At 35.5% G+C, this 72,089-nt stretch overlaps 5 protein-coding genes and 1 pseudogene across 6 annotated transcripts; 4 read left to right on the top strand and 2 right to left on the bottom strand.

Moving 5' to 3' along the window:
- Positions 1-1,645: 1,645 nt before the first annotated feature.
- On the bottom strand, positions 1,646-2,578 carry LOC145969858 (uncharacterized; annotated as a pseudogene).
- Positions 2,579-3,369: 791 nt separating this feature from the next.
- Positions 3,370-15,866, top strand: LOC145970088 (protein SERAC1). 2 transcript variants are annotated; one of them, XM_083096544.1, is made up of 16 exons: positions 3,370-3,643; positions 3,793-3,947; positions 4,042-4,169; positions 4,244-4,444; positions 4,581-4,708; positions 4,807-4,917; positions 5,215-5,353; positions 5,455-5,598; positions 5,685-5,942; positions 6,048-6,243; positions 6,379-6,540; positions 6,723-6,850; positions 8,329-8,481; positions 8,540-8,686; positions 10,906-10,972; positions 15,660-15,866. In XM_083096544.1, exons 2-16 carry the CDS (start codon positions 3,865-3,867, stop codon positions 15,673-15,675), a joined length of 2,061 nt encoding a protein of 686 aa, XP_082952670.1. In that variant the 5' UTR covers positions 3,370-3,643; positions 3,793-3,864; the 3' UTR covers positions 15,676-15,866. The 2 variants fall into 2 exon arrangements, with proteins under 2 accessions (XP_082952670.1, XP_082952669.1); XM_083096543.1 differs by lacking the exon at positions 15,660-15,866 and adding an exon at positions 11,194-13,665.
- Positions 15,867-53,143: 37,277 nt separating this feature from the next.
- On the top strand, positions 53,144-56,548 carry LOC145970259 (uncharacterized). The gene is made up of 5 exons (XM_083096841.1): positions 53,144-53,555; positions 54,340-54,390; positions 55,159-55,194; positions 55,464-55,753; positions 56,149-56,548. The coding sequence occupies exons 1-5, from the start codon at positions 53,539-53,541 to the stop codon at positions 56,262-56,264; spliced, it is 510 nt and encodes a 169-aa protein (XP_082952967.1). The 5' UTR covers positions 53,144-53,538; the 3' UTR covers positions 56,265-56,548.
- Positions 55,079-58,687, bottom strand: LOC145970260 (SNAPIN protein homolog). Its single transcript, XM_083096842.1, has 3 exons — positions 58,335-58,687; positions 58,004-58,255; positions 55,079-57,631 (listed from the first exon to the last, which is right to left on the bottom strand). Exons 2-3 carry the CDS (start codon positions 58,153-58,155, stop codon positions 57,589-57,591), a joined length of 195 nt encoding a protein of 64 aa, XP_082952968.1. The 5' UTR covers positions 58,156-58,255; positions 58,335-58,687; the 3' UTR covers positions 55,079-57,588.
- A 3,774-nt stretch (positions 58,688-62,461) lies between these two features.
- Positions 62,462-64,799, top strand: LOC145969857 (uncharacterized). Its single transcript, XM_083096152.1, has 2 exons — positions 62,462-64,193; positions 64,342-64,799. Exons 1-2 carry the CDS (start codon positions 62,462-62,464, stop codon positions 64,797-64,799), a joined length of 2,190 nt encoding a protein of 729 aa, XP_082952278.1.
- Positions 64,800-64,848: 49 nt separating this feature from the next.
- On the top strand, positions 64,849-66,513 carry LOC145969855 (uncharacterized). The gene is made up of 2 exons (XM_083096151.1): positions 64,849-64,932; positions 64,975-66,513. The coding sequence occupies exons 1-2, from the start codon at positions 64,849-64,851 to the stop codon at positions 66,511-66,513; spliced, it is 1,623 nt and encodes a 540-aa protein (XP_082952277.1).
- Positions 66,514-72,089: the final 5,576 nt, after the last annotated feature.

Raw genomic sequence — 72,089 nt, 5'->3', positions numbered from 1 at the left:
TGAAAAAGTGCCAGCGGTCGGGTAGTGAGGGGATATGTCCTAATATGGCTGTCTATCAGTCTCTCCAGTGTTTTCAAAACAAAGGAGGTAAGGCTAATGGGTCTGAAGTCTTTGGCCAAGATATGGCCGTTTCTGCCTGGTTTAGGTATAAAAGTGATTCTGGTGCCACTCCAGACAAGGGGCACGTGTCTAAGGGCTATGCTAGCCCTAAGCACTTTAACTAGGGGGCCTATCAAAAGGCTCAAACCCTCTTGTAAGCAGGCGGGATAAATCCCGTCTGGTCCAGGTGATTTATAGGGCTTGAAGGTTTTAACAGCCCATTCAACACCTTTGGGATGGACTATCTTCGCCGCTAGTGACCAATCCCTGGGTTTAAAAACTTCCCTGGGTCTCACACGGGCGGTAGGAAGATTGTCAACTGTTCGAAAACCTGGGAAATGAATCTTCATAAGGTGCTCGATGGATTCAGTGAGGTTGACTGTGTAGCCTGTGTCGGGACGCTTGAGACATCCCAACTGGGTGCGATTGTCAGAGCTGAGTATTCTGTTTAGTCTGGAGGCCTCTGGAGTGCTCTCGATGCTTGCGCAGAACTCTCTCCAGCTGCTGCGTTTACTTCTGACTATTTCCTTGCTATACCTGCGTTGGGCGTTCCTAAAGGCTTCCCAGTGCGAAGACAAGCAAGAGTTTCTTGTCCTGTTAAAGAGTCTCCTGGTCTCGGATCTGAGCTTTGACAGCTCTTTGTTCCACCAGGGGACTTTGGTCTGGGACCGTATAAGTTTCAGGGGGCAGTTTGCCTCAAAGGCATCCGAGATAGCGTTGCTTAAGCAGGCCGCGGCAGTTTCCAGGTTATCCCTGGTATGGAATCTGGTCGGAACAATAGTTAGTCTATTCTTCAAGTCTAGCCTGAAGCCGTCCCAATTCGTTTTCCTAGGATTTCGCCTCCGCAAGATCGTAAGTTGCTGGCGAAGGGTGAGGCGTATCTGCCTGTGATCGGATCCTGAAGGTTCGTCTAAGACCCTCCAGTCTCTTACCAGTTCAGACACGCCCTTGGTACAAATAGTAATATCGATTACCTCCTGTCTTCTAGCGTCCATGAAGGTAGGTTCCGTACATCTGTTTAGGATGATAAGTCCCTTGTCCAGGATGAAGTCATGTAGGCTCTCCCCTCTCGGGTTGATGTTTGAGCTCCCCCAACCAACATGGTGGGAGTTAGCATCACAGCCCAGGAGGAGTTCGAGTCCTACTTCCTCAGTATGGGCAACCAGGTTCTTGACATTGTCCTGAGGTGGAGGATCGCAGGAATCATAGGGCATGTATGCCGACCTTATGAGTAAGTCCATTGTCTTCCCCTCTTCCAGGTTGATGCTCGTCTGGACGACAGTTAGATCTTCGCTGCTAAACTGAGGCAGAAAAGTGATATTAAGGTCTTTTGCTACAATGCATGTCCTTAGTTTGCGGTTCGAGTAGGCTCTGAAAATAGTTCCACAGCCGCCCAAACCTTTGATGGCATTATTCAGGAGCCAAGGATCCTGGATAATGGCAAGGTGTGTGTGCATCGCAGCAGTGCTCCTGGCAAGGATAGCCGAGGCGCCTTTACTGTGATGCAAGTTAATTTGGGTGATGGGTACCGTGGAGACTGTCATATTTAGGCAGTCTCCCCTATTCCCTTCACAGATTCAGGCTTCCTGCCGCACTCCTTTTCAAGCAGCCTAACGGTTACCCGTCCAAGACTGCAGCTGGGCCTGAAATTGCAGGACTTCAGGGCGTCTAGAGATTGATCCCCAATCAGACAGGCGAAGTGGGTGCTCGTGGCATCCCTACTCACGCTCCCTCTGGTGACGATCCAATCTCCGGTCGCCAATCCTGCGTTTTGTCTGCCGAGGAGCCTCAAGGCTTCCTCAGAAGACAAGTCTGGCTCCTCCACGTGTACCACCACTCGATGGCGTTTAGGCAGCTCATCGACCGGCACTACACGTAGGGAGTTTCCCCCCATCTTCAGTTCGGAGGATAGGCTTTTTAGCCAGTCCCCCGACTGCTCGTCGTCGCACACAAAAACAAAGGCTCCGTCTCTCTCCCAGGAACCAGAGAATGTGGGGGCTTTTGTACCCTCGGGTAACTCGAGGATACGCCCTCTGATCATTTTCCTGATCAATCCATAGTCCACGGCTCCTAGCTTCTTATCAGGAAAGCCCTCCAAAATGAGGGCTAATCTGATAAACCCTTTGGTCGCTTAGGCATATGACCCTTGATCATTGATCTTGGGTCGTTTGCCCTGGCGAGTATCGTTGGGGCTAGGGGTGTTATTTCCCGGCCGGGCGCGTTTAAGCGCCACAGTCGGGGCTCCACCGCTACTGGGCCCAGGACTAGAATCAGCTTCAGCGGGAGGGATTTGGGCTTTAGTAGCCTTTCCCTCCCTCTGAAGCTGTTTCTTGTAGCGTCTCCTTGCAGCTCCGCTATATCTAACTCGGGTTTTGGGTGCCCCTGAGTTGCATTCCTCCATTCGTTCGCTCCCTAAGGAAGCCACGCCCTGGAGGACTTTGTCCATAGTTGTGTCTGTATGTTTGTTAGTCATGTCCATGTTTGTCCCACGAGTACCGCGGAAGCGCGATATCACCCAACCAGAGCCGCGAATGGCTGGGGCTTGGCTAAATACCTCGGAGGTCGCCCGGTATCCGGGGGAACCGTTCGAGACGCAGTACTCCCTGCGCCACGCAGCCGTCGGCACGGTTTAATTAACACCTTGGCTTGGGGGGTCCCTCTTCGTTGGTCGCACCCGGCTCCACCCCTTAAACGGGTGGGCCCGGATGCGACCATAAGCCCCTCCACCACGCCAAGGTGGAGACCCATTCGGGGGGAAATATCGATATAACAATTAATCGAACATAAAAGCATCGGATAAATAATCGGTTTCTTAATAAAAAAAGCATCGATATTCAAATAATCGAGTGATTTTTGCCCATTCCTACTCACTTCTATTCTACTTTCGATGGAAACAGTATGTTAAATCCGATGCGCACCGAAGTAGAATCGGATTGAAGACTTCGGTGGAAACTAGACCATTGTGGTCGTCGTCGTTGGAATTGGAAAGGGTCATCTACAATGGCCGTAGCATAAGGTTGTAAGGCCGTAGTAAGAAATTGACCAATCCCAGTTGAAGTTCAGGAGAATAATCAACTGTGATTGGTCAATTTCTTACGACTACGGCCTTACAACCTTATGCTACGGCCATTGGTCCATATTCTGAATCCTCTTTTATCGATAAAAGTGCTTCTAAAAGTGGCTTATAAGCCTTCTGATTGGCCATAAGCCACTTTTAGAGGCACTTTTATCGATAAAAGAGGATTCAGAATATGGACCATTGTAGACGACCCTGAATTGAACCAACTCGAGCGACTGCGACTACGACTGGAAACAAGGAATGTTAAGCCCCTTGCACAATGCTAGGCAACAGGAAATAGGCAACAGGCAATAGAAATAAGGAATAGAAACTATTCACCAATAAATACGCGGAACAGAAAATATTCGCTAATAGGAGCAGAGAATAGATACTATTTCTGTTCTTATTGCCTGTTGCCTAGCATTGTGCAAAGGGCTTTACGACTGTCTTTGCGATGCTGGGACTCGCATTGTAGAACCCGCATAAAGGTGGAAGCACATAAAATTGCAGGAGCACATAACCATAAGCATAAGAAAATTGATTGGTTCATTTTCTTATGCATATATTTGTGGACCAATCAATTTCCTTATGCTTATGGTTATGCGCCTATGCAGTTTTATGTGCTTTTACCTTAAGTCTATCGTATTACAACGGAATTTGCACCCGTTTTATCTTGTTCAGTTTTGTTAAGAATGTATTAGGAGTTTATGTCATGTAAAATGCGAGTACAAATATTAAAAAACTACGTGTATTATTTGAAAACAAGTGGTACTTGCATTGTGATACTGGGGTAAGTTGGAAGAAAATATTTAACGAGATAAAAATCATAATTGTGTTTGAGAATATATATAACGTATTTAGAAAAAAATTTACGCATTATACAGAAGTTGCTGGTTCCTATATCAAGTGCGACAGGTATCACAGATCGTTCGATCCACTGTCAATATAAATGTGCTAAACTTGGAACAAACACATGCACAATATATTTATATCAATGATCCTCGATTTAAAGGTAATTTTACAATATGATTATATTTTTGATAAATATAACAATATACAAATATTTAATTTGGATCCTGTTCCCAGATGTGTTTATGTTCAAAGAAGATGAGGATTTACAGAGATCTGCTTTGGAGAAGCCACAAAGTTTTAGTGATATATTCACAAACTGGTGGAAGATAAAAAATCATAAAATAGCATACAAATTATTATATATGGCGCAACATGGGGACAAAACTGAACGATTCAAAGCTGTAACTGCTCTTGGTTCCCTATCAAATTTGAAAGGTAAGTTTATTGTTATATATATTCTGATGTCAATTATAGCTTTCTTTAAATGTATTAAGATAACTTTTTCTATATAGATATTAGAGATTTGTGTATATACGAGTATAATATTTATATCATATTGAATTGACTTTAGATTGGCAATATCGTCATTTGGCACAGATGTTGGATGCTAGAACAGCAGTAGCCCTTGCAAGAATGTCAAATGTTAATCTACAGTTCTTTTTGCAACCACCATATTATCATATACAATACAACTTACATGTATGTAACACTTATTTAAAACTTTTAAATATTTTATGAAAGATATATAAACATTATATATGACAATTATATTAATGATAAACAAAATTGCCTTGCAGGATATATTAGAACAAGTATACTCATTGCTGTTACATTTGAATACTTTATGTGATAATGCACATCTCTGTCTTACACAATTTCTTAGTAAAAAATTCAAAGACTCACATCGAGTAAGTACATAAATAGTATTTAAAAAATATATGAACAACTAATTAATTGCACAGTATCTTTCAAGTTCTAAATATTTACAAAAATTAATTATTGTAATTGAGTAAGGATATTACATTTAATATTAAGAAATGAAGGGTATTAAGAATATTAGGAGAGATATTATTATGACTGATTATAATTAAGGAGAAATATTATGAATATTACTATTAAGAAAGTGATCTTCAAAACAATGTTACAGTATTGTGATTATAACTTAATAATATCATCCATAACTATGTATTCAATTTGATGTACAGTATCTTGTAGAATGGTTTGATCATGATTTGACAAGCATAGGCCTTTTGGCAGACTCAACAATTGTCTGGGATAATGAATTGCTTAAAAATTGTATTCAAGCAATCTGCCATCATTCATCTGTGGAACAATATAGCAAACGTAAGATATAAAAATATCATATACATCATTAATTTCATATATCATACATTAATTTCATAGATTGTTTATTCTATGTATCTTATTTGGTTTTTAAATTTTAGACTTGATCACTGCCGGAGCTTTGCCGATATTAACAGCAATACAGAAAATTTGTAACGATGACATTGAAGTTTGCATATTACTCGCGAAAATATTATCCAATATATCTCTTCATCCCGAGTTTTTAAACAGTATTTATGAATCCGGTAAGGTAGATTCAGTGAACTGTCTGCGATTTTATTGCGTTTGTATACAAAAGACATAATACATGACATAAATTATCTTTAATAAGGATGGATCGGCATATTGTCACGTTGGTCTCGCAGTGATGATATTCGTCTGTCGGCACAGGCGATTAATGCATTAGCGAATTTGGATACGGATGGAAACGAAGGAGCAAAATATCCACAGAGTGTTTATCTTCTTCATCCCGTACATAAAGTTCATGCAGCTACAAAGATGGATGTTGTGTTTTTGCATGGACTGTTAGGTGGAGTCTTCGTTACCTGGAGACAACGCGATGTAGATACTTCTACACTTGAAGTTATAGGTTTGTCAATATTTGCAACCATATAATTTTTCGAATTTTTTTTCATATATTGTAATATAAAGATTATCTTTATATTTTTAACAAATTACACATTTTTAATTATAGATTCCAATACATTAAATCAGATGGATTATTTATCTACCGTGATCGACAATGATCATTCTCAGGAATTCTTTAAAGACTTAGCTTGCGATTTGTACTTACATGAATGGAGAAAAATAGGTCAAAATTTTGAAGTAGTACTGGATGATTGTCCACAAAACACAAATGCTCAAGCATGCGGACCTTACTTTTGTAAAGGGTAAATTTTTTTACATATCTCTATCTTTTACAAAATCTTTTATAAAATAATACAAATGAAAGATGTGCTTGTAAATAATAATTATTATAAATAGTCTGTCTTTAATTAATGGTGAATTTTCACACATATTTTTAGAGATAATGCCTGCATGAAGAATGAGTTCCATTCTACGTCTAAAACACTATGTTGGCCCAAAGATTGGTTACCTATGGATATACCATATTTACGACTCATAGGTATTAATTATGATACAAGTTTGTCTATGTGGACTCCTTTTTGCCCAATAGAAAATAAGAAGTGAGTGTGTGTGTATATATATATATATATATATATATATATATTTATTTATTTATTTATTTATTTATTTATTTCATTTATTGCCACATAGAAATATTTAATCTTTCAGTTTTTTTTTAAATATTGAATGTATTGATAATTATACTTAATACATTATTTAATACATTATTACATTTGATTAGGAACACTATTAAAGAGAGGAGCGAAGAATTCGTTATCAAATTAACAATGGCAAACGTGGGAAAGCGGCCGCTTGTATGGGTCGGTCATTCAATGGGAGGATTATTAGTTAAAAAGATGCTTGTAGAAGGTAAATTGAATTTATATATATTTTTATATGTTTCAATGTATACAGGGTGTTCATTTTAAAACTTTCCACCCGTTTATTTCATGATTGACTATTTTTTTGAGAAAAATGCCAAACGATATTAATTTTATTTTTGAGGGATAGTACAGTAAAATAGTATCAAAAACACCGAATATCTACAAAACGGATAGACAAGCCAATTTTTTGAAGGTGAGTAGAAGATCATAGGAGATGCCCGAATTCACAAAGTTCCAACAAAATTTCCCTGTGCGTCGGCGGCCATCTTTAAAATAGGGGTAAGTTAGGATATCTCGGCTCTTATTGGTCGAATTTTTTTCCTTTTTATTTAGTTTTGTAGGGAAAAATATTTGTTACTTTTGTTTGAAAAATTTTGTAATAGCTGTCAAGGAAAAAAAGTTACAACCAAAAAAGTGCCGTCAATTAGGGAAGGGGGTTGAATATTTTTATTGACAATTATATTGCCCCCTGTTGATTTTATCAAAAAAATATTCAAATAAAACTTGTAGAGGACTCAATTCTCTACAATTTTCGTATATCAGCTTTTGCAGTGACTTAAAAAATGCCAGAGATAGAGGACGCTAAAGTTTTTTTTTTACTCACCGCAAAAGCGGATATACGAAAATTATAGAGAATTGAGTCCCTTACAAGTTTTATTTAAATATTTTTTTGATAAAATCAACAGGGGGCAATATAATTATCAATAAAAATGTTTAACCCCCCTCCCTAATTGACGGCACTTTTTTGGTTGTTTTCCTTGACAGCTATTAAAAAATTTTTCAAACAAAAGTAGCAAATATTTTTCCCTGCAAAACTAAAAAAAAAGGAAAAAAATTCGACCAATAGGAACTGTGAATTCGGGCATCTTCTATGACCTTCTACTCACCCTCAAAAAATTGGCTTGTCTATCCGTTTTGCCATTTTCAGGTACTATTTTACTGTACTAGAGGATATTTAAGTACATTAAATGTAATGAAATTTTTTCATCCCCTTCGTTTTGAAGGGGTAGCTATCCCTTCAAAAATCTTAAATGGCAATAGTGGTCAAGTATCATTTTAAAAGTTTTTTGATTCTCTGTACAATTCTCTCTTTCTCCTCCCTCCCCCTCTCGCCCCTCCCTCCCTCCTCCCTCTCTCTTTTATTATTATTATTATTATTATTTAAGTGAATATTTTTCGAAAAATCGCACTTGGAAGTTTTAGGTGTAAAAAATGTTTTACATAAAAAAATACAATTTGGAGTAGAATTTATTTTGTCATTTATTATAACAAATGTCAAAATGTTCTCCATTGTTTTCTAAACAATAATATAAACGATTCTCAAATTCTGAACGAACATTTTCAATCGTGAAATAAACGAATGGAAAGTTTTAAAATGAACATCCTGTATATCAAGAAACTATTATTATATTGCTATTGTTATTGTTAACATTGTTAATATTATTACAAGCATATTGCTTATAGAATGGAAAACTGGAGATAAACATGATATTTGCAAGAATACCAAAGCTATTCTATTTTATGGTACTCCTCACCGAGGTTCTCATGTGGCAGCTCTGAAGCAAATGACGCAAATGTTGGTATGGCCAACAGTTGAAGTTCAAGAACTGCGTGAAGGTAATCTTCTTGATCCATCTTATTAATAAATAACTAATATACTATTCTAACGTTTCAGAATCACCACAATTGCTAAGATTGCATGACGAATTTCTAGAAATGTTGAAAGAATATCACATAGAGATTGTAAGTTTTGCGGAGACCAAACCTACGCTTGTAACCACGCTAAAATTTCCCTTCCAATTCATCAGCCTTAATTCGGCAGGTAATTATTAATACATTTTAATAACATATTATACAGGGTGTCAGGGAAATTTTTGCCCACACGAAGTAAGGAGGTAGATTGGCTCAAATTAAGAAGGAAGGACTTGTACTGTTTTGTGATATTCGCAATAATTAACGAAAAATTAAATAAAGAATATCGGCCAATCTGCGTGAGTAGAAGCGCGCGGCGACGAGAGTCGTCCCACTGTAATCTTATACTAGGCGCGCGGCGAAGCGATGGGCGGATCGCTCTCCGAGACATGATGGTGGCGTGCGATATATCGCAATACCGCGCCGAAAAATGACCCGTCCTTTTAGTGGCGAGAAAATGCGCTATCATTTCCACACCACCTTGCGGTAGATAGCATGGTGCGCTTTTTTTTATAGTGGTTTCCCCCATAGGCCTATTCCACTCTCAATTTAAATATTTGTGAAAATTGTTCAAAATGCCGTTTCTGTACGCTGAATGTATCGTAAATGTAAAAAATTGATGATGACAGTATCTTCACAAAAATTGATCCCTGGTTGAAAATCCCTCGATAAAATGTGTTACACACGTTGGTAATGATACGGACGTAATCCATTACACGTAAAGCGTGATGTACGGCGTATCGCGAAAAACCAAATTCGTGTGCCACATGACGCACGCTAGTTCCAGGATTTTCATAAAATGCTTCCAAAATCCTTTCTTCATCTCGTACACGAAGACGCATTGCTGGACCGATTATCCCGATATTATGCACGACACCCAGTTTCACATAATTATTGCACAACACGTAAAATTGTACGTCCACTTGGTTTTCGTGCACGCCCGGGAAATCATTCCACGTAAATTGCGGCCGCGCGATAAGTATTTTCTCCCGCTAGCCCGTATGCCACAATCATATCCGTATATTCCTGCAGAGTACACTTTATTTTCACTGTTAATTTCCTACGCGAACACATGATTTTTACTAAAACTGTCTCAGCTCTCGCAGGCTGTTGCCAGAGTGCATACGCCAGCAGCATGCAACTACAGCTGAGCGGACATGTGAGTGTAATCATAATCCGCAGGCGCCGAGCTCACACGTACGCTTACACTCGCATGTCCGCTCAGCTGTAGTTGCGTGCTGCTGGCGTATGCACTCTGGCAACAGCCTGCGAGAGCTCAGACGGTTTTAGTAAAAATCTTGTGTTCGCGTAGTAAATTAATAGTGAAAATGAAGTGTACTCTGCAGGAATATACGGATATGATTGTGGCATACGGGCTAGCGGGAGAAAATACTTATCGCGCGGCCGTAATTTACGTGGAATAATTTTCCGGGCGAGCACGAAAGCCAAGTGAACGTACAGTTTTACGAGTTGTGCAATAATTATGTGAAACTGGGTATCGTGCATAATATCGGGATAATTGGTCCAGCAGTGCGTCTTCGTGTACGAGATAAAGAAAGGATTCTTGAAACATTTTATGAAAATCCTGGAACTAGCGTGCGTCGTGTAGCACATGAATTTGGTTTTTCGCAATACGCGGTACATCACGCTTTACGTGTAACGGATTACGCTCGTATCATTACCAACGTGTGCAACACATTTTATCGAGGGATTTTCAACCACGGATCAATTTTTGTGAAGGTACTGTCATTATCAATTTTTTACATTTACGATACATTCAGCGTACAGTAACGGCATTTTGAACAATTTTCACAAATATTTAAATTGAGAGTGGAATAGGCCTATGGGGGAAACCACTATAAAAAAGCGCACCATGCTATCTACCGCAAGGTGGTGTGGAAATGATAGCGCATCATTTTCTCGCCACTAAAAGGACGGGTCATTTTCCGGCGCGGTATTGCGATATATCGCACGCCATCATAATATCTCGGAGAGCGATCCGCCCATCGCTTCGCCGCGCGCCTAGTATAAGATTACAGTGGGACGACTCTCGTCGCCGCGCGCTTCTACTCACGCAGATTGGCCGATATTCTTTATTTAATTTTTCGTTAATTATTGCGAATATCACAAAACAGTACAAGTTCTTCCTTCTTAATTTGAGCCAATCTATCTCCTTACTTCGTGTGGGCAAAAATTTCCCTGACACCCTGTATAATTAATACATAACATATATTAAATTTTTCATATTTGATTCATGTATGATTAAATTTTAATTAATGGTGTTAAATCTAAACTCTTATCATCAGAGCAGCTAATATGTCTATATTAACGAATTCATATTATGTCCAGACCCTGGCATAGGGGAATTCTTCGAAATTCCACAGGATCATTTATCAATATGCAAACCAGCTAGCAGGTAATTCAGCATTTAAAACATTATTGATAAAAAAAAAAGATTTTCCGAGTCTTCTTAAATTTTACTTTAAAAAATAGAAGATTCAGCATGTGCTTTGAGTTTTTGTATTCAATTGCCAATGATGTTTTGAAATTGTATATTTATCAAATATATTCTTTTATTGGAATTAAGTACAACATGAAAGAAAAAATAGTAAACTATTTCATGTTTTTTATGGATAGGCTATCATTCTTATACCAAAAACTTCTGAGTGTGCTTAAACACCATGTGAATCCTCAAGAAAAAAAAACTATTTCGTCGATTGGAAACTTATTTTCGTTTAAATAAATTATTTGAGATCTGTATATAAGAGTCTTTTATATATTTTTTTATATAAATTTGAATATGTGTGAAGACTATGTATGAATAATTGTACAAAAAATGTGTACAACTCATTATAACTTGGTCTTAATGTCTTGTTATTTATAAATTCATTGTCAATCATCACATTTTTGTCACCTAATGTTTTATATCTAATTCTAAGGGCTTGTTCCCACTGAGCGCGTCACGCGTCGCGTCAACTAGCGTGAGCCAATCAAAACATCCCATTGTAATAACACGGAAAACATGTTATTACAATGGGATGTTTTGATTGGCTCACGCTGGTGACGCGACGCGTGACGCGCTCAGTGGGAACGAGCCCTAAATATATCGTGATAACATATACAGGGTGTAACTGAAAAAGCGCCCACGGAGCAAATAGCGTTATTCCTGATTAAAAATCGAACCGAAAAGTCCTGAACCATTTTTTTCTATAATGCTTAATAAAGCGGTAATTATTGAGTAAAGTTGTGCCAATAAGCACCGACCTTTAGCCTTCTTGTCGAAATTTTTTTTAAGGAAACGCTTTTGATGGAAGAAATATGATTTTTAATGCAAATTAAAGTTTTTCACATTATTACAACGCATAAGAATATTGCACGATAGCGGCATAACATAGCGCCGAAACGGCAGAGCGCTCACGCACACTACCAGGCGCGTGGCTCACTGACGTGCGCCCGTCTTGGTCGATGCTTATTGGCGCAATTTTACTCAATAATTACCGCTTTATTAAGCATTATAGAAAAAAATGGTTCAGGACTTTTCGACTCGATTTTTAATCAGGAATAACGCTATTTGCTCCGTGGGCGCTTTTTCAGTTACACCCTGTATATAGATATGATGTATCGCTGGGCCAATTATACAAATATTATCGATTATTTATATATTCTGATTAGAATAAGTAAATTCATATTAAAGTGAAGAAAAGAATAAATGAATGAATTTTCTAACAATTTTCGCGAAATAATGTATGAACACGAAATGTTAACATATGTGTCAGAATACAAAATAACAAATTCATATACAGGGTGTCCATATCACCTGCCCCAAAGAAAACCATAGTAGCCACGCGCATTGGCCGATCCTTTTTAATTAATATCTTGAATTTTACGTGGTGCATTTCAAAATGGTATATGACTTTTTAGTCCGGTTTAAGAGATCTACTTATAATTTTTTTTGGGCAGATGTATGATGGATACTCTATATGTATTTAAAATTTTTTACACGAAGGGGTGTAGTGTGTTAAATTCTATATCAAGATATTGCGATAGGCACATTATTAGAAGAACAGAAAAAATATACAGGATGTCCCATTTTAAAAGTTCCACTAGATTATTTCTTTAGGGAAGCATTTAAGAAAAAAATGTTTCAAACATAAGTTGATTGGTTCGAAGGGGGACATAAGATGGTGCCATTAGTTTGACCTTGAAGAGTCATTTGAATGTCACATGAAGGTCACCTTGAATTTCTTAAATGGAACATCCTATATATTTTTGCATATTCTTGTAGCTTATCTCGAGAGCTTTCCAAAACACTATAATTAAGTATTTTTTCATTAAGTACTTTTCGAGTTATGAGGCTTGAAATAATTTCGTAATTTTACATAAACCATAAAATATCCAGTAAAATATTCATTTTTCGATCATCTTACTTTAATACTTTTGTGCACAGAACAATGTAAGGAATCAATTAGTGTAAATAAAAAACATAGTTGTTTTTGAGAAAAAATGCAATTGTTAATCGCAAATTACATTTTTTTTTTCGAAACAATTATGTGTTTTCTTTACACCAATTGATTCCTCTCATTATTTTGTACATAAAAGTATTAAGGTAAGATAATCGAAAAATGAATATTTTACAAGATATTTTACGGTTCATGTAAAATTAAGAAATGATTTCAAGCCTCATAACTCGGAAAGTACTTAATGAAAATTAACTTAATTACAGTGTTTTGGAAAGCTCTCGAGATGAGCTACAAGATGAGCTACACAATGTGCAAAAATATATAGGGGGTGCCATTTAAAAAAATTGAGATGACCTTCAAATGACTCTTCAAGGTCAAACCAATGATACCAACTTATGGCCCCCTCGAAACCATACAACTTTTGTCTGAAACATTTTTGTTTGCTGGGCTTGGTTTTCGAGATATTCGACTGGATGGATTAAAATGGGCCACCCTGTATATACACATATATAAAAAATATAGTAAAAAAGTAAAGATCAATTATATACATATACTATCTATCTTAAAATAATGAAATTATAAGAGCGATGCAATAAAATTATATTTTTTATAAGTTTTCTTTTACATTAAATAAAAATTTTTGTTTTTACTCAGCTGTTTTTAAATTAAAATAAAATATATATTTCTCTCTTTAAAGTGAATGTCATTCTAAAATTCCCTATAATTTGCAAGAATTAAATTAATACCTTATAAGATTGTCATTAAATTTTTATTACTGCGTGCAGATTTAATATTTTTATTTCCATTCCAAGGAAGTAACTACAAAGTAACGACTCGTTACTTTTTAAGTAACTGTAACTGTAACGCGTTACTTTTCAGAATCGGTAACTTGTAACTGTAACTAATTACATTTTTTACTAAAAAAACTGTAACTGTAACTAATTACTTTTATAAAGTAACTTTCCCAACTCTGCTTATTGCACTACTATTTTTATTGCACTTATGTATTTTGAGGTTACATGCTACATGCAATATATGTATATTACGCTGATTATGCAGTCTGCGAAAAAGCTATTCCGCTAAAGCTGCTGAAAAACGCGGAATGCTCGCGATTGGTTCCGTTCTCGTTCCGCGTTCCGCTATTCCGCTGCATGGGTCCGCACCCTGAGGGCCATCACACACGAAATTGCATAGCTGCATATGCATAACATAAGACTATATGGACCAATGAGTATTATGTTATGTAAGTCAATGGCCGTATTCAGCGGACTCAACAGTTGGGCAACATTACTAGATTTTCCGATGTAATTCGACGCTGATTGGTCGGACCTGAAAGTAGAAACCAATCATATTCGATTGCTACTTAGCGGTTGAGTCCGCTGAATGCGGCCAATATGGCGACTTAATATTCGATGCTCATTGGTCTATATCAGTGCTCGGAATTAGTTGTCCTTTTCAAGCCGATTTCTGAGACGACGCCTACGATTCCCCCACTACCGTCAGAGGCTCCGACGGCCGAGCCACCGATCGCGCGCGTAACGCTATGCTTCAGGAGCGTCCGCCAAGCCGATTCGCCAAATCGTCATTAAAATTTTCTTTGGTAAATAATTTTTCTTTTTATAAATAATTAAATATCAAAATTTTTATTATTATAATATATTATATATGTACAATTTGTCATACATACATATTATACATACATGTATGTTATAATAATATATTTTAAACTTTAAAATATATTATTATAGCATACATATATGTATAATATGTATGTATAACAAATTGTATATATATATATATATATATATATATATATATTTATATATATAATATATTATAATAATAAAAATTTTAATATTTAATTATTACCAAAAAAAATTTTAATGACGATTTGGCGAAACGGCTTGGCGGACACTCCTGAAGCATAGCGTTAAGGCCATGGCATACAAAAAAACGTAAGCAGTGAAACGTAGTCAGTGAGCAAATTGACCAATCATAATTGAGCAGTAAGGCAGCTATATTAAAACGTAAGAATTCCGATTGGTCGATTTCCTTACTGACTACGTTTTACTGCTTACGTATTTTTGTGTGCCAGGGCCCTTAAGCTAGTCGCACACACTTTCCATAAGACATAACAGTAAGGTTTCGACCAATCGTATTGCTCAATTTGGCCGTCCGTAACCGTAGACGGATTTCGTGCGTTCTACGGCGGTCGCGCATACGCAGTCACGGAAGAATTCTGCATTCTTAATTCTGATTGCGTGTCCGCCGTAGAACATACATTATAGCCGTAGGAAATGGATTTGGTTCATTTCGCTTACGACTGCTACGACTTACTGCTACTGCCATTGTAGAATGACCTTTACTGTTATGTCTTATGGAAAGTATGTGCGACCAGCTTTACGCGCGCGATCGGCGGCTCGGCCATCAAGCTTCGGACGGTAGTGGGGGAATCGTAGGCGTCGCCTCAGAAGTCGGCTTGTGGGGTTATCTCTTATATCCCACGAAGGATTATGAGAGTCCCACTTATTAAGGTCGGTGGAATATATTGCACACGGTACTAAAGCACTGTTAATACGTAGTTCAATTTATTTATTTATTGCATTACACAAAGACCGCTAATCCGCCATGTTTTTTTTCTAGCCGCCAAAATAACTAAAACTGAAGAACCAGGAGTATATATATATAAAGATAGGAACGCCTATTGGCTAAAACTAAACTTGTCCAGAATGTGGCGCTACTTGTGGAGGAACATCTCCACAATACTCCCCCCTGAGATAAAACTTAAAAAAAAAAAAAAAATATATGTAACGGATTTACGTAAATATAAATATAAGCTATTACATAAGATATAACTAATGTTGGCTGGAAAACTGAACAGTCTTTTTAACTTTCCCAGGATAAGTCTTTAAATTTAGATGAACACTGCTGCTTGGCGAGCTGCACGAAGGCCCGGTTGTGACTTCCTGGCGCGTAGGTTCATCAGGTAGAGCTGGTTGATCGTCTTGAGTGAAATAGGCCGGTTTGAGTCTATCCGTGGACACATTCGTTACCTGGCCGTTTACGTCTATGGAGAATACTCGGTCAGAAATTCTTTTGATGACTCGATGCGGTCCTGAGTAAGGATGTTCCAGGGGCCGTTTGACTGTGTCATCCCTTAGGAAAACATGTGTGCAAGTATATAAGTCCTCGTACACGAAAGTTTTGTTGCGTATGTGATGTGATGTAGGTTTTGGCCGGATTTGCTGCATCATTCTGCGAAAGGGTTCGACGAAGTAATGCGGGTCGATTGGCATGTCTTCGTGGTCGAAAAATTCTCCTGGAACTCTGAGAGTTTTTCCATAAAGAAGTTCTGCAGTTGATGCCTGAATGTCTTCCTTAAAACTCGAACGGAGACCTAATAGTACAACGGGCAAAACGTCGACCCAATTTGGATTGTCGTGGCACATGATTGCTGCTTTGAGGGTCCTGTGCCAACGTTCGATTAATCCGTTGGATTCAGGATGGTACGCCGTAGTTCGGTTGCGTTTAGTTCCGATTAAGTTTGTCAGGGCGTTGAATAAGGTTGCTTCGAATTGCGCGCCACGGTCTGTTGTAATGAGTTTGGGTGCGCCAAAACGTGATATCCAGGCAGTGAAAAAATGCTTTGCAATGGTGTCCGCCGAAATGTCTTTTAAGGGCACGGCCTCGGGCCATTTAGAAAATCGATCGATTAATGTTAGGCAATATCTAAATTCACCCACCTGTGGAAGCGGTGCTATTATGTCCAGGTGAACATGGTCGAAACGTGCATCTGGAACTGGAATCTTCTCCGGTACAAAATGATTGTGTCGTGCTATTTTGGAACGCTGACACTGTAAACAAGCTTTTGCCCAAGCTGCGATGTCTTTATTCATGCCTATCCAGACGAACTTCTGTGCTATCTGGCGTCTGGTGGCTCTTCCGCTGGGATGAGACATTCGGTGAACCATGTCGAAAATGCGTCGTCGTAAAGAAGTCGGGACGAATGGTCGAATTTCGCTCGTGGAACAGTCACAATAGAGGCTTGCGTTGCTTTCAGGAAGTAAGAATCTTTGTAATTTAAGTGTTGATGCAGGAGTTTGAAGCTCGCGTTGAAGTTCTTCATCCGTTGTTTGTTCTCGTGCAAGTTCTTCTGAGTCGACAATTACCGGCATTACTAACGCGTTTATCCTGGATAGTGTGTCGGCAACTAGATTATCTTCCCCTGGAATATGTCGGATGTCGGTGGTAAACTCTGAGATATATGTCAGATGTCGTGTTTGTCTAGGTGAAGCTCGCTCAGGCTTTTGTGCAAATGCGAAGGTGAGCGGCTTATGGTCAGTAAGAATGAAGAAGTTTCGACCTTCGACCATAAATCGAAAATGCTTTACGGCTGCATATATCGCCAACAACTCTCTGTCATATGCACTGTAATTACATTGTGCTGGTGTGAGTTTCCTGGAGAAGAAACAGAGTGGTTGCCAATTTCCGTCTTTTAATTGTTGAAGGACTGCGCCGATAGCGGATCCTGACGCGTCGGTATGGAGAACTGTGCGGATGGGTCTGGGAATGCTAGTAGAACAGACTTAGCTAGGTCGTCCTTGAGTTGTTGAAAGGCGGTTCTCATATCATCCGTCCAATCGACTGATATTTTGCTGCCTTTCTTTTGACCTGCAATTGCTTTCTGCAACAAAAGCATCTGATTGTGCGCAGCGTTAGGTAAGAATTTATTGTAAAAGTTGACCATACCTAAAAATCGCCGGAGGTCTTTGACTGTGGTAGGCAAGCTAAAATCTCGAATGGCTTGAACTTTCTGTGGAGATGGTGATAGGCCTTTCGCTGAGATATGATGACCCAAAAATATCACTTCGGGTACTCCGAAAACGCATTTACCAACGTTAATAACAATTCCAAATTGTTGTAGTCGATGGAATACTTGTTTTAGGTGATTGCGGTGCTCTTCTGGATCTCTTGATGCCACGATGATATCATCTAGGTACGTATAACAGCAGTCGAGTCCTCGAACTACTTCATCAATAAACCTTTGGAACGTCTGCGCGGCGTTTCTCAACCCGAAGGGCATGAAGGGGAATTCGAAGAGTCCGAAAGGGGTGATGATTGCCGTTTTCGATATGTCCTCTTCTTTAACAGGGATTTGTTGGTACGCATGAACGAGGTCGATCGTTGAAAAAATTGTTGCGCCGTGTGGAAATTGTACGCAGTCTTGTAAGAAAGGAATCGGATAACGATTAGGTACCGTGGCGTCATTCAGCTTACGGTAATCACCGCATGGTCTCCAGTCTCCGTTTTTCTTTGCGACTAGATGTAATGGACTTGCCCAATTGCTTTTAGAAAGTCGGCATAATCCTTGTTGCAGCATATATTCGAACTCGAGCTTCGTTGCCTTTAGTTTTTCAGGAGCGAGACGACGAGCTTTTGCTGTGACTGGCTGCCCTTTGGTTATGATGGCGTGCTCGACGTTGTGCTTTCGACGTAGCGGCATAATTGAACTCCGCGTGATTTCTGGATATTCGTTGGGTAGATCGCTATACGATGTATCTATTTTTAGATGAGGTATTTGAAGGATGGAGATGTTGCCGAAATAGCCGGATACGTTTAGCCACGTGTTACCATCAATCAGTCTTTTACATCGTAAATCCACTAAAAGATTAAAATGCGATAGAAAATCAGTACCTAATATAGATTTACTCACGTCTGCTATTAAGAAAGGCCACCGGAATGTTCGGCGTAGCCCGAAATCTAGCTGAAGAAGTTTTTGTCCGTACGTCGAAATGGGTGTGCCGTTTGCGGCGTACAGTACTAAATTTGATTTGTTGCACTCTGCCCTTAGCGTTTTAGGAATTACAGAGACGTCAGCTCCCGTGTCCACTAGGAATTGGCTTCCTGAGCTGCGATCTGTAACAAATAAGCGGCGCAAAATTGTGTCCGAGGCGTCCGCCGCTGATGACACCTCAGGATTTAGTTTTCCTCTTTCTTTTCAGGTTTGTTCTTCCAACCGCAGGATGAGGTACATTTCTTAGCCTCCTGGCCGAAGCGTTTATGATACCAGCAGTATTTCGATTCCGTTGAAGCTGATCTGGTGCGTGATTTACTGCGAGAACTGCCGCGTTGACGACGTGGGGTTAAACTGCGTCTTTTTGATTCGATGCGATCAAGCCTCTTGATGATCTCGCAAAGCTGGCCTTCCCAAGAAGTTGTACTAGCAGTTGCGGGTGTTACTTCCATGCCGCAGATATTGGTAGAGACTATATCGTGGATTCGATCTGCCATTGTTGCTAGTTTATCCAAAGCATCTTCGCTGATGGAGAGCACAGTCTGCGTGTTAGTTGGCAGGCGCTGCATCCATAAGGATCTGAGTAGTCCTTCGGACACCTTGCCTTCTGCGAGGTCTCTCATATGTTTTAGTAGCCGGGACGGTCGCTGATTCCCTAATTCTGTTTGGTTCAGCAGCGTCTTCAAACGTTTTTCTTCGCTGTCTTGAAACTCGGTTAAAATTCGCGTCTTTAGTGCATCGTATTTACCATTTTCAGGTGGATTTGTAATTAACTCGCTTACCTCGGCGAGAACCGATGCGTCTAACGCTTGAACAGCGTGGTAAAACTTAGTCAGGTCTTGCGTGATTCCGCTGGTTGCAAACTGAGCTTCCATCTGAATAAACCAAATTGCAGGTTTTTCTTTGCTAAACTGTGGGGGACGGATGCTGACACGTCCAACGTCTCCAGAGGCGCCTCCTGAACCTCCTTGGTCCATCATGGAGCCTTTTTTAAGCGAAAAGAAACGTCGATGCGTCCGTGATGATTCCGCTGAAGAGTAGTGGGGAGAGAAAAACGCGCGCTCTACTCGTGTTGTTTCCACCGATCACGTCGGGGTCACCATTTTGTGGGGTTATCTCTTATATCCCACGAAGGATTATGAGAGTCCCACTTATTAAGGTCGGTGGAATATATTGCACACGGTACTAAAGCACTGTTAATACGTAGTTCAATTTATTTATTTATTGCATTACATAAAGACCGCTAATCCGTCATGTTTTTTTTCTAGCCGCCAAAATAACTAAAACTGAAGAACCAGGAGTATATACAGGGTGTTTCATTTTAATCCGACCAGTCGAATATCTCGAAAACCAAGCCCGGGAGAGAAAAATATTTCAGACAAAAGTTATTTGGTTTCGAGGGGGCCATAAGATGGTACCATTGATTTGACCTTGAAGAGTCATTTGAAGGTCACGTGTAGGTCACTTCAATTTTTTTAAATGGAACACCCTATATATTTTTACACATTCTTGTAGCTTATCTCGAGAGCTTTCCAAAACACTATAATTAAGTACCTTTTCGTTAAGTACTTTTTGAGTTATGAGGCTTGAAATAATTTCTTAATTTTACATAAACCGTAAATATCTTGTAAAATATTCATTCTTCGATTATCTTACCTTAATACTTTTACGTACAAAATAATGAGAGGAATCAATTGGTGTAAAAAAAACACATAGTTGTTTTTAAGAAAAAATATGGAATTGTTAATTGCAAATTACATATTTTTTCTTCAAAACAACTATATGTTTTCTTTACACCAATTGATTCCTCTCATTATTTTGTACGTAAAAGTATTAAGGTAAGATAATCGAAAAATGAATATTTTACTAGATATTTTACGGTTTATGTAGAATTAAGAAATTATTTCAAGTCTTATAACTCAAAAAGTACTTAACGAAAACGTACTTAATTATAGTGTTTTGGAAAGCTCTCGATATCAGCTACAAGAATGTGCAAAAATATATAGGGTATTCCATTTAAGAAATTTAAGGTGACCTTTATGTGACCTTCAAATGACTGTTCAAGGTCAAATCATTGTCACCATCTTATGGCCCCCTCGAAACCAAACAACTTTTGTCTGAAATATTTTTCTCTCCCGGGCTTGGTTTTCGAGATATTCGACTGGTCGGATTAAAATGAAACACCCTGTATATATAAAGATAGGAACGCCTATTGGCTAAAACTAAACTTGTCCAGAATGTGGCGCTACTTGTGGAGGATCATCTCCACAGGCTTGAAAAGGGCAACTAATTCCGAGCACTGGTCTTTATGGTTTTATGCTATGCATATGCAGCTATGCAATTTCGTGTGTGAAGGCCTTTATTCGTATGTACTTATTCGTATATGTGTAAAGAATCACGAATGTATGCACAAAGGCCGGTATTCATAGTCCGTTCTTATATTTAAGATCGTCTTAAGAACCCATTCAACCAATCAAACAGCTGCAATGCGGTCATTGATTGCTTGAATGGGTTCTTAAGACGATCTTAAATATAAGAACGGACTATGAATACCGGCCAAAGTTTACTGTAGTTTTTTTGCACTGTCGCGATGCGTTTGGAACGTGTATTTCGTTTGATGTGATTTAGACTGAAAATTTATCTTGCTTAGAATTGTTTCAAAGCGTTTATTTTACCAATCAGGATAAAAAGGATACAGACTTGGTCTTGATTGATCAATGAAGATAGCGAATAAAGGCAGGTTTAACAATTCTTTAAAGAACAAATTCTATAAACAAATTCTTATGACTTTGTTTTATTGTTATATCAATTTTCGACTATCTATTACGCTTGTTGTTTTTAACAAAAGGATTTACTCAGGGATTTAAAACATTCGGTTACTTGAATTTTAAGATATTCAATGTCTTATATTCTGTAGTTTATGATTTTCTTGCCACGATATGAATACTGAAAAAATCTATGGCAATTAGAAATAAATAAAGCAAAATCGACACATTGCAAGCAAGTTTCAATCGCTCAAGAATAATATCAATTCTAAAATAATTGTGCATATGTGAGTGTGTGTGTGTGTGTGTGTTTGGGAAACTTAAATCAATAGATTCATAGAGGCTGTGTTATTTTAAAGCAAAATAAATTAATAGTTGTATATAAAAAATTTCAGTGTGTATCCTAAATTGCATCCAGTGAAATAAAAATATTCAAAAATATCATCCACAATCTTATTTTATTATATAGTTTTATTTGCTGAAAAAAACTAATAAATAAATTTCGTGTGATCACGAAATACGTGAGAAATCATTGGTATAGAAGAATATCAGTATTCTGACATTCTGGCTGAATCTTTATATTATATATTAGACTCTACCAAACTTTTAATTTAATTTATGGATATGCATTCGAGAAAAAAATTTTCTATTTTCGATCTTCTCATATAGTCTCTCATTTCAATAAAATTAAAAAGAAATAATATAACTTTCATTACATACAAATACATTTTTATTATATTATATATTTTGAGATTTATTTTATTTTTACCTTATTCTCTATTAATTATGTATTGCAGTACTTGAGTCAGAGAACCTAAAACATTATAATCCTTCATTATTCTGACTTATAACATTTGAACTTTAGTAACATTCGCGATAATGAGACTGCGGAATGCAGTGGAACGATTATGATACAATTTTGTATATATATATATATATATATATATATATATATATATATATATATATATATATACAGGGTGTCCCAGACCACCCGTACATTCCTTTTAAAATGAAAATAAATGGCTTTTGTCAAAAATCGCGAACAATTTTTAAGTAAATCGGGTACGCTCTATCAAATGGTGATATTTTCAACTTTTGATTCCGACCGGAAATACGTCATTTGGATCGGAAGTTGAATTTTTTTAGGGGAACATGGTACTTTTTATTACAGATTCGAATTGTACGTGAAAAAATAAGAAACTTTTGTATCAAACGTTTTTTCTGAAAGTACCTCTGTCAATCTTAAAATTGACCTTGAAAGTAACTGTGATGAACTTTCAATAATTAATATTTCTATTATTATTACAAAAACCGTTACATGGAATAGGATTTCTTTATTTAATTTACTGCGCTCTACCTCCTCACAAGTGCGTGAGCTCATGCTCAGGGACACCCTGTATATATATATATACAGGGTGTTGCCGGGTTAAATGGCCAAACTTAAAATATAAATTTGGGACCTCAAAACAAGCAAAAATTTCCTCTGGAAGTTTACTCGCAAACGCTTCGTTCAAGAGATATCGACTTGTTAAGTTATAGAACCATAGGAATGAATAATATCGAAATAATCTAGGTTTATCTTTTTTATTGCTTTTTTTATTGCTTTACAGTAACCAAAATTTATAATTATTAAATATTCTATTCAAAATGATAGCCTCCAGCTTGGAGACAAGCATTGCACCTATCGATCACAGAAGTGGATGACTGACATTGTACATCTGTAATTTCTTCGCACGCTTGTACTATCCTCCGTAAAAACAGAAGCCTATGAATGACCTTCAATCTTCAAAACAAAGACAAAACAGAAATATTTCGGTATTATTCATTCCTATGGTTCTGTAACTTAACAAGTCGATATCTCTTGAACGAAGCGTTTGCGAGTAAACTTCCAGAGGAAATTTTTGCTTGTTTTGAGGTCCCAAATTTATATTTTAAGTTTGGCCATTTAACCCGGGAACACCCTGTATACAGGGCGATCCTGAAAAACGTTATGTCTGTAAAATGACGTATTCTCGACACCATTCTAAGACAATTTTTCCTTTACCAAAATTTGATTTGAAGCGTAGTTTTTGAATTATTAAAGGAAGTAGTTAACGTATGACGGGTCGAATACAAGAGGCAGGCAAGGGTGACGCGATTCACCGTCAGACGCGGGTGCTTACGCGGGGCGCCTGCTGCGATCAGCTGGTCGCTATACACATACAGACACACATGCGAACACATACATTCTCTCTCTGTCTGTCTGTCTGTCTCTCTCTCTCTCTCTCATTCGCTCACTCACCTGTAATTTTTTTTTTTTTTTTTTTTACGAGAGGGGAAAATGCATACCCACCGGTCGATCCAGTGAGTTATGTGGGACTCGAGTACCAAGTCGAATTACCAACTCGGTACTCCCTACCCACTAAAAACCCCTCTCTTTTCACGAATTTCCTTTGACACACTGTCCCTCTGACTTCCCGAGATCTGTTTTCACATAACGTCAAAAAATAGTTATCATTACCTTGTTCGATGACTTTTGATGTATTGCTGTAATTGCTTGAAGGAGAAATGAATTTTCCGATAGATCGTACGTTCTCAAATTTAACGTAGATATCACGTTGCAAAAGACAAGAAATCCATACTAAATTATTAACTGAAAGTTTTTCTTCTTTCATGAACTGTATTCTTTTATAAACTTTAACGTAATCACATTTATTTACTCACTCGATGAGACGAGAAATTTACTAATGACTCTATCACTAATCACTATTAATCACTGTCGAATAATAACTGTTGGCGATTAAAAATCACTCGATGAAAGAAACACGCGCGGACACGTTACTACACGACGCGACGACGCGACAATGCGACGATAATTATTCGGCGACTGCAAGCAGTTTTATGTCATGGTAGGTTGCGGTAGGTTAATGTACTACTGGCGCTATCGAACGCGATCATGTGTTCGATTGAAGAATGCGGTAAACACAATAAACATTTAACATATTAATATTATTATTATCATGAATGTGTGTGATATCCATACATCGTATGATATCTATTATATTTAAAAATTGATTAGATTAAATAAGTGTTTTTAAAATATTTATTACTTTTACTATTATCATGTAAAATATTAATATTAAATATTTATTTAACTATTTTATCTATTTATTTATTTATTTATCTATTTCACCTATTTATTTTTAACTATTTATTATCAATGATCGAAAATCGGTCATTGATAATAAATAGTTAAAAATAAATAGGTGAAATAGATAAATAAATCGGAAAACACATAGTTGTTTTTAAGAAAAAATATGGAATTGTTAATTGCAAATTACATATTTTTTCTTCAAAACAACTATGTGTTTTCTTTAGACCAATTGATTCCTCTCATTATTTTGTACGTAAAAGTATTAAGGTAAGATAATCGAAAAATGAATATTTTACAAGATATTTTACGGTTTATGTAAAATTAAGAAATTATTTCAAGCCTCATAACTCAAAAAGTACTTAACGAAAAGGTACTTAATTATAGTGTTTTGGAAAGCTCTCGAGATAAGCTACAAGAATATGCAATGACAAATAGTAGGTTCCATTTAAAAAAATTGAAGTGACCTTCACGTGACCTTCAAATGACTCTTCAGTGTCAAACCAATGATACCACCTTATGGCCCCCTCGAAACCATAAAACTTTTGTCTGAAACATTTTTCTCTAAAATGCTTTGTTTCCGAAATAATTGCGTGCGTTAATTAAAATGGCTCACCCTGTATACAGGGTGACCCATTTTAACTTAGGCAGCCAAATAACTCGAAAAATAAGCAAGATAAAGAAAAATGTTTTAGACAAAAGTTGTATGGTTTCGAGGGGGCCATAAGATGGTATCATTGGTTTGACCTTGAAGAGTCATTTGAAGGTCACGTGAAGGTCACTTCAATTTTTTTAAATGGAATACCCTATATATTTTTGTACATTCTTGTAGCTTATTTCGAGAGCTTTCCAAAACACTATAATTAAGTACCTTTCCGTTAAGTACTTTTTGAGTTATGATGCTTGAAATAATTTCTTAATTTTACATAAACCGTAAAATATCTTGTAAAATATTCATTTTTCGATTATCTTACCTTAATACTTTTATGTACAAAATAATGAGAGGAATCAATTGGTGTAAAGAAAACACATAGTTGTTTTTAAGAAAAAATATGGAATTGTTAATTGCAAATTACATATTTTTTCTTCGAAACAACTATGTGTTTTCTTTACACCAATTGATTCCTCTCATTATTTTGTACATAAAGCTATTAAGGTAAGGTAATCGAAAAATGAATATTTTACAAGATATTTTACGGTTTATGTAAAATTAAGAAATTATTTCAAGCCTCATAACTCAAAAAGTACTTAACGAAAATGTACTTAATTATAGTGTTTTGGAAAGCTCTCGAGATGAGCTACAAGAATGTACAAAAATATATAGGATGTTCCATTTAAAAAAATTGAAGTGACCTTCACGTGACCTTCAAATGACTCTTCAAGATCAAACCAATGATACCATCTTATGGCCCCCTCGAAACCATACAACTTTTGTCTAAAACATTTTTCTCTATCTTGCTTATTTTTCGAGTTATTTGGCTGCCTAAGTTAAAATGGGTCACCCTGTATATACAGGGTGTATCCTAAAAAGTGGAAAGTATTGCAATGGTGGATTCAAGACACAAAAATAAGTGAAAAAGTTCATATAAAAATATGTCCAATATGACCGACTTCAGTCGAAAAGCTAGACATTATTTGGATGAACAGTTTCCTGGTAGATGGATAGGCCGTGCTGGTCCTATTGTCTGGCCAGCTCGCTCTCCAGACCTGAATCCACTCGATTATTACTTGTGGGGGCATCTAAAATCCATTATTTACAAAACATCCATTGACAACGTCGAGATACTTCGTCAACGTGTTGAAGATGGTTGCCGGGAAATTCGAGCAATACCCGGAATTTTTGAAAAAGTCAGACAATCTATGATGAGACGTACGTTGAAACCTGTATTCAAGTTAGAGGTAGTCATTTTGAGCACTTTCTGTTACCTTAACTATCTTAATTCTGTTGAAAAATAAAAGAAGGTATAACTTGAAAACAAGATCATATCGGACATATGTTTATATGAACTTTTCCTCTTATTTTTATGTCCTGAATCCACCATTGCAATCACAGACATCTATATAATACTAGACCGCTAACCTTTATTCCCTAGACGGTCCGATATATAATGTACAACTTGTATGTACATAATAACCGATTGCAATGCAACCTAACCCAATCTTAACTGATCGGTCTCTTGCAAAACTGATTATTAATATTTAATAATTAATGTTAAGAGATGATAATTGATGTTAATAATAATAATTGCTAATTAATATTTTTATTTATTTATTTATATTTTATTAATATTTTTATAATAAAATACATAGCATTATTCACATGAAAATAAAATTTGTTTTGTAAGTCTATGTCTAACTTTTTTTGTATTATTTGTTTTTCTTTTTGAAGTAGATCTTTGAATACTTCTTTTTGTTTTTGAAGCTCTTCAATATGTTTTTTATTTTGATCTTCTTGCAATTCTCTTAATTTCTTATTTTCTTCCTTCAAATTCTTAATTTGAACAGAACAGTCACAATCACATGCCTTACGTTTCTTGCTTTGTGTACTTGTATCTATATAAACATTATATGTGGTTAGATATTACATCTAGAAAAGATAAATTGTGTACGATCTTATATAATTACCTGTGTTCGTAATTATTGAGATTGGCTGAATATCAATGAAAAGTCTCTCTGTTATATTCTCCGATGTGATGGAAATTTCTTAAATTAAAAAAAGATCAAGATTATATATGTGTGTGTGTATGTATATATAAAATAAAAAAATTATAAAATGCTTATTATATATTTATAAAAGTAAATCATGTTGTCATATACTAACCTACTGGTTCAGGTTCAGGTGTAGAAACATTATGTTGCTGGTTCTTTTTATGTATTTCATATTCTGTACAAATAAATATATATGTATTAAAAATATATATGTATTAAAAAAAAACATCAATTCCATGCAATATAATAACAGATGTTTATTATATACTCACGAATTTCAATCATTTCATGTAGATCGCTTAAAGGATCATTTTGAACTTTTTCATCGCTATGTATCAATGTTAAATTTCTTGTAGGAAATTTATCATGTTTTAGAATTTTTCTCCTTATTCCTGGTGTGTCAAAAAAGTCTGATATTTCAAAATGAAGATGACAAATTCTATTTGCAGTTGATGGTTGAAAATCTTTATCTTCTTCTATTGCTGCTATCCATTTCTTTAAAAGATCAGCATTTTTTACTGGAAATCTAAAATTCATTTAAGATTTTTATATATTTCAAAATTTTCCATGTTCAGATACGTCATTTCAAAGATATTCAATTGGAGTATGAGAAACAAAAGGACTTAACAAAAAAAAATTGTACTTACGAAAAGAAATGGTTATTACATCCTTTGTTGTAAATACTATTGCAACCCTTCACGGAACATCTTATGGTCATTATTAATAAAAAAAATTTTTTTCTTCTAATGTGTATAAATATTAATAATATATATACATACATATATATATTCCACCTGGTAGGTGCCGTCATTTATGTGATCACTGTACACATAGTTACCCATAGGCGGAGGACATGAAATTTTATCAATCTAGCATTCCATTCGGTTATTATGTCCGCCGCCTATGTGTATAAAAGTACATAGGTTTTAGATCCACAGAATCTAGTAACTATATAAGGAGCTTAGCGGTCTAGTATTATATAGATGTCTGTGATTGCAATACTTCCCACTATTTAGGATACACCCTGTATATATACAGGGTGTCATTTTAAGTGATGCAGCTGAATATCTCTTAAAGTAAAAGAGATTGGGAAAAATGTTTCAGACAATAGTTATATGGTTTCGAGGGGGACATAAAACGGTGCCATTAGTTTGACCTTGAAGAGTCAGCTGAAGGTCACGTGAAGGTCACCTCCAACTTTGTAAATGGGACACCCTATATGCTTTTGCATATTCTTGTAGCTCATCTCGAGACCTTTCCAAAACACTATAATTAAGTTAGTTTTCATTAAGAACTTTCCGAGTTATGAGGCTTGAAATCATTTCTTAATTTTACATAAACTGTAAAATATCTTGTAAAATATTCATTTCTCGATTATCTTACCTTAATACTTTTATGTACAAAATAATGAGAGGAATCAATTGGTGTAAAGAAAACACATAATTGTTTTGAAAAAAATGTAATTTGCAATTAACAATTACATTTTTTTTCTTAAAAATAACTATGCTTAGAAAAAGATAGGGATGTATGTCGGAGGAGGTCGGACGTGTCTTTACGCCCATTTGATCAACGAGCGACAGAATCCATCCGTGACAACGGCATTGACGCATATCCTGTGGAGAGAGCATTCACACATTTTTCAGCCTAACGAATAATTGCTAGAAAACAATATTCGCAGACTAGAAAAATATGTGAGGCGCAAGTGGCTGGATCGGGAATTGAACCCGAGTCTTTCGCTTTCCGGGCAACTGCTCTAGACCACTGAGCTATCCAGACCTCACACCTAATACTGCTTTTTAACACAGTGATATGTGACTCCAGAGCGATGTTGGAATCTCACTCGATGGATGCAATGCCGATTGCCATGGAGGATCCCTAAAAGCTCGCTCGCTGATCAAATAAGTGCCGGTGGAGGTATTCGCGTGCATGCTGGCTTCCAACTGGCCTTCCGTATGAAACGGCACCGACGAGCACAACGCCGTAGAGATAGACTTTCCTTTCAAAACAATACCGTATTTTCCACCAACAGTATTTACTTCCCAAACCTTGGAAGACATTAAAAACGCTCCAGTATCTCAAATTAAATTTCAATTGATCTAGATTAATTTATGGGTCTATTCTGTAAAAATGCTCTGTAACGCTGTATCTCTGTAAGCTATGTAGTTTACATTGCACTGTATGTGCGGAAGATACAGAGCTCTGTAAGTATAACATATTTGGTATTCTATAACAGTTTCCATAACCTTGCACTATGTAAGTAATATATAGGTGATTTATGTAAGTATTTTGGACTGAACAAAATCGATCCAAGAGCAATTAATCGTGTGTCTATATGTAAGAATATGTTTATATTGGAAAAATAGCTTTAACTTGATATATTGCGGCATTAAATGCCGCGTAATCAATGTACATATTTCGAATATCGATCTATTAACTACAGATTGACTTACACAATTAAAGTTATGACTACCTATTGTTGTTTGATATGATCCATTGCAAAAAATATAATGTGACCAACATTCTTAAATGAAATGGTATTCTTGATCCTCTTATTTCAAGTGCATTATGTGGTCTTAATTGAATCACCAAGTTATAAAATATATCTTTAGTTAATCTGAAATATTTAATAAATTGTTCTTCAAGTATTTGAAATGGATTTTGCGAATCTCGTATGAGTTTCTTTTCCAAGCACATATAATTTCTAGAAAAAGTTAGTAATAATTAATTAATTTAATTATTAAAACGTATTTGTGTATAAATTAAAACTTATAGAATTTTGTGTCTGCGTGTAGAATTTCAAATGTGTTCTAGTAAAAAAGATTTGAAATAAGTATTATTAGTAATAACCCCGTAAGCAAAATGTTAGCAGTATGTCGGCAGACTGGTAACAGATTTAATCAAAGTATATCAGCAGACTGACATCAACTCCGTCCTCATTCAGCTTATATTCTGCTGACAGAGCCTGCTCACAGACTCTGACAGCAGATTGGTAGCAGAAATCCAGCAGGATCTGTTAACATGACTTGACGCTCGATTGGCGGCAAAAACTGAGCAGAATCTGTAAACATAATCTGACAACAGATTGTCGGCAGAAATCGAGCAGGATTTGCGCACGCAATCTGATGGCAAATTGACAGCAGAAACCGAACAAGATTTAAGCTTACTTATATTAATGTTGTATAAATGCAATAAAATTGATTATTGCAGGTGCTAAATAAGAGTATTATCGGTGAGTTATCGGTTAATTACAATTTTTTCTGATATGACATAATGTATAATAATATATATTATATCGTAATTATTCTCACATAACGAAGGACTAGTTCAATTTAATTAAATTAATAATAAAGTAAAAGTAATTTAATTTATAAAACGAGATATAATTTATTTAGAATTAAATTCTTGCTTTATGCTTCAAATAGGCAGTAAATGAATAATTCACCATTTATCCTATTGATTCCAATCAGTTTAATATTCTGAATCTCATCTGCTAGTATCAGATGTCAGAAATTAAAGTGATAGAAATAGTTACTATATTTTTGATCTTTTATTAATAATCGCGACTTTATATACAGGGTGTCCGATTCGTGAGGGACCAAACGAAAAGTGATGATAGATTGGGTCAAACTAAGAAGAAAAGTCCTCTACCATTTTGCAAAATTCGCAATAATTATTAAGTAATAAGCAAAAATGTCACATGAAGGTTTAATTTTTTAAATGGAACCCCCTATTTTTTATTAAGTATTCTTATAGCTTATCTCGAGAGCTTTCCAAAACACTATAATAAAGTATTTCTTCATTCAGTACTTTTCGAGTTATGAGGCTTGAAATAATTTCTTAATTTTACATAAACCATAAAATATCTAGTAAAATATTCATTTATCGATTATCTTACCTTAATACTTTTATGTACAAAATAATGAGAGGAATCAATTGGTGTAAAAAAAACATACAGTTGTTTTTAAGAAAAAAATATGGAATTGTTAATCGAACTATTTATTATCAATGATCGAAAATCGGTCATTGATAATAAATAGTTAAAAATAAATAGGTGAAATAGATAAATAAATAAATAAATAGATAAAATAGTTAAATAAATATTTAATATTAATATTTTATATGATAATAGTAAAAGTAATAAATATTTTAAAAACACTTATTTAATCTAATTAATTTTTAAATAGATATCATACGATGTATGGATATCACACACATTCATGATAGTAATAATATTAATATGTTAAATGTTTATTATGTTTACCGCATTCTTCAATCGAACACATGATCGCGTTCGATAGCGCCAGTAGTACCTTAACCTACCGCAACCTACCATGACAAAAAACTGCTTGCAGTCGCCGAGTAATTATCGTCGTATTGTCGCGTCGTCGCGTCGTGTAGTAACGTGTCCGCGCGTGTTTCTTTCATCGAGTGATTTTTAATCGCCAACAGTTATTATTCGACAGTGATTAATAGTGATTAGTGATAGAGTCATTAGTAAATTTCTCGTCTCATCGAGTGAGTAAATAAATGTGATTACGTTAAAGTTTATAAAAGAATACAGTTCATGAAAGAAGAAAAACTTTCAGTTAATAATTTAGTGTGGATTTCTTGTCTTTTGCAACGTGATATCTACGTTAAATTTGAGAACGTACGATCTATCGGAAAATTCATTTCTCCTTCAAGCAATTACAGCAATACATCAAAAGTCATCGAACAAGATAATGATAACTATTTTTTGACGTTATGTGAAAACAGATCTCGGGAAGTCAGAGGGACAGTGTGTCAAAGGAAATTCGTGAAAAGAGAGGGGTTTTTAGTGGGTAGGGAGTACCGAGTTGGTAATTCGACTTGGTACTCGAGTCCCACATAACTCACTGGATCGACCGGTGGGTATGCATAAAATGCATTTTCCCCTCTCTCGTAAAAAAAAAAAATTACAGGTGAGTGAGCGAATGAGAGAGAGAAAGAGACAGACAGACAGACAGACAGAGAGAGAATGTATGTGTTCGGATGTGTGTCTGTATGTGTATAGCGACCAGCTGATCGCAGCAGGCACCCCGCGTAAGCACCCGCGTCTGACGGTGAATCGCGCCACCCTTGCCTGCCTCTTGTATTCGACCCGTCATACGTTAACTATTTCCTTTAATAATTCAAAAACTACGCTTCAAATCAAATTTTGGTAAAGGAAAAATTGTCTTAGAATGGTGTCAGGAATATGTCATTTTACAGACATAACGTTTTTCAGGATCGCCCTGTATATTATAATTAATTATAATAAATTATTATACAGGGTGAGCCATTTTAATTAACGCAAGCAATTATTTCGGAAACAAAGCATTTTAGAGAAAAATGTTTCAGACAAAAGTTTTATGGTTGCGAGGGGGCCATAAGATGGTATCATTGGTTTGACACTGAAGAGTCATTTGAAGGTCACGTGAAGGTCACTTCAATTTTTTTAAATGGAACACCCCATATATTTTTGCACACTTTTGTAGCTTATCTCGAGAGCTTTCCAAAACACTATAATTAAGTACCTTTTCGTTAAGTACTTTTTGAGTTATGAGGCTTGAAATAATTTCTTAATTTTACATAAACCGTAAAATATCTTGTAAAATATTCATTCTTCGATTATCTTACCTTAATACTTTTACGTACAAAATAATGAGAGGAATCAATTGGTCTAAAGAAAACACATAGTTGTTTTTAAGAAAAAATATGGAATTGTTAATTGCAAATTACATATTTTTTCTTCAAAACAACTATGTGTTTTCTTTAGACCAATTGATTCCTCTCATTATTTTGTACGTAAAAGTATTAAGATAAGATAATCGAAAAATGAATATTTTACAAGATATTTTACGGTTTATGTAAAATTAAGAAATTATTTCAAGCCTCATAACTCAAAAAGTACTTAACGAAATGGTACTTAATTATAGTGTTTTGGAAAGCTCTCGAGATAAGCTACAAGAATGTGTAAAAATATATAGGGTATTCCATTTAAAAAAATTGAAGTGACCTTCACGTGACCTTCAAATGACTCTTCAGTGTCAAACAAATGATACCATCTTATGGCCCCCTCGAAACCATAAAACTTTTGTCTGAAACATTTTTCTCTAAAATGCTTTGTTTCCGAAATAATTGCGTGCGTTATTTAAAATGGCTCACCCTGTATACAGGATGGCCCACATAACTCTTAACAGCTCAATATCTCGAAAACTATGCCATCGATTTTAAAGTTCTTGGTCTTAAATTGCATGGATCTGAAGGGCCTTTCTAACTACATAAACGTGAAGTGGCCCCCCTTCCTCTTTAAGGGGGGGCGGGGGTAACTTTATAATTTTAAATGGAACCCCCTATAAAACGTTACATATTTAGATTCTACAGGAAAAAACAAGTAAATTTTGTCTGAAACATTTTTTTGTCAGATATTTCCATGATGAGATATAACAGTTTGAAGTTTCGACTTGTAGGTACTTACTTGAAGCGCTCGGAAATAGTGTTGTTGAATTATACGCGCTTGAGTTCTTTGCTTATTCGTGAAGAAATAAAATGTTCTTTAAATTAAATGTTCAAAATGTCCACCACGGACTTGTAAACATTTATGTACTCGAAACATCAAAGTTGTTCTAACATTTGTTAATATTTCGGGAGTCACTGAAGCGCAAGCGTCACGTATTCTTTGTTTCATATTCTCTTTTGTCGTCGGCGGTTCAAACATAACTTTGTCCTTTACATATCCCCATAAAAAAAAATCTAATGGTGTTAGATCGGGGGATCGAGGAGGTCATTGACGAGGTCCCCCACGACCTATCCATTTGTTCCCAAACTTTTCATTCAAAAATTGTCTGGTGATGATTGCAAAATGTGGAGGAGCGCCGTCTTGTTGAAACCACATTTCTCTTCTAATGTGTAGTGGCACATCTTCCAAAAGCGCAGGCAAATGATTTTTTAATAAATCACAATAACTTTCAGATGTTACAATTTCTTCAAAAAAATAAGGTTCAATCACAAAATCTCCTATTATGCCACACCAAACATTTAAAGACCATCGATGTTGAAAGGGAACAAATCGCATCCAATGTGGGTTTTCAACGGCCCAATAATGCATATTATGTTTATTTACATGTCCTGAATTCATAAAAGTAGCCTCATCGGAAAAAAGTATTTTACACAAAAAGTCATTTTCCATAACACCCTGCAGCCACTCACAAAATGTTACGCGGTGATCGTAGTCTGCCATCGAAAGCTCTTGTGATAAAATCAAGTGATATGCATGATATTTTTGCCGTTTCAAAATTCGTTGAATTGAAGAACGACTGATATGTGATGTTTGTGCAAGTTTACGTTGACTAATATGAGGATTTAATGTAATTGCAGCAAGAATATTGACACTATTATTTTCATTAGTGACAGGTTTAGGTTTATTGCGAATTTTTTTACACAATTCACCGTGCTCACGAAGCCGCTTTTCTAAATTATAAAATGTTACATGAGATTTTTCGATCCCATAACGTTCAAAAGACATCACTGCTGCACGCCGATAATTTTTTTGGCATTCATCTAACACTAATAACATATTCACTTCTGTATCAAAAATAGCCATAATCACAATGTTACTGCTTGAATAACAGCTCTAAACTGAAAACGTTTTCATGGATAATTGAGTCAAACTCAAGAATTGTAAATATTATTATTTTTGTTTTTTCACGAATAAGCAAAGAACACAAGCGCGTATAATTCAACAACGCTATTTCCGAGCGCTTCAAGTAAGTACCTACAAGTCGAAACTTCAAACTGTTATATCTCATCATGGAAATATCTGACAAAAAAATGTTTCAGACAAAATTTACTTGTTTTTTCCTGTAGAATCTAAATATGTAACGTTTTATAGGGGGTTCCTTTTAAAATTATAAAGTTACCCCCGCCCCCCCTTAAAGGGGAAGGGGGGCCACTTCACGTTTATGTAGTTAGAAAGGCCCTTCAGATCCACGTAATTTAAGACCAAGAACTTTAAAATCGATGGCATAGTTTTCGAGATATTGAGCTGTTAAGAGTTATGTGGGCCATCCTGTATATAATAATTTATTATAATTAATTATAATATACAGGGCGATCCTGAAAAACGTTATGTCTGTAAAATGACATATTCCTGACACCATTCTAAGACAATTTTTCCTTTACCAAAATTTGATTTGAAGCGTAGTTTTTGAATTATTAAAGGAAATAGTTAACGTATGACGGGTCGAATACAAGAGGCAGGCAAGGGTGACGCGATTCACCGTCAGACGCGGGTGCTTACGCGGGGCGCCTGCTGCGATCAGCTGGTCGCTATACACATACAGACACACATGCGAACACATACATTCTCTCTCTGTCTGTCTGTCTGTCTGTCTCTTTCTCTCTCTCATTCGCTCACTCACCTGTAATTTTTTTTTTTTACGAGAGAGGGGAAAATGCATTTTATGCATACCCACCGGTCGATCCAGTGAGTTATGTGGGACTCGAGTACCAAGTCGAATTACCAACTCGGTACTCCCTACCCACTAAAAACCCCTCTCTTTTCACGAATTTCCTTTGACACACTGTCCCTCTGACTTCCCGAGATCTGTTTTCACATAACGTCAAAAAATAGTTATCATTATCTTGTTCGATGACTTTTGATGTATTGCTGTAATTGCTTGAAGGAGAAATGAATTTTCCGATAGATCGTACGTTCTCAAATTTAACGTAGATATCACGTTGCAAAAGACAAGAAATCCACACTAAATTATTAACTGAAAGTTTTTCTTCTTTCATGAACTGTATTCTTTTATAAACTTTAACGTAATCACATTTATTTACTCACTCGATGAGACGAGAAATTTACTAATGACTCTATCACTAATCACTATTAATCACTGTCGAATAATAACTGTTGGCGATTAAAAATCACTCGATGAAAGAAACACGCGCGGACACGTTACTACACGACGCGACGACGCGACAATACGACGATAATTACTCGGCGACTGCAAGCAGTTTTTTGTCATGGTAGGTTGCGGTAGGTTAAGGTACTACTGGCGCTATCGAACGCGATCATGTGTTCGATTGAAGAATGCGGTAAACATAATAAACATTTAACATATTAATATTATTACTATCATGAATGTGTGTGATATCCATACATCGTATGATATCTATTTAAAAATTAATTAGATTAAATAAGTGTTTTTAAAATATTTATTACTTTTACTATTATCATATAAAATATTAATATTAAATATTTATTTAACTATTTTATCTATTTATTTATTTATTTATCTATTTCACCTATTTATTTTTAACTATTTATTATCAATTATCGAAAATCTTCAGGTTTTGCCAACAATCTTTACTCGGTTTTTGCCGCCAATTTGCTATCAAAATTTGTAATAGCAACTCTTGTACGCAAATTGTGGTCTTTTTGGTGACAAGAATTTGTAGCAAGCCTTTGGCAAAATCTGTTCGAGCAGACTTGGCTGCCTGGGTATATTCTCGACTTGAAAATTTCTCACACCATCATTTTTTCAGATTCGAAAAGCGTAATAGAACTTATCTCCTCTTCTATCTCACTCAAAGATCAGAATTACATCACCATATTAATCAAAGACAAATTGAGATTGGCAGAAAAATTTCAATTTCAAATTACTATCGTTTGAATCCCGACTCACGTTGGAATCCTATGAAATGAAACTGCAGATTTATTAGCGGAAAATGCCATCAATTTTGGCATCTCTTCTGAGTTTCCGGTCCCACATTCCGACTTTTATGCCCATTATAAAGAGATTCTAAAAAAAATGACTCTTTTTACAAACTAATTTCAAAGGCATTCAATATTCCCGATATTATCATGACTTCTTTCTCAAACTTTGATTTAAAGACATTAAAACAGACCAATCCCTAGTAGCATATTGGCAGTAAAACATTGGCAAAATATTGGTATACCTTGGCTCAATATTGGTTATATTGGAAATGTCTTGGCCAATATTTCCCAATGTAAAACTAATATTGGTTGTTAACAAAATGCAAGTGTTCTGCCAATATTGCAGTGCCCATAATGACCAATATTGGCTACTAAATAAATATAAATGTGTTGCCAATATGGTTGCATCCATTATAATACCAATGTTGGTTATGAAGTAAATGTAAATGTGTGCCAATATTGCACGTTCACACATTATATGTGAGCTTCGCGCGTCGCCACTAGGTGGCGAAAAGGAAAACACCTAGAGTGGGACTCCATCTAAAGCAGTATATAAGGCCGTGGCACAGGTCCCACGAGTCACGACTTATCAGTCAAAGAGTGTGGACTATTATAGCCGCACCTCCTCTAGCTTTTGCGAGGAGCTCCAGAGCTCCATAAATTAACCACAGACGGTTAATTTTCTTTTTTTTTTTGATGGCGAATTCCGTCATACATTAGAAACTGATTTGTATCCAATATAAAAATATTTGGGTATGTGTAATTAGTCAATCTTGGTTAAAGAAGAAAATAATATATTCGTTCAATTCGTTCAATTATAATTCAATATTGGCTCAAAATGAAATCGTGTCTACTTTGCAATATTGGACCAACATTGGAAATATTGGATATATATTGTTAGCCAATATTGCTCCAATAAAGTGTGCTACTAGGGATACGAGGTTGTTACAATCTCTAGGATAAGATTCAATTATTATAATTGAAACTACAGCCTCCATCGCTGCAAAATAGTTAAATCTCCCGCTTGTGACTGCGGCTGTCCTTCCCAGGACATTAATCACATCATTTGGAATTATCCTCTATTTCTCCCTCATCGCTCTTCATTATTATCAGCCTCATAAAAGGGCACATCCCGTTTAGACACTGAACGATGGATACGTAATATTGGACACGGAACGATTGGACACTGCACGATTGGACACGCACTCTGCACGATTGGACCGTTCCACATGGGTTTGCAATATTCCACGCGAAACAAGGTTCAACACCACAGACTTCTATATAATATACTAGACTGTGAACTCCTTATATACTAAATGTACCCAATTTTTATGTATAAACTAGCGCATGCGCCAAATAAGTTGACATAGAATGTGGTTTTCTGCTAGCATGACATATTTTATGACGTCATAAGGTTTACTATAGCATCTCTTATCGCTAAGTGAACCAATTGTTTAGATTTACTATAGCATCTCTTATCGCTAAGTGAACCAACCGTAGTGCTGCTACAAATGCTCTGCAGTACTTGTAACGCTTACTGAACCGCAGCCTGTATATAACATTCTTCATAAGTTTATTTGACGCATGCGCAGTACAGTACTTTTAGTACATACTTTTTCGGGACACGAATATAGGGCTCGTATATAAAGCTAACGCCAGACTGTGCGCGTTTTCGCGAATCGTGATGCGTGATTCGTATAACGTTCGCGAATAATGTGGAGGGAAAATTCGTCGATTCGTCATGCGCGATTCCTCATTTGCACTGATTCGCTAACGGAGCGGTTTTTTGACGAAACTCAAAGGAGACGAATCGTTACGAATCAATCCATTCGTGTCGCGCTACACTATGCGTAACTAGTTCGTATTTCTCTTTGATAGGTTATTGCATCAATTATAATAAAGAGAGAGACAATGGAGAGCTGGACAAATAATCGCGTGCTTGAACTTGTTGAAGACATAAGAGAACATAGATGTTTATGGGATCCAAAAGATAAAGATCATGAAAAAAAACTGGTCGAAGTAACGCGAACTAAGAAACGACGAATTACGAATGATATACAACGAATCGCGAATAGTGTGGAAGGTTTACACTGACGAATAACGAATCTCCCTGAATGTCCAACGAATCTCTATGAATCACGAATTACGAATCGCGAATTTCGAATCATGCATAGTCTGGCGCTAGCTTAAGGAGTTAGCAGTCTAGTGTATTATATAGAAGTCTGTGTTCAACACACACCGCCGTGTGCTTTCGATATTAAACGAGGTTTATTATTGTACGGTTCCACATGGGTTTGCATCAATCGTGCAGTGTCCAATCGTGCAGTGTTTAATCGTGCAGTGTCCAATCGAGCGGTGTCCAATCGTTACGTGTCCAAAAAAGTGTCACCCCTTACAAAACAACATTAATTTATCTTCTCCCACCGGCATATTCGAGCTATTCCAAAATCCCACGCTCAAAATCATTTTACCTATAATGTTCTTTAACAAAAGAACCCAGCAAACACCAAGTAACAGTTATATAACTGTTAGTTATAATTTCCTACTCAACAATATAACTGTTACATGTTATATAACTGTTATGTGTTAGATAACAATTATATTGTTGAGTAGGAAATTATAACTAACAATTATATAACTGTTACTTGGTGTTTGCTCTGGAAACCTCTCTGTATAAATTTAAGCTGATTCAAATACAGTTATTGCTCATCAATAACTTATAACTTATAACAACTTAATATCTCCAAAAACTTCAATGACAGTATGAACTACGAAATCCTCCTTTTTCCGAGCCAATAAAAAAAAGAAGAAAAAGTCTTCTAACAAAGTAAACGTGTGCGTAGACACATGTTATAGGCTAATTTCACAAATAACTGCATGATACATTTATCGATTCTGTTGCTTCTTACAATTAGATTCTAGTTGATACATTTTCCCAGGACAACAAAAAATACAAACTATATGACAGTTAACGGTCTAAATGGAATGGTTATTACAATTCTTCGCACACGAAGCAGCAAATATAGTTATGATAGTACCACAAACTTATTGAATCGTCATTCTGATTATGACACGAACTTTTAAATTTGATAACAATAGAAACTGCAATTTTTTTCTATCAATACAGATTCCATTTAACTTATTCGATGTCTCAGATAATCAGTTACAAGAGAGATCTTAAAAAAATATACAGGTTGGCCCATTTTAATCCATCCAGTCGAATATCTCGAAAACCAAGCCCGGGAGAGAAAAATGTTTCAGACAAAAGTTGTTTGGTTTCGAGGGGGCCATAAGATGGTACCATTGGTTTGACCTTGCAGAGTCATTTGAAGGTCACATGAAGGTCACTTCAATTTTTTTTAATGGAACACCCTACATATTTTTGCACATTCTTGTAGCTTATCTCGAGAACTTTCCAAAACACTATAATTAAGTGCCTTTTCGTTAAGTACTTTTTGAGTTATGAGGCTTGAAATAATTTCTTAATTTTACATAAACCGTAAAATATCTTGTAAAATATTCATTTTTCGATTATCTTACCTTAATACTTTTACGTACAAAATAATGAGAGGAATCAATTGGTGTAAAAAAAACACATAGTTGTTTTTAAGAAAAAATATGTAATTTGCAATTAACAATTCCATATTTTTTCTTAAAAACAACTATGTGTTTTCCTTACACCAATTGATTCCTCTTATTATTTTGTACATAAAAATATTAAGGTAAGATAATCGAAAAACGAATATTTTACAAGATATTTTATGATTTATGTAAAATTAAAAAATTATTTCAAGCCTCATAACTCGAAAAGTACTCAATGAAGAAATACTTTATTATAGTGTTTTGGAAAGCTCTCGAGATGAGCTACAAGAATAAGTAATGAAAAATAGGGGTTTCCATTTACAGAATTCAAGGTGACCTTTACGTGACCTTGAAAACACTCTTCAAGGTCATACTGATATCGCCATGTAATGCGTTACTTGAAACCTTACAACTTTTGTCTGAAATATTTTTGTTTGCCGCGCTCAGTTTTTGAGATATTCGGCTGATACGGGTGGTCTGCGACACCCTGTATACAGGGTGAGCCATTTTAAGTTACCCACCCCAATAACTTTTTTATTTTTGAATGTACAACAAAATGTTTCAAATAAAAGTTGCTTGACTTCGAGGGGGACAGAAGATGGTGGCAAAAATTTGACCTTGGATGGTCATTTGAAGGTCACATAAAGGTCACCTTCAATTTCTTAAATGGGACCTACTATTTTTCATTGCATATTCTTGTAGCTTATCTCGAGATCTTTCCACAACACTATAATTAAGTACCATTTCGTTAAGTACTTTTTGAGTTATGAGGCTTGAAATAATTTCTTAATTTTACATAAACCGTAAAATATCTTATAAAAATATTCATTTTTCGATTATCTTACCTTAATATTTTTATGTACAAAATAATGAGAGGAATCAATTGGTGTAAGGAAAACACATAGTTGTTTTTAAGAAAAAATATGGAATTGTTAAAAGATTGAAATCACGGGTTTGGCCAAATGTAATTACAAGAGCATTTTGGAATATGTATAAATTCCCATGTGCTTTTATGGGCAAATGGTCGTACATACGCATGGAACATAAGGATGAAAATGAGAATGATGTCATTAGATCTTCTGGTTTTTATTTAAAGTTCAAAGGGGACTTCCGCTTCCGGTGCAATAACGGTTGACACGTGGAAAGTAGGTAAGTGTGTTAGTGAGAAATAGTGAGAATTGCAGGAGGGTGGTGATAGTGAGAGTGGTGGAGTGTGAGAGCGGAGGTGAGAAAGAGTGTGAGAGAGTATAGAGGGAATAAGAGGAGGGCCGGATTTGGGAAAAAACGTGTAATAAAGGGAAGCGAGGTGACAGAGTAAAAGGCATAGAATAGGGGGATAGTAGATAGAGACATAGGAAAACGGGCGGTAGGCATAGACAGTGAGTAGATGGGTAGGAAACAACGAGGCGCACGAGGGGCATAGAGTATATAGTAGGGATAGAAGGGAGAACAGAGAAGCGCGCGTGGCTCAAATGGAGACAGTGTCAAAGGAGAGAGTAGGTGTATTAGGAAGGAAGGAGAGGAAGGGGGGCGGAGTATAGGGAGTTTAGACGAATTGTGGAAAAGGAAGAGGGAGGAATTGGAGAGGAGTGGAGGAGGAGAGGAGGAGATATTTAAGAAAAGTAAAATAATAGATAGATCGCCGGTTAAGAATATAGAGATGAGTGAGCTGGGAGAGTGGATGAGGGAAATGAAAGAGAGCTTTGAGAGAATGGCAGAAAGAACGGAGAGAGCGATGGAGGAAGTAAGAAGAGAATATAGAGAACAGGGAAGGGGGTTGAACGAGAAGATGGAGGAAATGAGGAGGGAGTTCAGAGAGCAACAGAAGGAATGGAGGGAGGAGAGGGGGGAGTTGAGGAGGAAGCTAGAGGAGATGAAGGAAAGAATAGGAAAATTGGAGGAGGGAGAGAGGAAGGAGGATAACGTGATGCAAGGCAGGACAAGGGGGAATAAGATAATAGACAAGGTAGGTGAATTAGAAAGAAGGTTAGACACCAGAGAGAGGGAGGAGAGGAGGAATGTGGTAATAAGAGATGTAGAAGTAAAGGAGAGAGGAAGAAGAAAGGCAGTGGAGGAGAATTAGGGATAGTGAGAGCGAAGGTGGAAGTAGCGAAAGTTAAAAGGATAGGAGAAGTGAAAGAAATAGGGCGGGAGATGCTATTGGTCAGGCTAGGAAGTGAGGAGCAAAAATGGGAGGTAATGAAGAAAAAGAAGAATTTAAGAGGTAGAAAGGAGAGAATTCTGGAGGACCTGTCGTGGAGGGAGAGGAGGGTTAGATGGAGATTGGGAGAGATAGCAAAAATGGAGGAGGCGAAGGGAAGAAGAATTTGGGTAAGAGGAGGGAGAATAAGAATAGGGGACCAATGGTGGAGGTGGGATGACGAAGGAGAGGTATTGAGAAATGAAAGAGGTGAGATAAGAGGAGAAATACTGGGGGAAGGAAGATAAGTGGAGAAGAGAATGGGGGGATAACGGGGAAGGAGAAGAGAGGGGAGATTGGTAGGGAAGAATGGAGGGTGGCATTCTGGAATGTAGCGGGGTTGAGGAATAAGGACAGAGATTTTTGGAAGGGGTTGGAAAGTTGGGACGTAATTGTGTTGTCAGAGACATGGGTGGATGAGAAGGGATGGGATAGGATAAAAGGAAAATTGCCAAAAAGATATAAATGGGGGACACAAATAGCAAAAAGGAGAAGTAGGAAGGGGAGAGCAATAGGAGGAATGGTTATGGGGATAAGAAAAGAAGTAATGGAGAAAGGACAGGATATAAAATCAGAAAGGGAGGGAATGATTGAAGGAAGAGTGAGAGTGGGGGGGGGAAAGGTGGAAAATAATAGGAGTGTATGTGAAGGGGAATTTAGAGGAAGTGTTAAAGGATATAGGGGGATGGATGGAAGAAAAGGAAGTGGGAAGTAGAATACTGATAGGTGGGGACTTTAACGTGAGAACAGGAAGAGAGGGAGAAGCGGTGGGAGAGGAAGAGGAGGGGGAATCAGGAGGTGAGAAAAGAAGGAGATCAAAGGACGGAAAGATAAATAGAGACGGAAGAAAGTTAGTGGAATTGGTTGAAGAAAAAGGATGGAGTATTTTTAATGGAAATATGAGGGGGGATGAGGAAGGCGAATTTACGTTTACGGGGGGGTAAGGGATATACAGTAATAGATTATGTGATTGGAGATGAGGATGTGAGAGGGAGAATCAAAAGAATGAGAATAGGAGATAGAATAGAATCAGATCATCATCCGGTGGAAGTATGGGTGGAAGGGAAAGTGGAGAGAAAGAGGAGAGGGGAAAGGATAGAAGGAGTGGGAAGAGTGATATGGGATGAGGAGGGTAGAGAAATGTTTAGGGAAAAGATGGCATTAGAGAAAACAATGGGAGAGGGATTGGAGGAAGCATGGGGGGTGGAAGTGAGAATAAAAAAGGCGATGAAGATGACAGAGGAAGAACAGGGAAAGGGAAAAATAATAAGAAGGGGATGGTGGGATGAAGAATGTAAGGATAAGAAAAGAGAGGTGAGAGAGGAATTGAGGAAATGGAGGAGGGAGGGAGAAGATAAAGAAGGGTATAGGGAAAAGAAAAGAGAATATAGGGAGTTACGCGAGCGAAAGAAAAGGGAGGAAAGTGAGAGATGGGAAACAGAAGCGGAGCAGGTAAAGAAAGAGAAGAATGTGTGGGAGATTGTGAATAGAGGTGGAGAAAGAGGAGGAGGGTAAATGAGAATATAGAGGAGAGAGAATGGAAAGATTATTTTATGAGGCTACTGGGAGGGGTGGAGCATAGAGTAGTGAGAGGAAATGGGGATAGGAGAAGGGAGGACGAAGAAGGGGAAATAAGCAAGAAGGAAATTAGAGGGGCAATCAGAAGGTTGAAGGATGGGAAGGCATCCGGGTACGATGGAATACCAGGAGAGGTTTGGAAATATGGAGGAGAAGATTTGGTAGACTGGGGATGGAAATTTTGCAAGGGGGTGTGGAGGGGAGAAGGGTGGCCGGAGGGATGGAAGAAGGGGGTAATTGTACCAATTGTGAAGAAAGGAGAAGGAAAGACAGTGGAAGAATATAGGGGGGTGACACTGATGGCGGTATTATATAAGGTGTATATGATGGGGCTAGCGGAAAGACTGAGGGAGGAATGTGAGGCTAAAAGGGTGATTCCGCAGAATCAGACAGGGTTTAGGAAGGGAATGGGTACAATGGATAACATATATGTGGTAAATTATCTAATAAATAGGCAAGTGGGAAAGGAAAAGAGAGTAGTAGCATTATTTGTGGACTTGAAGGCGGCATTTGACACGGTGGATAGAGAGGTATTATGTGAGACAATGAGGATGAGAGGGATAAGAGAGGGTTTAGTGGAGAGAGTGAAAGAAGCACTGAGAGAGACGAAAAGTAGGGTAAGAACAGGAGGGGAAACGGGGGAGAGTTTTTGGACGGCAAGGGGGATAAGACAGGGATGTCCATTGAGTCCGTTGTTATTTAGTATAATGATTGCAGACTTGGAGGAGGAGATGGGAAAGGTGAAGTGGGGAGGGATCAAGATGAGTGGGGGAGAAAGGATATATACCCTAGCTTATGCGGATGATATAGTGCTATTGGCGGAGGAGGAAGATGAAATGAGGAGCATGATTGGTAGATTGGAGGAATATATAGAGAGGAAAGGTTTAGAGTTGAATGTAGGTAAGACGAAGGTAATGAGGTTTAAGAAGGGAGGAGGTAGAATGAAGAAGAGAGAGTGGAGGTGGAGAGGGAAAAGGATGGAGGAGGTAAGGGAATTTAGGTATCTGGGGTTGCAGAGGAATGGAGGACAAGAAGCGCATATTAGGGAAAGGATTAAGAGGGCGGCGGCGGTAATGGGAGAAGTATGGGGAATAGGGAGGAGAAAGTTTGGCAAGGATTGGAGTAGAAGGCTATGGCTGTTTGACAGGCTAATATGGACAGTATTGAGCTATGGAGTTGAGATATGGGGTTGGAAAGAAAGGGAAGGATAGAAAGACTGGAGGAAAGATATATGAGGTGGGTAATGGGCCTAGAGAGAAGAACACCAGGATATTTGATGAGGGAAGAAATTAAGAGGGGAAAGTTAAGAGAGAGAGCGGGAAGGAGAGCTTGGGGATTTGAGGAAAGGCTGAAGGAAGGGAAAGGTAGTGAGTTGACGAGACTGCTGGGAGGAATTGAGGGAGGGGGCGAGGGAGGGAAAGGTAGGATCAGAGTGGGAGGAGGAGAGAAAGAGGTTTTTTGAAAGCAGGGGATGGGGGATTGGAGAGGTAGAGAGGAAGAGAGAGGAAGGGGATGAATGGTTTGGAGAATTGATTAAGAAGGACAAAGAGGAGCAAAGGTTGGAGAGGGAAGGAAGGATAAGAGACTCAAGATATAACAGATAGTATAAGATGATAAAGGAAGAAGGAATACCAGAATATCTAAAGAAGGGATGGGGAGAGAGCAAGTGGAGGAGGGTATTGAGGTTTAGATTGGGGAATGAGATAGGGGAAAGTAATTATTGGGAAGAGGAAGATAAAAGGATGTGTAGGTAATGTGAAGGGGAGACGGAGACTTGGGAACACGTATGGGAGGGGTGTAGAGTGTGGAGGACTGGGGGGGAAAGCTGGCAGGAAATGGCAGGGTGGATATTGGGGGGAGGAGGGGAGGGAGAATGGTGGATGAGAGAGATAGAGAAAGAAAGAGAAGTAGGAAAAGATAGAGGAGGGAGAAGAGAGGAAGAGGAGGGGAGAGAGTGAGTGAGAGAGAGAGAGAGGGATGGAGGGAGGGAGGGTAGAGGGAGGGACGACGGAGTTGGGAGGTTGAAGGAAAAAGCAAGAGGAAGCGGAAGTCGAGGGCGTGTGTATGTGTGTAAAGGAGGGAGGGGGAGCGAAGGGATTCGCGATCCCTCAAGTAGTTAATAAGTATAGATTAAGTTTTGGGATAAAAGTAGTTTTAAGAGTTTTTTGTAATAGATTGTAACCCTGAGGGGAACAATAAAGATATTATTATTATATTATATATTTAAAGTTCAAAGGATTATGCAAAAGCAAAAGATGTAATAACAAAATTGTTGGCGTTACCGACAAAAAACCGGTCAACGGAAAACTACATTTGATGATCACAACACGTGACACTCGCAATGATTATCACGAAGAAGTTAAAAAACCATTAAATGGTCCCGAAAGGAAATTAATTGGACGAAAATTAAAACGAAGAAGAGTAGCAGGACATCGGCAGAATTTACTTGCAGAGAATATGGAATTTGGAGAGAACGAACCTCCATGGGTACAGAAATGTCACATTTATAGACAAGTCAAAATGGAAGTGACCAAGGAAGATCTTGGCATAAAATCAGGTGTGAAAATGGATATGATAACTAGTATCCGTAATATGTTACAAGACATCCGATATGGCAATGCTATCCGCGAGATTGGAGCAAAGAAGTTTTACGTTTTTTACTGCAGCCCAGAACAAATTTTCATACAAAAAGAGTACTGTCGAATAAGAAAAGGATTTTTCAAAATTTGTCTAGATGCCACTGGTAAAGTAGTAAAAAAATTTGAAATTTTCGCAGGACGAAAAACTGGCCACATATTTTTATACACGATTACTATCAATTTTGAGGGAAAAACTCTTCCTGTGTATCAAATGTTGTCGGAAAAACATGACGCAGTTTTCATCACATTTTGGCTTCAAGAATGGATACGAGCATGTGGGGCGACAATACTAGACGAAGCTATGTCTGATTTAGGACGTGCTTTATTACTGGCCATGTGTGAAGCGTTTAACCGAATGACACTAAAGGAATATATTGATGTTCTTTTCAAATGGGCAACGAAAGATAAACATAAAGTACCTCGGCCATTTAACACTCTAATAAGAGCAGACGTGGCTCATCAAATGGCTGCTGTCGCCAAGGAAATGTATTAAAGACCTACGCCATCCTGTTGTCAAAGGTTTTTATCTTCGTACAGTTGCTTTAATGATTGATTGTCAATCAGTGCAAGAGTTTGAACAAGTATTTCGACTGATATGCATCGTTGCATTGCATTCTGATCAAGATGAAAGTATAATGATATCAGGAAAACAAATGTCGGTTTTTGAAGCTAGACGCCTTCTGGAAGAATATATGGCTGAACGTGGACAGATTATCGAGACACTGGAAACGTCGAAAGAGAACGTCGAAATTGATGAAGAAGTTGAAAATACTTTGAATTCAATGTCAGTTGAAGATGATAAGAATTCAACCATCACTCATCAATGGATTAAAAGTCTTATTTCAATGTTCACACCTTCTGATCAGCAAAAGATGGAATGCAAAGTAGTAAACGGGTTTTATTTTCCAGAATTCATACGGTCACTTGAACGAATTGCCAAAGAGTTTCCTATATGGACTGCAACGGCCCTCCCTGGCAAACAAACGCATGCGTCGACAGCTTTTCAAGAAGGATATTTTGCTGAATAAAGACAAAAATTTTTGAAGGTATTTCTCTGCCGTGTTCTGCAAATTGATTTTTGAAAGAGCACATTGATGACTTGCATTTTGGTACTAATGAGGTAGCAGCAAAATTAAAGCATTTTAATCACAATCACAGAGAGCTAGTACCATTTCCGCATACACCAGAGAAAGGATCAGTCTCGCAGAAACCTCAAATTCCATATTCATTTGACGAAGAATTCTTGCAAGGACCCATATCAGCTTCATATTTACTCGACAATGAATTAGGAATTTTGCAAGATTCTACTCCAACTCCATGTGCAGCTAACGAAGAATTCCAAATCTCGCAAAAACCCGTAGCTTTATGTACGCTAAGCAAAAGACCTAAACTCACTTTGAAGAAATCAGCACATTCAGTAGACGAAGGATCAAAATCCTTATTACAACAGCCATATATAAATATGAATTTTGATTCAATAAGTCCATTAGACGAGAAGGCCCGCATGGTGAATGATTCTGATTTGAAGAGTGGTGAAACATGGAAAGGATTTGTCAATGAAGATAGCTATTTTGTAGACGTTAATGAAGAAAGTCCTGAAATCAAAGAAGAATTAAACAGTATTCAAGATACTTCTCAAATTCTATCTGAATTACTCGATCTTCAAAACAACGACATCGCAAACATTGATCGAAATGTTTTTTTTGAGCCAAATAATAATATTCATACTGGCTTTTCTACAAATGATGAGCCAGACAAACTTTTTACGGAAAATGAATCTACTGTGACTGCTGAATTGTCCATGCCAAAAGAACCTACTTTTTCGAGTACGCCATTGATCGATTATAATTATTCGAAATTATCAGATGAGGAAGTAGTATTGACTGAACTTCGTACAGATGACCAGCAAAATTTAAATCCAAAATGTAGTAAGAATAAACCTGCGAAAGTAGATTTCTATTTTCAATCATATCCACAAATACGATTTCTCAATGAGAGACTTGATAATGGAGGAAAAAAAGATTTTCTTTTGAGAAATGGACTAAAATTAGGAATCATAAAAGTTGGTAATATCGCTGTGGATCTTCAAAAAACTTGTGGATTTGATGCCATTATCCATATATTGCAATTTGGTGCACTTTATGATTCTCAATATCATTTTTCTATACAATCATCAAATAATTGCGCATTAAAATTTGTATACAAATTTATGAAGATGGGCCCAACTGTGGAAATATTGCGTGAATGCATTGTCCTTTTAAATCAATTTTATCCGATTGTAAAAGATGCTGAAGCTCCATCTATCAAACCGTATAAGTTGATTGCAGAAGACTCGATTACCGCGATATGGAAGTATCTCTTTTGTTATTCCGAACCGACTGAGCCAAGTGCAATTAAATCGTCTGAATGTAATAATTCAAAACGTATACTATCATTACCAAAGTATGTTCCATACTTTGAAGTAAATAATAGAATGATCAATAAGAAAGGTATTCAAGCACTGCAAGATGCTATCATATTCAAAGAACATTATTACAATATAAAGTGCCAACAAAAAAATTGTTCAGGAACAATCATTGAAACAACTCGTCCATATTTCCACATATTTATTGATTTGGATACGAGGACACATTGCAAGAAAACACATGGACTCAAATGCCACCCAGTCAGCAAAGTCTGTCAAACAGATTTTGTCAATTTCTGCTACAAATTTTTGTCGACAGTAAGATTGCAGATTGTATAAAAAATTTGTTATATCAAATAATGATAACAGAATGTCAGCAGAAATGTTACAAAACCTGCTGACATAATTTGATAGCAGAAACTGAACAGGATTTGTTTAAAATTATCATAGCAGATTGGTGGCAGAAATTGAACAGGATCTGTGCGACGCAATTTGACAACAGATTGTCGGCAGAAAGGCCGAGCAGGATCTGCGCAATGAAATTTGATGTCAAATTATCGACAGAAATCGAGTAAAGCCAGCAGATATAATTGACGGCAAATTGATAGCAGAAATTTAACAGGATCTGTGAGGCGCAATTTGATAGCAAACTGATAACAAAAATCAAGCAGAATCTGCGCACACAATCTCTGATAGCAGATTGACGGCAGAAACGGAACAGAGTTTGCATGATTCGATAGTTCCTTCACTTACCGCTACGTGAGCTGTACTTTCTCGTAATTTAATTTCTATCAGAAATATATATAAAGTCGCAAATATGAATAAAAGACTAAAAATATAGTAATTATCATTTTAATTTCTATCACTTTAATTTCTGATATCTGATACAAGCAGATGAGATTCAGAATATTAAACTGATTGGAATCAATATGATAAATGGAAAATTATTCATGTACTGCCTATTTGAGGCATAAAGCAAGAATTTAATTATAAATAAATTACATCTCCAGTTTTACAAGTTACATTTACTTTTATCATTTACTTTATTATTAATTTAATTAAATTAAATTAGTCCTTCGCTATATGAGATATAACTACGATATAACATATATTACATTAACATATATTACGATATAACATATGACATATATGTCATTTTAGAAAAAATTGTAATTAACTTGCCGATAATATTCTTATTTAGCACTTGTAATAATCAATTTTGTTGCATTTATATAATATTAATAAAAGTAAGCGCAAATCTTGTACAGTTTCTGCTGTCAATTTGCCATCAGGTTGCATGCGCAGATTCTGCTCGGTTTCTGCTGGCAATTTAACATCAAATTGCATCGCGCAGATCCTGCTCGGTTTCTGCCGACAGTTTGTTGACAGGTTATGTTTTACAGACTCTGTCGTCAAAACAAAAGCTTAATGCGGACACAGATGGCTACGGTTTTGGTGTGGGATTCTGATCGAATTTGTTGCCAATCTGCTGCCAACCTGCTAACATTTTGCTTACTGGGCAGTTAGCAGATGTTCCAGTTACACTAAAGTTGATAAAAGAATATCGGTATGTTTAATGATATACATAGAAATTACTTATTATGTACAGTTTTATTTGTTTAAAAATCTGCATAAAAATCTGTTTATTATTTTCAGTTTGATAGGTGTCGTCGAACATATTCCTGGTCACTTTATTGGCTACTGTCGAAAATCTTCAGGACGATGGCTGAAATGTGATGATATGCAATCCCACACGGAACAAAAATCTCTAATGGATGTCCACTAGACGTCTACCATGGAGATTCGAAACCTCCATTAGATGTCCATGAAACGTCCCGTAAACATCTACTAGATATCTACAGTTCCGCATTTCATACCTCCATTCGACATCCATTAGACGTATTCATAGATGTCATATGTACGTAATATGGAGTAATTATAGATATTGAATGAAGCGTTCATGGATGTCATATGTACGTTATATGGAGTAATTATAGATCCCTAAAAAAATTACCCTTTTAAAAAAAAGGTAAAAAAAGGTGCTAAGTCCGCGTAAAAAACAGTATATGTATTTGCAAAATAGTGTATTATTAACTGTAAAAAACTATTGTAAAAAACCTGTCTCCAAAATAGTGTTATTTTAAAACTGTAAAAAACCTATCTTCAAAATAGGATTATTTTAATCTACAAAATAGTTATTTTAATCTGCACAAAATAGTGTTATTTTAAACCGTAAAAAATTGTTCTACAAATTATTTTAATTTTGTGTAAAATTGTATATCCTACAAAAATAATGATATCAAAAAAATTGCGCTAAGTGAAAATAAAAACTTATAAAAATATTTTAACCAAAAGAAGTTATATAAAATGTTGTTTTAATTTTCTACATTATATCCTAGAAAAATGATGATATCCAAAAATTACGCTAATTGAAAATAAAAACTTAAAATATTTTAACTAAAAAAAATTGTACAAAATAATTGTTTTAATTTCCTACAAATAATATTAAAAAGTTGCGCCAACTGAATAAAAATTTTCACTATAAAATATACATTTCTTTTTTATTTCCAATATTAAAAGAAAAATGATATTAAATGAATTGTAATATATCTATTATAAAAAATCGTTGAAAATATGAACAATCATATACATTGCAATAATCATATGCATATATCCTGAAAAGTTTAATTGAAAAAAAAAAGGAAATGATAATACAAAATACAAAATTAAAAATTATTAAAAAAATTAAAAATTAGAAATTAATAAAAAAAAATAAAAATTTATATAAAAATTAAAAATTAATACATATAAAAAAATTTTAGTTAAAAAACTTAGCGCTGCTAATTTCATTAGCACATTATTCAACGTAGCAGCGCTAAGTTTTTTAACTAAAATTTTTTTATATGTATTAATTTTTAATTTTTATATAAATTTTTATTTTTTTTTTATTAATTTCTAATTTTTAATTTTTTTAATAATTTTTAATTTTGTATTTTGTATTATCATTTCCTTTTTTTTTTTCAATTAAACTTTTCAGGATATATGCATATGATTATTGCAATGTATATGATTGTTCATATTTTCAACGATTTTTTATAATAGATATATTACAATTCATTTAATATCATTTTTCTTTTAATATTGGAAATAAAAAAGAAATGTATATTTTATAGTGAAAATTTTTATTCAGTTGGCGCAACTTTTTAATATTATTTGTAGGAAATTAAAACAATTATTTTGTACAATTTTTTTTAGTTAAAATATTTTAAGTTTTTATTTTCAATTAGCGTAATTTTTGGATATCATCATTTTTCTAGGATATAATGTAGAAAATTAAAACAACATTTTATATAACTTCTTTTGGTTAAAATATTTTTATAAGTTTTTATTTTCACTTAGCGCAATTTTTTTGATATCATTATTTTTGTAGGATATACAATTTTACACAAAATTAAAATAATTTGTAGAACAATTTTTTACGGTTTAAAATAACACTATTTTGTGCAGATTAAAATAACTATTTTGTAGATTAAAATAATCCTATTTTGAAGATAGGTTTTTTACAATAGTTTTTTACAGTTAATAATACACTATTTTGCAAATACATATACTGTTTTTTACGCGGACTTAGCACCTTTTTTTACCTTTTTTTTAAAAGGGTAATTTTTTTAGGGATATCACTCTTTTTTGTACTATATGTTAAACATCTTTAAATAAATGAGCAAAGAACCCGCCACCACCCCCGTCATATTTCATTAAAATTCGACGGTCCTCTTTGCTTACTATATAGATATTCAGATCCTTCAAACTTCTTTGCTATTCTTATTGCAAAAATAACGGATAATTACAAATCAATATGTCATTAGAAATCTACATTTATTATTCACAATTAATACTTATAAATCCATTAATGAATAATCGTTGCTTTGCTTATCTAATTTATCATTGAATATATAAATGGAACGGAGAAAAAGTGAGTTATTTTCCACTTTTTACAATGGCTAATCGCAAAAGGTAAGCATGAATATAAATACATTATATATATATATATATATATATATAAATTTTATTAATATACAAATAATAGATAATATTGGTTAACCTTTATTTTAATCTTTTATCGTAATACACACATTATATGTTGCACGCGTGATACATATTATAAGAAAATATTAAAATAAAGATAAACCAAAACGTTATCTATCATTTTTATAAAAATATTTTATAATTTATATTATATATTTTCACTTCCAATAAAAGATAAAAACAAAAATTAATCACTTATCTATCATTTCTATAAAGATATTTTATAATTTATTATTTTATTATTCTATTATCTTAATCTTTTATTATAATGCATATGTATTGCATGCACAATACTTGGCTAATCTTTATTTTAACCCTTTATTATAATACATAAAATATATGTTATACGCAGAAATACATATAGTTATTCATCGCAATAATTAATGATTATTTTAATCCTTTATTATAATACATTTGTATTGTGCACGCAACATATAGCAATATAAATGCATTACAATAAAAGTTAACTAAATATTGTGCACGCAACAAATATGCACAATAAAAGATTAAAAATATATAAAATAATAAAATATTATAAAAGATCTTTATAGAAATGAAATAGTTTATCTTTATTTTAATTCGTTATTGTAATATGTATATGTTGTGCATGCAATACATATGTATTACAATAAAAGAATAAAATAAAGATAAACCAATACGTTTTCTATCATTTTTATACAAATATTTTATAACTTATATTATACATTTACAGTTCCAGAAACGAAAAAGAACCAGCAATTAATGATAATGAAACTCACAAAAGGTAAGCAATGATTATTAATAATATCTATAAAGATATTTTATAATATAATTTATTATTTTATATATTTTATTTCAATCTTTTATTATAATCTTCTATTATATATGTTTCACGCATGATACTGTTTAACTTTTATTTAAATGTCTTATAATTCATATATGTATTATACATACAAATACATATAATTACTCATCGCAATAACTAATGATTGTTATAATACATATATATTACTATATGTTGCATGCGCAATACAAATACATTATAATAAAAGATTAAAATAGACCATTAAAATTAAAACTAACCATTAGTTGTTGCGATACGTAACTATATGTACTTCTGCGTATAACACATATATATGTATTACAATAAAAGATTAAAATAAAGGTTAACCAAGTATTGTGTGTGCAACTCATATGCATTACAATAAAGATTAAAATAATAAAATATATAAAATAATAAAATATTATAAAATTTTTTATAGAAATGATAGATAACAATCTATTATTTCATTATAAAAATGTTTTATAATCTATTTTAATATTTTATTATCTTAATCTTTTATTATAATGCATATGTATTGCACACACAATACTTGGTTAACTTTCATTTTAACACTTTATTGTAATACATATTGTAATACATATATATAATAAAAATATAGAAATATATAATAAAAATAGATGACAAAGAATTAATTTTTATTTTAATCTTTTATTGTAATACAAAAATATTTTATATTGTACAATATATTTTATACATTTCTATTTTCAGATCTAACGAAAAGGAAAATGAAGAAAATCCTAAAAAGTAAGTGTAACACATTATATTATTAATACATATGCGTAAGAAATGATAGATAACAAGGGAATAAAAATTTATTTTACTATTTTTATTGTAATTCACTTATTGTAATTACTTATTTTTTATTGTAATTCATATTTGTGTTGCACACACAATACATATATGCATTACAATAAAAGATTAAAATGAAGATTAATCATTTATTATCTATCATTTCTACTATCATTTCTAAACATATTTTATAATATGTATTTTATATGTTTCCATTCTTTCAGAACCTACAATATGGAAGAAATGGAGCCAGAAATTGAATTGTCGTCCTTTTTACGTGTTGAGGCTGAAGCGGCTTTAAAAGAAAATATAATACTTAAAAAAAAAAAAATACAAAAATTAATGGAAACACAAAAATTAATGGAAACACAAAAAGAATCGCCGCCACCAACGATGGCATCACTACCACCGCCACTGCCGCGGTCAACGTCGTCACCGCTGCCATCGCCGTCAGCGTCGTCACCGCTGCCACCGCCGCCGTCGTCACCGATAACGACAGCGGGGCAAGTAAGAGGTAAATAATTTTGAATTATATAATTGGCACGTTAATTATAAAGGAATCAGCTAAATGAATCAGCTATGTTAAAAGTTAATAAATCTATTACATTTTCAGATTTATGAATTTAACATTGCCCAAAGTATTTTTAGCCTTCTATAGAATTAAAATTTGTATTTTCATGAATTTTTGTGTCGTATAAATTATATTTTACAAAAGAAATTTTTAATTCACAAATAATTATTTTTATATTTTAAAAGGCTAAAAGTATTTTGCATAATGTTAAATTCATGAATCTGAATGTACATATATTAAAATTAGATTTATTAACTTTCAATATAGTTAATCCGTGCAGTTCTTCTTTAAATATTATATTCAAATAAAATAACATTAAAATATTTCTTTTATTGTAGAACAACCGCGTGCACGATGGGCTAGAGCGGGACGGTCGAGAGGACGAGCCCGAGGCCGAAGTTCCAATCCAAGAACCTCAGCCCGTTATAGAAATAATATTTTTAATTTTTATTAATATTTAAATGTGTATGCGTGTGCGTGTGTGTGTGTGTGTGTATCATCATAACATAGAATATTTTTTATAAATGTGTCTTTTTGTTTTTTCTTTCTATGCTTTGCACAAACTACTTTTTATTTTTCATTTCCTTTTGCAAAGCATAAGCTATTTTTAATTTTAAAAATTTAAATATTCTACGTTATGATGATATAAAAATATGTTTGTATATGTGTACATGCGTGTGCGTGTGTGTATGTAATATCATCATAGCATAGAGTATTTATTTTTTCTTTCTATGCTTTTGCATAAACTACTTTTCATTTTTAATTTTCTTTCGCAAAGCATAAGTTATTTTTAATTTTGAAATTTTGAATTTCAATACTCTATGTTATGATGATATAAAAATATGTTTGTGTGTGTGTGTGCGTGTGTATATGTGTGTGTGTGTGTGTACATCATCATACATAGAATATTTTTTTTTATAAATGTGTTTTTTCGTTTTTTCTTTCTATGCTTTGCATAAACTACTTTTTATTTTTAATTTTCTTTTGCAAAGCATAAGCTACTTTTAATTTTGAAATTTAAAAATTCTATGTTATGATGATTTCTTTTAAAATCGCTTCAGCCTCAACATGTAACGATGACGATAATTCAATTACTGACTCCATTACTTCTTCCATGATTAGTTTGTGCGTGTGCGTTTGTGCGTGTGTGTGTGTGTATCATCATAACATAGAATATTTTTTATAAATGTGTCTTTGTTTTTTCTTTCTATGCTTTGCATAAACTACTTTTTATTTTTCATTTCCTTTTGCAAAGCATAAGCTATTTTTAATTTTGAAAATTTAAATATTCTACGTTATGATGATATAAAAATATGTTTGTATATGTGTACATGCGTGTGCGTGTGTGTATGTAATATCATCATAGCATAGAGTATTTATTTTTTCTTTCTATGCTTTTGCATAAACTACTTTTCATTTTTAATTTTCTTTCGCAAAGCATAAATTATTTTTAATTTTGAAATTTTGAATTTCAATATTCTATGTTATAATGATTATATCAATTGCAATAAAATGAGCATTATATTTTTTCAATGCCATTGCTAGAGCTGTGATGACTATACCAGAACCACTACCTATTTCTAAACAAATCACAGGTTTCATCGCATGCAGAATGTCTAAATCTTCTTCCAAATCATCTATTAAAAGATACGAATCCTCAGAAGGATCATAAACTGTCTTAAGTTCTTCATCTGATAAATTAACTACTGGAGTTTCCATAAAATTTACGGTGAAAATTGTAAGAAATTTCTTTTATAAAACTTGCAAAGTAATCAATGTTAAGTAATAACAATCTGCTGCTTCAGCTCTATTTGACATATCCTATAACAAAGAGAATAGTTATGCATAAAAAATAATACTCTTCGCAACTTTTGTACGCAACTTGTAGTACATGATAGAAGCACAATTTTTTATAACATTCCAATAATTATATATGAAAATTGAAAATGATTTTCAAAATGCTCAAGAATTCTTGTAAAATAGGTAACAATAAGATATATATGTCGCTTGTGTAAGTAAATCGCAATTTTTTATCGTTACAATTCGATGAATAAACATATATTTTGCAATAAATAGTACATACTGTGAAAGAAATATAAGAATAATAAATATACGTAAATTTGCAAGAAGAAACGCGAAAAATAAATGTTACTATTATTGCATGCGCGCTGAAAACAGAAAACTTGACGTCACCTTGTGGCGCGAATTCTCTCGTCCAGTTGATCCACCGTAAGTTTCAAGAGACTCATAAGACCTTCCGTTAATGCATCCCGCGTCGGATTTTCGCAAAAGTCATCTATCTTGTCGTCGATAGATGTATTGTCACTCGCTGTGTCCACGTCCATGTTATAGCTGTAGTGAAGTAGACACTACCGTGTCTCTTGATATATATATATATATATATATATATATATATATATATATATATATATATATATATATAATCTGAAATAATAATATAGATACAATCTAATCTAAATATATAAATGTTATATGTATATTATTAATTATTTTATATAATTACCTGAAGTGACACACTTAACCTTTTACAACATATTTATAAGCACCGTTAACGCCACAGAGCGCTACTAATGCTGCGTCGCGTGAATCACTGCTAGCGCATTCTTGTGGCAGACGTTGGAAACGTATTTCTGTATTTTCTTTGTTACGTTAAGAGGAGTTGATGACGACCATGACGACGTTTCTTAATCGAAATTTTCACATTTCAGACTTTGCATCATGATATCTCCGTTTACAGAGCACGTAGCGCAAAAATAAAAACACTTTTATTATTTAATTTAAACCCAAGCTATCGATTAATTCTACTAAGAACTCGATCCGTTGAGCGGTTATATGAGAAATAAAAATATCGAGTTATACTCTCAATCCGACTCGCGTAATAATACACGGAGTGCATTTTGCTTACGCTGGGACTTAGCAAAGACACTACCGTGTCTCTTGATATTTTGTGGAGCTCTTATGGATGTCAGATATACGTTATATGGAGTAATTATAGATATTTTGTCGAGCTTTCATGGATGTCATATGTATGTTATATGGAGTAACAAATAGATAATGAACGGATCATTTTCGTTTATTGGCCGGACATTTACTTGTCCGACTTATAAAATCGATTTAATATCTGAAGTTCCTCTATTGAAACTGTATCAGAAATTAGATCGAAGTAATACTTTTAATTTTATCTGTCGCCTTTTGCAAGCTTTATATAATTCTCATGACTAAAACTCAAGTACGAGAAAAATAGCGCACCATAGCGGTAAACGAACGAACTAGCGCGATTACTGATTTTACAGTGAAATTTTACTTCCACTGACTATAATTATTAGTGAGATATAAGATAAAGTAACAAAAAATAATATTTACCAATACTAGGAAAAATAATTAATAAAAATTATTTATGTTAAGAGAAATGTGTACACATCTATCATACATCCATAACCGACGTCTAATGGACATCCATGATGTATTTACAAACGACATCTACCGTGGAGATAATATGGATTTTATTAGAGATCCATTGAAGATCCACCGTGGAGATAGAGGTCACATGGAGGTATGGAGGTTATATGGACCTCCAATGGATGTCATGTTCCGTGTGGGATTAAATGTCGAAGTATGTAATGAGACAATAATAATTACACCGATTGGGGCCATTTATATTATGCTATGAATCTGATGGCAGATCAGTCATTAAAATATTTACTTATAAAATATAATGCAGTGCATTGAAATATATGTATATTTATGAATATAAATAAATTATATATATATATATATATGTACCAGTATGTGTTTATACGATATCGATATAATTGAAAAAAGATAATGTCGTTATTGGTCTATGATACTATGATTATGGGGTTGTTAAAAAATAAAATAAAATTGACATCATGCTATGGCTGAGCAAGGCTACCAGACTGCATACGCTGCGTCCAGCGGCGGCACGATTTGTATCCCCACCACTTTCGCGCACTAAGGCATAAGCTCTCATCCGTGTACGCTCGACGTTCGGTCATCTTCGGTTTACAGAGGAAGACGGATAGATTAGCTTCTGTCCTCTTCTCTCCTGAGAGGTCTATTGTATCTTACCTATCTCTCTGAATACAATAGCTATGTGATCCTCGAAATCTCGAGCTGGCGAGTTGGCGATGCAAGTTGCATCGTTGCAAGTATCGCAGCGATGCTTATTATCACACATAATATTTTCCTATTGATTTTTTTTTTATAAAAGTTTATATGTTGTTTAAAAAAGAGAATATAACATATACAAAAACAAATTTTACATATTTTTATCTAAATTTTTATCTAACATATTTTTATCTCAATTTTTATCTAAATTTTTCCACTCTTGGCCAATATGTACACTTTTTTATTAAAAAAAAATTTCTTTAAAAAAATAATTGTAATAAAATAATATTTAAATTTATTTTAATAGAATTGTATTTTGTTATTATTATTTTGTATTAATGTATGACGTACATCTTGTTGCTCAACGGAAACCGCAAGAAGGTGGTGGTCTCTTCCGTTAAAAAGGAAATGTAAAAAATTTAATAAATGAATAATAATAAAAATAAAATTAAAATAAAATAACAAAATAATGATAAATAATAAATAAAAATAAAAAATAAAATTATAATTAAATAATAAAATATAATCAATTTTCTAATTGATAAAAGGTCAAAATATTATTTCACATTTCCTTACATACATATACAGGGTGTCCCATTTTAATGTCCCACCCCAAATAACTTTCTTATTTTTAATTTTAGAAAAAGATGTTTCAGACAAAAGTTGTATGGTTTCAAGGGGGACATAAGGTGGTGTCATTAGTTTGACCTTGAATAGTTACTTGAAGGTCACGTGAAGGCCACTTTCAATTTTTTAAATGGAATCGCCTACTTTTTATTACATATTCTTGCAGCTCATCTCGAGAGCTTTCCAAAACACTATAATTAAGTTAGTTTTCATTAAGTACTTTCCAAGTTATGAGGCTTGAAATCATTTCTTAATTTTATATAAACCGTAAAATATCTTGTAAAATATTCATTTTTCGATTACCTTACCATAATACTTTTATGTACAAAATAATGAGAGGAATCAATTGGTGTAAAGAAAACACATAATTGTTTCGAAAAAAAAAATATAATTGTTAATTGCAAATTACATTTTTTTTTTCGAAACAATTATGTGTTTTCTTTGCACCAATTGATTCCTCTCATTATTTTGTACATAAAAGTATTAAAGTAAAATAATCGAAAAATGAATATTTTACTAGATATTTTATGGTGTATGTATGTAACTATTGAAGGTCAATGACACCACCTTATGTCCCCCTTGAAACCATACAACTTTTGTTTGAAACATCTTTTTCTAAAATTAAAAATAAGGAAGTTATTTGGGATGGGACATTAAAATGGAACACCCTGTATATATATATGTATATATATATATATATATATATATATATATATATACATATATATGTATATATATATATATATATATATATATATATATACATATATATGTATATAAAATATTCTTCTCTACATGATATCAAGTAAATAGAACAAAAAAATAACAAAACAAAATATGTGAATTATTTAAATCTTTTCCATTTCACATACGCAACAATCTTTAATCTTGAATAATCTATGTAGTTGTGTACATCTTCTATAATGTAGTTACATCTTCCTACTTATGATCGGATTATAGCAATCGAATATGCGTTAGATTCTACAACACATATATGAATGTGTATGTGATATTAGTTCTGTACGCAAATAAACTTGGTGACTAAAAAATAATTTTATAATCACTGCAATGTCTAATATAACATATCTCCAAAAAAAATCAAAAATTAATTCTTTTATTCTATATGTTCGCTACTCTTTTTAGTTTTATAGTTAGCGCTATTAGACAGTGCCGTCACATTACTCGCCGATCCGCGCGACGACTGGCTCTCGTGCGCCACCGGTCGTTCATTATAATTATCGTTACTACTAGTGGACATGTCCGTTGTGATTGTAGCAGCGAGAACGGTGTTCATTTTTTCTTTGTGTAATAAATCGGTTACTCAGGATATCGGGATTGTGCAACGTCTTTTTTGATAATTACCATTGGTTCTTCGAGCCGGATCTACAGATCCGGCAAAGGGATATTCGAGGTTATACAGTCCACTCAACAACAAGCGAGCAAACGGCAGTTCACGAAGAATCATGGCCGACATGCAAAAATTTCGTAAGCGCCGCGCAATGGTCAAGGCGAAGATGACGAGGCTCAAGACTAAGATTGAGCAAGTACGACACGATCAAGCGAGTCAAGAAGAAATCGAGACGTATCTCTCCCGATTGAAAGAGATACAAAACGAGTTCGAAAACGTGCAATACGAGATCGGCGCGAGCTCGGAAGGTGCGACCACGGCCGACGCCACCGAGGAGGAGGAATTCGAGGAACGGCATCTCGAGCTGAGCGTCAAATTGAAACAATGGTTGAACGAGTTATCAACGCCGCAAGGTGAGTCGCGTCCGTCAACGAGCGACGAGATGCTCTCGCGCGTGTTATTACAACAAGGCGAGTTAATATGACAGATAAGCATGCGCGGCGACGAGGCGCCGGCGTCTAGCAATAATGACGCCATTACAAGATTATTCGAGCAACAGACGCAGCTGCTCCGCAGCAGGCAGTCACGCTTCGAATCCTCAAGAATCGAGGGTTAAGTTACCGGTAGTGAAACTACCTGTATTCGACGGTCGAACCGAGGAATGGAAGCGCTTTTCCGAGACCTTCCAGTCATTAGTACATTCGAACGAGAATATCGTTAACATCCAGAAATTTCAATATTTGGTCACATCGTTGAGCGGGACGGCGGCTAAGGTGATTGAAGCGATCGAGCTAACGAGCGATAATTATGTGGTTGCATGGGAGCTGCTGAAACGGAGGTTTGATGATCCGAGGGCCATAAAAGAGAAGCATATTCAATGCCTTTTTTCCATGCCGAAGGTGGAGAAAGAATCAGCGACTGCAATTAGAGGTTTGCTAGATTACACATTAAAGCATTTACGCGTTTTAAAGTCATTAAATTTACCGACAGATTCGTGGAGTGAACTCATTATTCACATGATGGAAGCAAAATTGGACGCTGCCACATTGCGTGCTTGGGAACAAAGCCCGTCGGCTCCTGATGCGACTTTAACAGGTTTTGTTGAGTTTCTAGAACGTAGGTGTCAAACATTAGAAAGGCTCGAGGCGAGAACCAAAGAAAAGGATGTCGTGCGTAAGGCCGAATCTGACAGACCAAAGGCGAAAGTGCAAAATCGTGAGAAGACCGCTGCTCTAACTAATGCCACCGGAGACGGAAGGTGCTATCTGTGCAGCGGTGACCATGCACTGTATCGCTGTGAAAAATTCTTAGCCTTGCAGGTAGATGACCGAGTCAAAGAGATTAAGCGGCTGGGACTATGCATGAACTGTTTACGCAAGAACCATTTTGCAAAGACATGTAAGATGGGTTCATGTCGAGAGTGCCCGGAGAAGCACAACACGCTGTGTCATCGTCCGACCACTGATGGAAATGTCTCGGAAGGAGTCAACAGATCCGAGCAGAACGACAAGACGAGTGGCAACGTAGCCACGCACCATGTGGCTAGAGATCCAACCAAGAAGCGCGTTCTCATGGCAACCGCGCTTGTCAACGTGAGGCATCCCAACGGATCCTTCGTTCCACTGCACGTTCTTCTCGATAGCGCAAGCGAAGCGCATTTTATTACCTACGCAGCTTGCAATCGGACAGGCGTGAAGCGCGATCGTGCGTCTGAAACGATTACGGGCATAAACGGTGTCGAGAATGTCGTGAATCAATGTTGCGATGTCGTGATAAGAGCGAGACATTCCAATGCGAGCTCAGTCATCCGTAGTTTTGTCGTGTCGAAAATTACTAAGCGTTTACCTGCCGTTGAGTTAGACCGCGATACGATTCCTATCCCTTCTAATATTGTACTCGCGGATCCGGAGTTTCACAAGCCAGGTTCAATAGACATGTTAATCGGAGCGGAGTTCTTTTTTAATTGGTTAGAGTCGGGCAAAATCGAATTAGGAAGTAACCTTCCGATAATACAAAACACGAAATTCGGTTGGATTGTTGCGGGATCGTTTGCGAATTCGTCGGTAGCGTTGTTAGCGTGCGAAAACGATTCTATCACGACTCTAGTGTGTTCATCGGAACATTGCGAAACTCTTAACCAGAATTTACGGCAATTTTGGGAACTCGAGAACCGCGGATCTGACATCATTCAGAATCAATCGTCGGAATCATGTGAAAGCGACGAGTTTTTCGAGAAAACTACTACGCGAATAAATGATGGTCGGTTTATAGTGCGGATTCCGTTTCTCGAGGACGTTGGGCGAATCTATGGAAACAGCGTACAAGCGATTAATGCAATTAGAGCGACGTTTTAGGAAGGACGAAACATTGCGTCTGGAGTATAGTAAATTCATGCGTGATTATTTAGACACAGGTCACATGTCGTTAGTTTCCAATGCGGAACCGGACTTTGAGAATCGCGCTAACTACCTACCGCATCATGGTGTAGTTAAGGAAACAAGTTCGAGTACAAAGCTTCGCGTTGTCTTTGATGCATCGAGTAAAACTAGTTCGGGTAAATCACTCAATGATGTACTCCGCGTCGGACCGGTGATTCAAAGTAATCTATTCGATATTGTTATTCGATTTCGTTTCTACAATGTCGCGTTGACCAGTGATATTCGCAAAATGTATCGACAGGTGCTCGTGCACCCGGATGACCGCGATTATCAGTGCATACTCTGGCGATTCGTCTCAGAAGAGCCCGTGCAGGCTTTTCGTTTAAATACGGTTACATACGGACAGGCAAGTTCCTCATATTTGGCTACGAAATGCGTTCACACGCTCGCCGTGGAAGCAAAGGACGAACTTCCAAGGGCCTCTTAAGCATTGATTGAGCAGACGTATGTAGACGACATACTAACAGGTGCCGACAATGTCGAAGATGCTATATTGCTACAAGAGCAAATCACCAACGTGTTACTATCCGGAGGGTTCGAGGCGCACAAGTGGTGCTCCAGTAATTCAGAGGTGTTGCAGCGAATTCCGTCTCATCTTATAGAGGACACACTTGAACATTGGTGATAACAACGTTATAAGAACTCTTGGGAACGAATGGAACCCCCAGGAGGATCAGTTTCAATTTACGGTTCGTAGAATGCAAGCAGTGCGGACCAAGCGAGGGATACTTTCGGAAATCAGCAAACTGTTTGATCCTCTCGGTCTCATAGGACCGGTGATAACAGCTGCAAAACTTATTATGCAAGAAACCTGGCGATTTGAACATCAATGGAACGAGCCTCTATCCGACTCATTTGTGGAAAAATGGGATAAATTCCGAAGAGAGATGCATGAAGCAAATCATCTCTGCATTCCCAGGCGAGTTATTCCAAGCGCTACCACGACAGGAGTGCGCCTCCAAGGTTTTTGCGACGCTTCAGAAAGGGCTTATGGAGCCTGTCTATACGTTCAAGCAGTAAACGAGCACGGTGAAATTATTTCAAGATTGTTATGCTCCAAGTCGAGAGTTGCACCTATCAAACCGATTACGGTGCCGCGATTGGAGCTTTGCGGTGCCGTGTTGCTTGCCCATTTAATTGCTAATGTCTTACGCATTTTAAACATACGAGTTAACGAGGTACAAGCATGGTCGGATTCTCAAGTAGTTCTTTGGTGGATCCGAGGCGATTCAACACGGTGGAAACCTTTCGTGGCGAACCGTGTAAGCGAAATTGTCGAATTGTTGCCGGCGAACCATTGGCATTATGTAAAGGGAGTCGAAAATCCCGCTGATCTAATTTCGAGGGGCGCTACCCTGAGTCAACTCAGGAATTCCACGTTGTGGTGGTTCGGACCCCGATGGTTGCAAGAACCCGAATTTTCGGATAATGCCACTAACTTTGTTGGCGCCGATCGAGAGCTGAAAGAAATGCATCAGTTCGCTCAAGATCAATTCAAGGGAGAAACCGGAGAAGTGCTTGCCAGCGAAGGAATCGAATGGCACTTTATACCTCCGTCTTCCCCGCACATGGGAGGCCTATGGGAGGCAGGTGTGAAGGCCTGTAAACACCGCTTACGAAGAGTCATGGGTAACGTTTTGTTTACCTTCGAGGAATTGTCAACCGTGCTAACTCAAGTAGAGGCTTGCCTGAACTCCAGGCCTTTGACTCCATTATCTTCGGACCCAAACGAATTGCAACCGCTTACTCCCGCTCATTTTCTGGTAGGAAGCTCAATGACCAGCGTTCCGGATTTCAACGTGACTGACATTCAATTCAACAGATTGGATCGTTGGCGTTTGATACAGCGAGTTCTGCAAGATTTCTGGAGACGGTGGGCGGTGGAGTACGTTGCCGGCCTACAGAATCGTGTGAAATGGAAGAAGGAGCAGCCTAATCTACAAGTCGGGGATCTAGTGATCCTTCGCGACGAGAATCTTCCGCCTTTGAAATGGAGACTGGGACGAGTCACAGAGTTATGCCCGGACAATGATAATGCCGTTCGTGTCGTTATGATTCGTACCAAGGATGGCTGTTTTAAACGATCTATAGCTAAGCTATGTAAATTACCTGTTTTACTAGAAGACCATGAGAAAAATTAGGTTGCCTAATTTGGTGGGCGGCATGTTCGCTACTCTTTTTAGTTTTATAGTTAGCGCTATTAGACAGTGCCGTCACATTATCCGCCGATCCGCGCGACGACCGGCTCTCGTGCGCCACCGGTCGTTCATTATAATTATCGTTACTACTAGTGGACATGTCCGTTGTGATTGTAGCAGCGAGAACGGTGTTCATTTTTTCTTTGTGCAATAAATCGGTTACTCAGGATATCGGGATTGTGCAACGTCTTTTTTGATAATTATCACTATATATTAATATCTATATATATTAATTTCTATATATTAATTTATTCTATATATTTTATATCAATTATTGAAATTAACTTTATAAGAAACAATTTACACATATTAGCGAAATTTATAATAGCATTTTTCTTAAATATAAATCAAACTATCATTTATTCTAAAATTTAACATTTAATATAAAATGTTATAATCAAAATTTGAATTAAAATTCTGAATTCTAAACAAGCAGTTTTTGTAATTTATTACATTCTAAAAGCTTAGCATGGAAAACTAAATTAATTTCATCTTCAGTCGCTTATCAATTAATTAAAATCAAAATGTATAATCAATCTTTCTAAGAAATTAAAATTAATTACAAAACATGATATTTTAATTTTGCATCCGTCAACGTATAACATAAATGTCATTCTAGAATAATGACCAAAAATACAATACGGATTTTACGTATGTAGAATTCTTGTATTTCTTGCATAATATGCATTGTTACTTTCGAATTTAAGTTAAGCATTTATATGTAAGAGCAGTGTTGCGCTTAGATAACTTAAAATAATCTAGATACAGATTAGATAAATCATATACTCTTATATTTCAGATAAGATAAAGATAATTCGGTTTGAATGTATCTAGATAAAAGATGAATTAGTTAAATATTTTATCTAGATACTTTTAAGATAATATTTAAAACAATGGTAATTATGCACTTAACGGACGACCTCACCGATTTCAATGATCTTGACATATGTTGTCAAACTCACTCTCCTGAGTAAGTATCAAAAGGTTAAGTGTCACTATTTATTAAAAAGTTGTTAACGAAAAAAGTTTAATGAATATAATATGATTTTGCCACAGCATGTACGTTTAAGAAGGTATATTTGATGGAATACATATTTAATATATAGCGAAGGTCATCATTAAATGTAGAGTAAACTTTGTTTTGAGTTGCAAAGTACATGCTTGGAGACAATGAGTTCCGTCCCCCCTTCGGAAGATATAACCTAACCCAAACCTATTTCTGATTTAAAACTAAAATTTGAGATGAATCTTGCTTCGCGTGAAAATTGCAAACCCATGTGAACTTCGTTTTATCTTGCAAAGTACATGCTTGGAGACAATAGGTTCCGCCCCCTCCCCTACGGGGGGGCTCCACTTCCGGAAGATATAACCTAACCCAAACCTATTTCTGATTTAAAATTAGAATTTGGTTTTTAGAATAGGTTTGGGTTAGATTATATCTTCTAAAAATGAAACCTTCTTGCTACGGCCCCTACGGCTACCAGCCTACGGGGGGACGTAACCTACTGTCTCCAAACATGTACTTTGCAAGATAAAACGAAGTTCACATGGGTTTGCAATTTTCACGCGAAGCAAGATTCATCTCAAACCAAATTTCAGGTTTAAATCAAAAATAGGTTTAGGTTAGGTTATATTATCCGAAAGTGGGGCCCCCCCGTAGGGGGGGGGGCGGAACACACTATATCCACGCATGTATATTTCACCTTGACTTAAAATGTACATAATGTCTAAAAATTGCACATAATTCGTAAAACTTTTTCGTTAATAACTTTTTAATAAATAGTGAGCGACACTTAAAACCTTTTGATACTTACTCAAGAAAGTGAGCTTGACAACATATGTTAAGATCATTGAAATCGGTGAAAATAAGCATGTATTCATTTTACAACAATAACGAGTATAGGCCGTGTCCACAATGTCAATGTCAATCGATCAATGTGATTATGACTGCGTTCCACTTAACGATCGCAATGCTCGCAGAATCATCTTATCCTTGTTGTTTGCTAAAAGTTAAACAAAGACACATCATGTTTACGAGTGCCGCGATCATTGGCTGCGTTCAGCAGAAAAAGCTGCTTTGCAACTGTTGTAAAATTCGTGAGCCTGATTGGTGTATGCTCTTAATTTTGACTGAATCTAAGAGCATACACCAATCAGATTCACGAATTTTACAACAGTTGCAAAGCAGCTTTTCCTGCTGAACGCAGCCATTAAGTGGATCACTTTTAAATCCGTATTACATAGGTTGTGGGCTCGATTACGGTTGAAATTGACCGATTAGAGTAGCCGGCCAGTAAATTACTATGGTTTAGAAAAATTGTACTCAGTGCACACTGATTACATTATCTTAGATCTTTTAATAAAAGATACCACTTTTTTATATCTGAGATACAGATAAAGATACCACAAACTTGAATTATATAGATAAAAGATAAAATAAACAATAATTGCATCTAGATGAAAATCTAGATAATTTTATCTAAATAACGGAAAACACTGTGTAAGAGATATGTGGTTTTATGCAAATGTGGATCTGTTGGAGGCGTATTGCGGAAAGTTCGCCTTGTCCAACGTGCACGTGACAAAACTAAAGCTTAGTCGGGATAAACATGATTCAATCGTAATGAATGGTGTAACAAAGTATCGAGATTTATTTCGTGTTGCAGTATACGATTAACTCTGCGTTATTATCTCTCTGTTGCGTTTAAATAGTAAAAATATTATGTAATCCACTGCGAAATATGTAAAAGCCATAATACAATTGCTAAATAATTATATTGTTAGATTTCAATTGTTAATATATTTGATAATTTGAAATATTAATTATTAAATATCATCCATGAATAAATATGTGTGGTTGCGACTAATATATTGATCAATATCGTTTTATAAAAAATTATTTTTGTATTATGAATATAATTATTTCAAAATTAACACACACACATGTTGCATATCAATTAAATAAAAAAATTTAATATCTTAAAATAGATTTTTTAGTAAAAGCTTAATAGCCTAACTGATTAAATGTTTAATATTTAAAATATTTGATTATTGTTGTTCGAAAATCATAAAATTATTCCGGTTTAATTATTCGCATAGGCAAAAATCCGCATTGTTCGACGCTCTAAATCCGAGAATTCAAAATTAACGGGCGTCGAGAAACTTCTCGAGCTTTCGATCCTTCAGAAAAACTCGACCGTTCCTGTTATCTCGCATTTTTTCATCGCTCAAGAAACGCTGGTCATCACGGTCTTACATACAGGTCTGGAAACTCCGGTGGTGGGGGAGGTCTCACTTAGTGTGTCCGTTTTTCGTTCACGGCTTGCCTGCTAGATTCGCTGCGATCTAGAAGTCGCAATGCGAGCGAGAGAGACAGAGATAGACGGCAGTAATCGTTTAAAAAATTTTTTTTATATTAATATTAATAATATATATAGAATATATATTGATAATATATAATAATATATAGATAATATATATATAATATAGAAGATAATATATTTTTTTAAATTGCGTTTAGTTAGTTTATAAACATTTAAAAAAAATTTTTTTTATCACATAGTATGGACATAAGCACATACTACGTAAGAATAGAAGATAAAGTAATATAAAAAAAGTTTTAATAATAAAAATAAAACCAAAACCGAAAAGTTAAACGCAATAAAAGAAATTAAAAAAAAAAGAGCGGTCAGGTTCGAATCCGCCTTACACATTATTATTAGTGTGTAACGCGGGTTCAAAGCCCACCGCTCTTTTTTTTAATTTCTTTTATTGCGATACTTACCATATTGTCTCAACTTTACAAGTTTAAATCTCACGGCTTTCCTTATTTATTAATTTTTTTTCATTTTATTTTATCGCGATACTTATCATTTCTTATGCGCATTATGAGTAACCATAATTCGTATGCAAATAATTCGATTGTATATCTGAAATAAAAAGTTATGGGCTACTTTTTCGAACAAGGAAAATAATAAAAGTCACTGTACTGCACGGTTTCTTTATTATTGTTTTGTCAATTTAGACAATTTATTTTTTATTACAAAATTCTTTTGTTTTTGTTGATTTTGTTGATATGCGAAATGACGCATTCTAAGTCGGATATAATAAAAAATAGAATATGACAGTATTTCGGATGCATGCTCGATACACGGAAACGTGAATTTATAATTGCCGAGAACCTCATCTACAGTTAAAGTAAAAACAAATTTCTTCGTCGCATGCTTGACGAAACTCGATTCAACAAATTGAATGAGTTTAAAAAAATAACTATTTGCATGAATTAATTTTCCTCGGTTCTTCTCATCCACTAATTTCGATGCTGAAGGTAACTTATTTGAATTAGTTATAGCGTTTCGGCACTTATCGCATTTGCCGTAACGTCGTAAAATTTGCTTACTTAAATAGCCTGTAACAGTTAGTAAGAAAATGGCTATTAAGGAAACAGTTATTAAAGTTATCTATTAGCATTTCGTACTGTAGCATTTCGCGTGAGAGCGAAAGAGATAGCAAATTTTGAAAGCAACTTTGTTTTCGAACGGTAAAACCGATTGAGATGAAATTGAATTAGTCCATTTTTGCCATAATTTTGCAGTGGCTGATTCAATTTCATCTCGATCGGTTGTATTATTTAGAAAACAAGTAGCTTTCGAAACAGTGGAAGCTTGTCATAGAGTATCTAAACGCACAATGGATTAAATGAGTTTTAAAGCATAAATCGAAAAAGGCTAGTATGAAATGAGTATAGGAGTATAGTACTGCTTAGCTATGAGTTATGGCACAGACTTTTTGTACACACACATGTCACATTCAGAAATGTCGGTTCAATAAAAGTTTCATGTTAATTCGACATTTGCTTCGTACCATTCACTATGATAGTCTACTCGTTCAACAAATCATACTTTAATCAGGAAACCGATAATGGCATAGACTGTGCAAACCTGTTACGTAATAAATAATGCAATCGAGGGTATCAGGTATGGAATATCCGTGATCTTCACACTCATCCATCTCCCAGTCTCCATATTCTATCAAATCGTCCAATTTTTGCTGCAACGTTTTCACAATTTCTAACGTTCTCGATTTACGCGCACCATAAATTTTTGAGAGGTCACTAATTGAAACTAGAACGTCGGGGGGTTTGCGTTCTGCAACTGTGCAATTACCATATAACGGAGGTTTTATGACGCTGTAAACCGAGAGCAATTTATACAATTGTAGAAATGTCGAACACGTAGGGTGGTCGTTGCAGCCCGCGGCCTGACGGATTGTGCCAAAGAATTTCTGTAACAATATAATATTGGTACGATCATGAAAAATAAGAAGAAATAACGAAGGGACTGGCGGTCGGTTGTTCCACCTCTCGATAAATTTACCTAATGGATAAACGCATACTTATAAAATGCTTTTACTCATCAGGTAAATTTACAGAGATATGGAACAACTGGGTCTAAGTGATAAACGATTAAGGGAATAATAATAATCAAGTACCTCTAAATTGTCCTGATTAACTTTGCCAG

The sequence above is a fragment of the Camponotus vicinus genome, unplaced genomic scaffold (genome assembly GCF_025532165.1).
Source record: "Camponotus vicinus isolate PSW18456_S1 unplaced genomic scaffold, iyCamVici1.0 SCAF_4, whole genome shotgun sequence".
NCBI lineage: Eukaryota > Metazoa > Arthropoda > Insecta > Hymenoptera > Formicidae > Camponotus > Camponotus vicinus.
This window is presented reverse-complemented; position numbering and strand designations above follow the sequence as displayed.

Excerpts from the sequence above, each read along its gene's own strand:
- LOC145970088 (XM_083096543.1), top strand. The coding sequence starts at position 3,865 with ATGTCATGTAAAATGCGAGTACAAATATTAAAAAACTACGTGTATTAT. Across the intron at positions 5,599-5,684 it reads AAACAGTATTTATGAATCCG|GATGGATCGGCATATTGTCA; the intron begins GTAAGGTAGATT and ends ATCTTTAATAAG. Across the intron at positions 5,943-6,047 it reads TTCTACACTTGAAGTTATAG|ATTCCAATACATTAAATCAG; the intron begins GTTTGTCAATAT and ends TTTTAATTATAG.
- LOC145970259 (XM_083096841.1), top strand. Across the intron at positions 54,391-55,158 it reads GATAATGAAACTCACAAAAG|ATCTAACGAAAAGGAAAATG; the intron begins GTAAGCAATGAT and ends TTCTATTTTCAG. Across the intron at positions 55,195-55,463 it reads AATGAAGAAAATCCTAAAAA|AACCTACAATATGGAAGAAA; the intron begins GTAAGTGTAACA and ends CCATTCTTTCAG.
- LOC145970260 (XM_083096842.1), bottom strand. The coding sequence starts at position 58,155 with ATGGACGTGGACACAGCGAGTGACAATACATCTATCGACGACAAGATA. Across the intron at positions 57,632-58,003 it reads GAGAGAATTCGCGCCACAAG|GATATGTCAAATAGAGCTGA; the intron begins GTGACGTCAAGT and ends TCTTTGTTATAG.
- LOC145969857 (XM_083096152.1), top strand. The coding sequence starts at position 62,462 with ATGACGCCATTACAAGATTATTCGAGCAACAGACGCAGCTGCTCCGCA. Across the intron at positions 64,194-64,341 it reads TACTACGCGAATAAATGATG|ACACAGGTCACATGTCGTTA; the intron begins GTCGGTTTATAG and ends GTGATTATTTAG.
- LOC145969855 (XM_083096151.1), top strand. The coding sequence starts at position 64,849 with ATGTCGAAGATGCTATATTGCTACAAGAGCAAATCACCAACGTGTTAC. Across the intron at positions 64,933-64,974 it reads GGCGCACAAGTGGTGCTCCA|AGGACACACTTGAACATTGG; the intron begins GTAATTCAGAGG and ends CTCATCTTATAG.